Source organism: Panthera pardus, unplaced genomic scaffold (assembly GCF_024362965.1).
Source record: "Panthera pardus isolate Hobbes unplaced genomic scaffold, ASM2436296v1 HiC_scaffold_2, whole genome shotgun sequence".
Taxonomy (NCBI): domain Eukaryota; kingdom Metazoa; phylum Chordata; class Mammalia; order Carnivora; family Felidae; genus Panthera; species Panthera pardus.
The window spans coordinates 150073867-150145955 of record NW_026526765.1 but is presented as its reverse complement, the minus strand read 5'-3'; the positions used below and the strand labels follow the sequence as shown (position 1 = coordinate 150145955).

Here is a 72089-nt window from a genome sequence, read left to right as displayed (position 1 = left end):
ACATTTAAAAAATTTACAACATTCTGTATCTCTTTAAACTGTACTTTCTCTCCCTTTAGGCTGAGCTGATCTGGATGTCAAAAGTAATCAGGATTCATACAGAAATTTTCTGTATGTATATTATACCTCAATAAAATTTACAAAAGCAAAGTAAAAAGATGAGCATGAAATCAGAAAATAGCAAATCTGGGGGCGCCTGGGTGGCTTAGTTGGTTAAGCCTCTGACTTTGGCTCAGGTCATGATCTCACGTTTGGTGGGTTCGAGCCCCGTGTTGGGCTCTGTGCTGACAGCTCAGAGCCTGGAGCCTGCTTTGGATACTGTGTCTCCCTCTCTCTCTGCCCCTCACCTGCTCATGCTCTGTCTCTCTCTAAAAAATAAACATTACAAAAAAAATTAAAAAAATAAAATAGTATATCTGATGTTTAATGATATCACACTCATATAAACTGTAACCTAGTCATTCATTCACTCAATGCATATTTTTCTTGCATATAGATATTAGGTGACAGGCTCTGTGCTGGGCCCCAGAGTAATCTATAGAACCTAAATGGACATGATCTTTCAGGAAGACAAAGTAGAAGCAAAATTGACAATGAAAATATGTATTTTCAAAGAATTAAAGCAAAACAAATTGGGTGATAAGATGGAAGGCAGTGTCCATTTGGGCATGTGCTCATAGGCTCAGTGAAATTTTCAGTGAGGAGATAGCACCCGGTGAGGGCAAAAAGGATGTAAAGCAGCAAGCCGTGAGAAAAGGAAAATATAATCATTCTAGGCCAGGAACCAAACCTGAAGAGGTTCTGTGTGGCTAGAATATGTTTGTGTAAGCAAGAGTGTGGTCTGTGATTTAAAGTGAATTTCACATCCTTTTTATAAATATATGGCCCCTCCATCCTACCTCCTAATCACAGAAATGAGCCCATTCAAATGTCCCCCACTTCTTTCCATGACAGTCTCCAATACCTCCTTACATGTGCCAAGGAACAATTCTGCTGACTTCCTTTCACCCAGCTGCTTAGCATTGCCACTACACCACAGCCATGGGTCAGAGAAAAACTTGCGAGATCTCTCCACTGGGGTTGGCTAGCTCTCTCCAGTGACAACACTTGTAACTTCAGGTCATGGCCACCAGGGAGGGAATGTTGTTCTCCCCTGCCCTGCTTGGCTCCGTGCCTTGGTTCCACCTCAGTGCAGCTGAGACCAGATTAATCCATTTGAATGTGGCTTTCCTGAAGTTCAGGGATAATGGAAGAGATTCCAAACTATCGCGTAACTTTAGATCACCCCAGGGCCTCTTATCAGACAATGATTGGCCTGGATCCCAGCCTATCAATGTTTGTCAAGGGACAGTTTACCACTCCATACCAGATCCGCAATAGAACCTTCCAAAGTCTTGAGGTTCAAGCCAAATTCACTCCAAGCTCCAGAGGGAACAAATGGTGTCCCCAGTCATAACCTCAGGCTGAATTCCTTAAGTCTTAATTCTCTATCATAGGATTAATTTCGTATCAGGATGGTTAATAGCAGAAGTGTCTATTCTACAGAGATGTGGTCTAGATCCATTGTCCTTATTAAACCAGATAATCACAGAATAATCTTACACTTTTAGTATTGTTCCCAAAGAGTGTATTATTCAGGATTGCCAACACATCTTTTATGCTATGATAGTCAAAATGATGCGGCCAAAGACAGGAGAAATTTCGAATCCACTGACTAATTTAACTCTCACTTGGCTAGCACTTTGATGTGCACTGCCAAATTTTACCTCTGGTACCCTACTTTTTCTACTTTTTATAAGGGACTAATTCTTAATTTTTTAATGACATCTTTTTTTTTCATATATATTAGTAAAATATCTCCACTGATTAATCAGATTACAGGCAAAATGTATAGCCCTGAGAGTCATTCTTTCACACTTAGGTGACTTTGTCTTTCTCGACTCCGTTTTAAAAAATGTTTTGGTCCCATAGTTTCACTCTTAATTATCTCTTTTTTTCAGGTCCTGGGGGGATATCTCCTTGTCACTGACATGTACTAACCCAGGTACTAATCATCTTTCCTTCACAGATGAAAGCCAATATCCTACAGAGAGTTCCTTGACTAAGCAGTAATATAAATCCCTTTACGTTTAAGGGAAAGAGGCCTAAGAATCAAGAGAATTACACCACCAGCACCATCACCCTTCACATTAGAAGTTTTTCACTTTCTAAAATAAGAATATTGGACTAAATGGTTTTAATTAACCATACGTCCTGCTCTACAAATTTAAAAACCTGTAAGACAATATTTTTGGTCTCCAGGTATCCATCAATAATTTGGAATGAGTTTGCATGGCAGAACAATTATGGTGTTCGAGTTTCTGCATTAGTAGCCTCAGGTTTTGTGGTTCAGTGTTACAGAAAGGATCAAATTATGCTTCTTTATCTCATTGCATATAATGTCATGTTTAGAAAATCCACGAAATCTCTGAAACCTAGGGGCCAGGACTCCATATAATAAATAATAAGACAATGCATTGCTCCTGGAACCTGGAATGTTCCTGAGGGCGAAGGACAATAGCCACAGGAATTTTCGGTCATGATTCGGAGCTTTAATTTCAGAATCCTAGATGCATGCATTTGGAAGGGACCTTAGAAATTTGGATGGATGGCCAGAGAAGACCTTTGTTCCTAAACACTCTGGATGACACTCTGATTTATGTTTTTTGTTTTTTTTCTGGAAGTTGCCTAAGATAGCTTTACTTATTTCATTTGGCAAAACAGTTGCTAGTGTTTTCTCTAAACTGGAGGTCAAGATGTAGCTCTTACAAAATTTTTCCAATTATTTCAATTTATTTCAAAACTCTTTGATCTTACTGACCTCTCTTATTTAAAATACCTGAAAATAATTGTAGTTTAAACTTGGAATTGTAGCTCTTTGAAAGCTTGTCCCATGTACTATGTCTTCCTGGACTTTCAGCTCCTGGAAACTCCAAAGTGTTGGGCTACCGAATGTCATATGGTTCTGGATATTTAAAGCTATTCTACCACTTATCAACTGTGTGACCTTGAGTAAGTGTTGAAACTTCTCCCAGCCTTAGCTTCCTCATCTGCAAAGTCAGGAAGTTAGTACCAATGTGTATAATACTACTATAAGAATTAGGTGAGGTGTAAGTACAATGACTCTCGTAAGCATTTAATAATGGAAATAGCATCTTGTTCTCAGTCCTTTAGTATGGTCTTAAAAATGTATAATCAAGCAAACTGACACCTCTGTGGAATGATAGGGTCCTTAGATAACAAACAAAATCAATTTTCAGCTGATTAACTCTTATTTTTTCCATAATTCTGCTTTGGGATAAGAGGAAGAAAATTTGGAAGGAAGCAGAGCTGAGCCACAAAAGTTGTCCTCCAAAACCATTTGCCTTGGATGGAATTTGTTGTGCATTGGGAGGATGTGGATTGAGAGTCTTGCAATGCTGGTGGAACTCTGATGTGGATGCCTTATCTCCAGCTAGCATTAATTAACCTATTTTATTTTTTTTAAGTTTATTTATTTTGAGAGAGACAGAGACAGTCCAAGTGGGGGAGAGGCAGAGAGAGAGAGGGAGAGACAGAATCCCAAGCAAACTCTGCACTGTCAGCACAGAGCCCAACAGGAGGCTTGAACCCACAAACCATGAGATCATGACCTGAGCTGAAACCTAGAGTCGAACACTTAACCGACTGAGCCATCAAGGCACCCACCCCTTAATTAACCTATTTAAATGTATAACTCTGCTTACCTTTATTTTTTTTAATTTTTCTTCTCTTTATTCTCTCTTTTTTTAATGGTCGGCCTCTTTCATTTTTGGGTTTTTGTTTTGTTTTGTCCTGTTCTGTTTTGTTTTTTATTCTCTAGAGCTTGCTAAATAAAGTGTGGGTTTAGATACCAGAATGGATTCATTCAAATCCTTGCCTTGACACTGGCCAGCAGTTATTCAACATTTCTATTTGAAATATAGAATAGTAAATATTTAATAATACATGTGACATACTGGCATATCATAAGAAAGATAGCTATTGTCTTTAACCACAAATTTTGCAATGCTCAAAATATGAATGTTCCGCAATCATTCAGTGAACTCAGGACAATCCTGTGGTATTTTCTCTGTGCTTCCCACTTTTCTTCTTTAAACTCCTTTCTCTATTCTTTACCTCTCTCTTCCTATCTTTAATTGTACCATTTTTTTCTTCCCCCAACCCCTGCCCTGAGTCATCTGCTTTGAAGATCTCCTCTGTGAAGACTTTATTGATTCTATAGGCAAGATTTAATCTGAATGCCCCACTTTATTCTACCATACTGTTCTGTAAATACCTTTATCTTGGCACTTATCTCATTTTAATGAAAATTTCTATTTATACATGTCTTTGAAACACACACTGCAAACTAATTGAGGGTGATGACCATGGCCATTGTTGATGGATCTTAAAAGTGTGTCATGTTAATTCTTGAGTGTCATCTGGCCTACCTTCCCCCCTCTCCTCTTCTTTCCTTCCCTCTACCTACATTGTCTCATTTTTCTACTTTCCTTTTTGTTTTCGTATCCTTGCTTTCTCTTTCCCATTGGATCTGTCAGTCTTGTTTTATTCTCTTTCTGACTCCATTATTATGGCCAAGCAAAAAGATCTTCAGTACTCCTGTGGTCTCCACTTTCCTTGTCCTTTTCACTGCTATCCACAAGTTCTTAGAAAATATTTCTGGTTGTTTTCCTCACTTCCTGGCATACCCATTTACTTTGTGATCATTTTGTTGCAGGATTCTTTACCTCAAAAGGAGGAGTTCATTGTCTCACTGTTTTGAAGAATGAAGAGGTGGGCACAAAATGAGCAGCAGGCAAGAGTTGACTAGAGTAGAAGATCAGAAAGGAAGAATAGTATGAAGGCTCTCTTTACAGAGAGGGGGCATTTGAAGGTGACTATCTGGGGCTATAGGCAAGGGTCCTTGTTTTATAAAGTTTTCATCAGCCCTCCCCTCCCCTCTCTACTGTTTCCCTCTCAGGTCCTACCATTATTGGCTTGATAGCTTTAGGTGCTGGGTTGTCCATCCTGATTGTCTCACTTGCATTGTATGAGGGGTGGCCTATGGCCCTCTCACTTATTTATTTTTTACATTTATTTATTTTCGAGAGACAGAGAGAGACAGAGCATGAGTATGGGAGGGGCAGAGAGAGGGAAACACGGAATCCGAAGCAGGCTCCAGGCTGTGAGCTGTCAGCACAGAGCCCAAAACGGGGCTTGAACCCACAAACCATGAGATCGTGACCCGAGCTGAAGTCAGACATCTAAATGACTGAGCCACCCAGGCGCCCGTGGCCATATCACTTCTTATAATAAAATACATTTTACTTTTAGTTAGGTCTTTTGTCAAATTCCTGAGGGAAACCTGAGGAAGAATAGGTGGTGTCTATCACATTCTTAAGAGGAACCTTACGCTGGAGGGACTTTTGCTGTCCTCAGACACTCCCAGCATTGTTCCAAAATATGTGTTTTTCCCCACACACAGGGACCTCAGGTCCTAACCTTTCCCTCTCTGCCTACTGAATCCTATCTTTTCCTATCATCATTTCAGAACATTTGAGAGGTAATTTTTTAAATATAATTTTAGTTAGTTTACTTTCACTGCAGGCATAAGACGTTTCTTCTTCAGTCTGACCATGCTTAAATATAGAAGTGCTCTAATCCACTAATCCTCCTTACCCACATATCCAGGCAAAAGAATTTGCAAAAACTTAGTCCTTTTTAAATATTTGTATTTGTCAAAATGTAAGAGAAATAATTCTGGCCAAGGTCACCAAAGAATAGAGATGCAACAGATAGAGATTTAGTCCAACTTTAGTTGGGTTGGGCGCTCAGTAACCATCAACTCACTTGAACATGAATGAAGGGGAGCCCTTGGAACAAACTGACATGCTAATCCTATAGAAACCTAGCTTCGCCATTTCCCAATGTAGCTGATAAATTGCATTCAATTAACTTAAATAATATGAATTATGGATTTCCCTTTGTATATAAATTGGGAGTGTCTAAAGGAGTTGTTTTCCTTGGAATAACTCCTGACTACCACCTCTCTTAGTAGGCACAATAGTAAAGGATGAATAAACAACACGTTTTTCCAGTGTCAGTGGAATTCTCAGAATTCTCAGAATTCTTAATCTAGAAGATAAATCTGCCATTATCTTATTTCCTTTTGTCAATATAAATTATCCAATCTATGATGGTCTCAGTTTCCTCATCTGGGATATGATGTGGATAGCCTGACTAACATGTGGGACTATTCCAACCTTAATATTCCCTGGAGTTGAGAGCTAAGCCAAACACAATGGCTTGTTTAATAATTAATCTGGTCCTGTCAAAGGTCAAACACTCATATCCATATATATTGCAGCACACTGACATTCACAGTACAAAGTAACACACTACCTTCACACATAATTAAGGTCACTATGGCATGGTTTTAGGTTTTCTCTTTTCTTAGGGACTGTAGATCAATGCATTTCTTTCTCTGCCTTTTTAGTAATAAAAGTCTTTCTTAATATCTTGAACTTTAAGAGATAGGTAGGATTTTGGCATGTGGACCTTATGTGGGGTGTTTCATGTGGCAGGGACAATGTGAGCAAAGGCAGAGGGAAGAATGGCTTTTGAGAACGGCATGTGATTTTTACATGGGGAGAGAAGCATTTCTTCTTTTTTAAAATCTTATTTTTATTTTAACATGTATTTACTTTGAGAGAAGAGAGAGAAAGAGAGAACAAGTGAGGGAGGAGCAGAGAGAGAGGGAAGGAGAGAAAGAATCCCAAGCAGGCTTGGTGCTGTCAGCACACAGCCTGACACGGAGCTTGATCTCATGAATCGTGAGATCATGACCTGAGCCAATCTCCCAAGTTGGATGTTTAACCAACTGAGCCACCCAGGCGACCCAAGAAAAGCATTTCACAATCTCTGTCCTGCAGAACACTGGTTTTAAATGATATTAATGTACTTCTGAGGCAACAGCATCTGGGGGAAAAAAAAGTGTACCATATCCCCTCATGAGATTCAACTTACACATTGTTGCACTATAGACTCTGAGAAGTTTTGAAGGAAAGAATTAATTTAATTAACTTGTTTAATTCCGTCTTAGTCAAAGTTACTTGACAACTGAACCCTTTTTTCAGAGCAAACTCCCAGTCAGCTTAATGGAACTATATTTTGTGGAAGGCCAGTTTGAGAAATGCTGATAGAGAACTTAGGGTATTTCAGGGTTGGGACAAGCATATAATTTCTCATAATACTTCACTGTTTAATGGCCTAACATTTGTCACTTTGCAAGAATCGGTTTTTAGCCTTCTGCTTTTATTTGTGTCATTATGCCCCTTGAAAAACTCAAGAATTCTGGTGTCTTCATCTCTCATGTAGTTACTAAGAGTTCTGAAGTATGTTTCATGGCACTGGGCATTTACCACTCATTTCTGCCATATTCCTTTCCTCTGACTTCAAACTTCTCATGAATATGAGCTAGTTAACCTAACTTAACCTCTAGTGTCAAAACCAGCTACCTCTTATGTTCACTGTCTTATGGTCATAAGACACTATTAAATAAGGTGACATGTATAAACGTAGCTTAGGGATTGACACGTAGCATATTCTTGATAAAATTGTATTTCCTTCCTTCGTTTGAAGGTATCCAAACACTGCCAAAGTTCTTCAAATAGAGTCATCTAATTTATCCAGCTCATCTAACCATCCAAAGTTGATCTTTTTTTCTTACCTGCATGGCCCTTTATTTCCAATAGTGACATTCTATTCCATGGTGAGTACATTATAAGTTATTACTGCATTAATACCTTGGCTATTCCTTGACTAGGGTAAAGTTCTCCTCACTCAACTGACACCCTCACTATCCTAATGGAGTTTTTAAAGGTATAAGTGGAAACAATAAACATCAATTGCACTGATCATAAATGAATTTTTACATCTTTATACCATGCATTTGACACCAGGTCAAGGTAGTATAAAACACTTCTAGTGCCCTGATATGTCCTCTGTCACCTCCTCCCACCCTGTATTCCTTAGAAGTAATCCCTATACTGACCTCTATCACCATACACCATATACTAGGAAATAGCATGTACTCTCTTAAGTCTGGTAACTTGGCACATATCAAGTACATCAATAGTTTGTGTCTTTTATTGTGTGCCCCTAATTATTTAAAACCAAACATACCATGTCAAAGCACCACTGCTTTCTAAATATTATTACACTGATCTACACCTTCAGGGACATACCAAAGCCTCTGTCTTTCCACCTACTTCCTCTTTGGTCTAATTCTATTTTACTTAACCAATATCAGCCAGCCTTGCTGCCACTATTCCCCAACACTCCACTGCTGTGGTCATCGGGTTTGCTCCTTATTTCATACACCATCTATGCTCATTCCTGACACTGCTAGTTCTCTGCCTTGACAGCCCTTTGTTCTTCTTCTTACATAACTGTTTAAGACTCAACCAGGACCCTACCTCTTATCAGAAGCCTTCTCAGAAGAACGCACTGATTTTCTGGAATTCTTTTTTAATAAACTCCCTAGCAAGTGTAATCTGTGTCCACTGATCTGGTAATTGATTACCCACAGTTCCCATCAATTAGTGTTGGCTTTCCATTTGTCTTATTATTGTTTACAAAAGCAGATTTTAATGAATTGAACCAAAAACAATGCCATTTTCTTTTTCAGTGCAAGGATCTGTGATACTAAATTAAATTAATCTGCTTTTCCCTCACTTTTCTTTCACCCTTAGCACTTGTCAGACATAAAAGCACAAATAAAACTTACTGGTTAATAGGTTTTCCAGTCCTTGGTTCTGGTTCCTAGGTCTAAGCTGTACCTCTAAAGTACTAATGACTACTTTCTAATTGTCACACAACTCAGGAATTAGCTAAATCACTATGAACTTAGAAATGCATCTTATAAGAAGATCTTATAAGAAAACCAAATGGATATCATAAGCTTAGGCCCAGGGGAGGGATGTATGTGAGTCATAGGTCAATGGGGCTCATACTTAGTGATTTGCTCTTCCAATTTTCCATTGTAATTAAGAAAGGAATATGAAAATATATTATTAATATTTAACAGTGTTGGTAAAAAGAAAAAGAGAGAGAGAGGAAGGGATAAGGTACTTTGAGAGCTTTGTGGAATTTATGAACAAATATGATTAGATGGGGAGATAGAAGAAATAAGGGCCACCAGCCCACAAAGCAGCTCCAAAAAAGAGAAAAGAACTCATCTGGTTTAAAAGTAGGGACTCTTGCCCTACAGAATCTAGAAAATCTCCACAACCTGAGCAGTGTTGGCAGAGGCCAACTTAAAGGCCTTGAGAAATGCTGCAAAACCCTCACACAGAGAAACTTGTCACACATCTAGCTCCTCCTGATATGTAGACATTTATTAAAGTCAGGTCTTTGCTGTGTGGATTTCTTATTTGGGCAATTAGGTCAAATCAAAAAAAACCAACTTAGGTTGCCAGAGTAAATAAGGAGAAGAAAAATAAAAAAAGAACAAATCACTCATCTGTAATTTTCCCCAATGTACTTAGCTTCCATGATGACATCTTACCTACATGCCACTGATAACACAGGAACTAGACTGAACAATCAGGTAAACAGGTCCCTATAGAAATTTAATTAACAGAGAAAATAAAAAATAACTTTAAACATAAAACTCATAAATTTGAAAAATTGAGTTGATAGTTCAATAATAAAAATAAGATCTAGTGAGGGCTGAGAAATTTTAGAAAAACTGGATAGAGAAAGAGAACATCTGTTTGTAGGCACCAGGATGTTAGGAAAAAGCAAAGATATATGGGCCAAACTCTGAACAGAAGGGAAAACATAGGCACAAGCTTGAAATTTGGCACAGCTTTTCTCCTGGGGCATTTGCTGATTCAAAACTTTTGAATTTTTTCAAAAATAATTCAGTCCTTGGCCTGAGAAGCCAAGGACTTCAAAAGACAGTAAGCACAGAAGCCAAGTGACAAGAGTTCCAGCAAAAAGCAACATCTAAGAAACTGACAAGCAGAGCATATCTCAGGTAATCTCATAGGGCTGGGGAAACAATGAAGTTTAAAGCTCAACAAGTAAAAGGTACTTGGAGCAGGGGGATATCAGACTTTAAAAAAAGTGGTAATCCCAAGGGCCATACTGTAACTAGATCAGCCTTCACAAAGACAGAAGACTAGCTTTAAATGAGGTCAAACTGCGGTGCCTGGGTGGCTCAGTCGGTTGAGTGTCCAACTTCGGCTCAGGTCATGATCTCAAGGTTCCTGGGTTTGAGCCCCACATTGGGCTCTGTGCTGACAGCTCAGAGCCTGGAGCCTGTTTCAGATTCTGTCTGTCTGTCTGTCTCTCTCTCTCTCTGCCTCTTTCATGGTCATGCTCTGTCTCTCTCTGTGTCTCAAAAATAAATAAACATTAAAAAAATAATAAATAAATGAACAAATAAACAATAAATAAAATTAAGCCTGGTATTCAAAAAAAATAAAATAAAATAACTTGCCATACCAGGAAAAAAAAATAAATGATCAAAAACTAAGGAAAAAAACAACAGACACAGCAGGATGAGATATTGGGTATACTGGATATATTTGATATTTTCTAAGTTTTTATTTAAATTCCAGTTAGTTAACAAACAGTATAGTATTGGTTTCAGGTGTAGAATGTAGTGATTCATCACTTCCATACAACACCCTGTGCTCATTACAAGTGGCCTCCTTAATACACATCACCTATTTAACCCATCCCCCCATCCACCTCCCTTCCAGTAACTATCAGTTTGTTCTCTGTAGTTAAGATTCTGTTTCTCAGTTTGCTTCTCTTTTTTCCCCCCTGCTATGTTCTTTTATTTTCTTAAACTTCATATATGAGTGAAATCATATGGTATTTGTCTTTCTCTGAACTGACTTATTTTGCTTGACATAATACTTACATTGCAAATGTAAGATTTCATTTTTATGGCTGAGTAATATGCCATTATATATATATGTATATGTATATATATACGTATATATATATATATATATATACGTATATATATACATAAATACTACACATTCTTTATCCATTCATCAGTTGATGGACAATTGGGCTCTTTCTGTAATTTGGCTATTGCTGATAATGCTACTGCTATAAACACTGGGGTATATGTATCCCTTCGTGTTAGTAACTTTGTATCCTTTGGGTAAATATCTGGTAGTGCAATTGCTGGATGGTAGGGTAGTTCTATTTTTTTTAATTTTTTTAATGTTTATTTATTATTGAGAGACAGAGCATGAACAGGGGAGGGGCAGAGAGAGAGGGAGACACAGAACTGGAAGCAGGCTCCAGGCTCCGAGCTGTCCGCACAGACCCCGACGCAGGGCTCCAACTCACGAGCTGTGGGATCATGACCTGAGCCAAAGTCAGACGACCAACCCACGGAGCCACTCAGGCGCCCCATGGTAGTTTTATTTTTAACTTTCTGAGGAACCTCCATACTGTTCTCCAGAGTGGCTACACCAGTTTGCATTCCCACCAACAGTGTAAGAGGATTCCCCTTTCTCCATATCCTCACCAACACCTGTTGTTTCCTGTGTTTTAGCCATTCTGACTGGTGTCAGGTGTTATCTCACTGAAGTTTTTATTTGTATTTCCCTGATGATAAATGATGGGAGCACCTTTTCATGTCTTCAGTCTGTTCGAATTTATTTTCTCTATGGTGTAAGAAAGTCATCCAGTTTCATTCTTTTTCATGTTGCTGTGTAGTTTTCCCAACACCATTTGTTGAGAAGACTGTCTTTCTCCATTGGATAGTCTTTCCTGCTTTGTAAAAGATTAACTGACCGTATAGTTGTGGGTTCATTTCTGGGTTTTCTATTCTGTTCCATTGATCTATGTGTCTGTTTTTGTGCCAGTACCATACTATCTTGGTCACTACAGTTTTGTGACATAGCTTGAAGTCTGGGATTGTGATGCCTCCAGATTTGCTTTTCGTTTTCAAGATTGCTTTGGCTAGTCTTTTGTGGTTCCATACAAATTTTAGGATTGTTTGCTCTAGCTCTGTGAAAAATGGTGGTAGTATTTTGATAGGGATTGCATTAAATGTATAGATAGCTTTGGGTAATATAGACATTTTAACAATGTTTGTTCTTCCAAACCATGGGCATGAAATATTTTTCCATTTCTTTGTGTCATCTTCAATTTCTTCTATCAGTGTCATATAGTTTTCAGAGTATAGATCTTTTACGTCTTTGGTTAGATATATTTCTAAGTATCTTATGGGTTTTGGTGTAATTGTAAATGGGGCTGATTCCTTGATTTCTCTTTCTGCTGCTTCATTATTGGTCTATAGAAATGCAACAGATTCTGTACATTGATTTTGTATTCTACAACTTTACTGAATTCGTGTATCTGTTCTAGCAATTTTTGGTGGATTCTTTGGGGCTTTCCATATAGAGTATTGTGTCATCTGAAAATAGTGAAAGTTTAAATTTTTCTTTGCCAGTTTGGATGACTTTTATTTCTTTTTGTTGTCTGATTGCTGTGGCTAGGACTTCCAGTATTATGTTAAATAACAGTGGTAAGAGTGGACCTCTTGTCACATTCCTGATCATTAGGGAAAAGGTCTCAGTTTTTTCTCCATTAATATTATTATCTGTGGGTTTTTCACTTATGGCCTTTATTAAGTTTTTTTCCCTCTAACCTTATTCCTTATTTTGTTAAGTTTTTTTTTTTTTAATCATGGATAGGTGTTGTACTTTTTCAAGTGCTTTTTCTGCATCTGTTGAAAGGATCATATAGTTCTTATCCTTTCTTTTATTAATGTGATATATCACATTGATTGACTTGTAAATATTGAACCACTCTTGCAGTCCAAGAATATATCCCACTTGATCATGGTGAATGACTCTTTCAATGGATTGTTGGATTCAGTTTGTTAGTATTTTATTGAGAATTTTTTTTTTATCCATGTTCATCAAGTATATTGGCCTGTAGTTCTCTTTTTTAGTGCTTTGTCTGGTTTTGTTAACAGAGTGATACTGGCCTTGTAGAATGAATTTGGAAGTTTTCTTTCTTTTATTTTTCGGAAAAGTTTAAAAAGAATATATATTAACTCTTCTTTAAATGTTTGGTAGAATTCCCCCATGAAGCCATACGACCTTAAACTTTTGTTTCTTGGGAGATTTTGGATAACTGATTCAATCTCTTTTCTGGGTATCAGTATGTTCAAGTTTTCTATTTCTTCCTGTTTCAGTTTTTGTAGTTTATATGTTTCTAGAAATTTAGCCATTTTTTCCAGTCTGTCCATTTTGCTGGCATATACTTTTCCATGATATTATCTAATAATTGTTTGTATTTCTGTGGTGTTAATTGTTATTTCCCCTCTCCCATTTGTGATTTTATTTATTTGGGTCCTTTCTCTTTTCTTTTTGATAAGTCTGGTGATGAGTCTATAAATTTTATTATTTTTTTCTAAGAAGCAGCTCCCGGTTTCATTGATCTGTTCTATTATTATTATTATTATTATTATTATTATTATTATTATTTTAGTTTCTGTATCATTTATTTCTGCTCTAATCTTTATTATTTCCTTTATTCTGTTGGCACGAGGCTTCATTTGTTGTTCTTTTTTCTAGTTCCTTCAAGTGTAACGTTAGGTGTTTAGGTTGTTTGAGATTTTTCTTGCTTCTTGAGGTAGGCCTCTATTGCTATATACTTCCCTTTTATGACTACTTTTGCTGCATCCCAAAAGTTTTGGACTGTCATGTTTTCATTTTCATTTGTTTCCATGTATTTTTAAATTTCTTCTTTGATTTTCTGGTTGACCCATTCATTGTTTAGTAGTATGTTGTTTAACCTCCATGTATTTGTGGTGTTTCCAAATTTTCTTTAGTTGACTTCAAGTTTCATAGCATTGTGATAAGAAAATATGCATGGTATAATCTCAATCTTTGTGTACTTGTTGAGGCCTGATTTGTGATGTAGTATGTCATCTATTCTGGAGAATGACTCGTGTGCCCCTGAAAAGAGTGTGTATACTGCTGCTTTAGAATGAAATATTTCTAACGTATCTGTTAAGTCCATCTGGTCTGGTGTGTCATTCAAAGCCATTGTTTCCTTGTTGATTTTCTGCTTAGATGATCTGTCCATTGATACAAGTGGGGAGTTATAGTTCCCTTTTATTACTTTATTATTAATAATGAATTCCTTTATGTTTGTTATTATTTGTTTTATATATTTGAGTGTTCCCATGTTGGACATAAATATTTACTTAGAATTGTTAGATATTCTTGGTGGATAGACCCCTTTATTATGATACAGTGCTCTTCTTTATCTCTTATTACACCCTTTGGTTTAAAATCTAGTTTGACTGATATAAGTTTTGCTACCCTGGCTTTCTTTTGATGTTCATTAGCATGATAGATTGTTCTCTATCCTCTCACTTTGAATTTGCAGGTGTCTTTAGGTCTAAAATGAGTCTGTTATCAGCAGCATATAGATGGGTCTTATTTATTCATCCCTTCTGATACCCTATGTCTTTTGATTGGAGCATTCAGTCCATTTACATTCAGAGTAATTATTGATAGATATGTATTTAGTGCCACTTTATTATTTGCTTTATCATTGTTTCTGGAGATTTTCTCTGTTCCTTTCTAGTTTTGTCACTTTTGGTCTTTCCTCTCCACTCAGAGAGTCCCCTTTAATATTTCTTGCAGAGTTGCTTTAGTGGTCACAAACTCCTTTAGTTTTTGTTTGCCTGGGAAATTCTTTATCTCTCCTTCTATTCTGAATTATAGCCTTTCTGGATAGAGTATTCTTAACTGCATATTTCTCCCTTAGCATATTGAATATATTATGCCACTCCCTTGTGGCTTGCCAAGTTTCTGTTGAGAGATCTGAAGCTAGCCTGATGAGCCTCCCTTTGTAAGTTAAGGACTTCTTTTGTCTTGCTACTTTTAGAATTTTTTTCTTTATTGTTATATTTTGCAAATTTAATTATAATATTTCTTGGTGTTGCCTGCTTTTGTTGATTTTGATGGAATTGCTCTGTGCCTCCTGGATCTGATATCTGTTTCCTTCCCCAGATCACAGAAGTTTTCAGCTATGATTTCCTCTAATAAATTTTCTGCTCCCTTTTCTCTCTTCTTCTTCTGGGACTTCTATGATACAAATATTATTACGTTAGATGGAGTCAAATGTGATGGAGATCTCTAAGTCTATTCTTGTGATCCATAATTCTTCTCTCTCTCTTTTTTTCAGCTTCATTATTTTCCGTTATTTTATCTTCTATATTTCTTATTCATTCCTTTGCTTCTCCCATCCTTGTGGGCATTACATTCAGTTAGTTTTGAATCTCAGTTATTGCATTTTTCATTTCTGATTGTTCTTTAACTCTTTTATTTCTGCACTAAGGGCCTCCCTGAAGTCTTCCCTGCTTTTCTCAAACCCAGCAAGTATCCTTATGATTGTTGCTTTAAATTATCCATCAGGCATATTAGTTATACCTGTTTTGGTTAGATCTCTGGCCATGACCTTATCTTGTTCTTTTTTTGGGGATGAATTCCTGACATTTTGTCCTGACATTTTGTCCAAGTCGCTGTCTTCTTCTGTGTTTTAGAAAAGCTTGTTTTATTTCCTGCTCCTGGGAGTAATGGTTTTATGAAGAAGAGGTCATATAGTGTCCAGGGCCTAGCTAGTGCTTCAGGGAGTGTCTCTTATGTGTGCCACATGAGCTCTACTGCTATGTTTTGGCTGCTCTATCCTTTGGGCCAGTTGTCTTTAGAAGGTCTTGCCTGCAGTGGACAGTGTTTGGTCCTTGGCCAGTGTGGCAAGGTTTTACTAGGTGTGCTTTTGTCTGCTTGTTACATGAGACCAGATGCTACTTCCACTAGAACTGAAGCCTTGCAGAACTCTCTGGCCTGGAGTTGTGGTTATGTATGTGGGTTTCTACTGGTCTTCTGGGGAAGGGACCTGCCTGTGCTGGTCCTTAGGCACACTTGCCTGAGAAAAGCGGTATTGGCAGAACGTGTGGTGGCAGGACTTGGTGAAGGTGCAGAACAACAGGTATTCACGTTCATGGCTGGTGGGAATACAAAATGTTACTGCTGCTTTGCAAGATGTTTAGCAGCTTTGGGGTTTTTTTTGTTTTGTTTTGTTTTGTTTTTTGTTTTTACCAAACTAAATGATCTCACCATATGATCTAGTAATTGTGCTTCTTGGAATTTACCCAAAGAAGTTGAAAAGTAATGTCCATATAAAAATACACATATGGATGTTTATAGCAGCTTTTTTTCATAATTACCAAAGCTTGGAATCAACCAAGATGTTTTTTTTTTAAGTAGGTGAATGGATAAACAGTGGTATATCCATACAAAGGAATAGTATTCAGCAATAAAAAGAAAAGCTATCAAGCCATGAAAAGAGATTGAAGAAGCTTCAGTGCATATTGCTAAGTGAAAATTGCCATCTTCAAAGGCTACATCTTGAATGATTCCAACAATATGAAGTTCAAGAAAGGTAAAACTATAGAGATAGTAAAAAGATCAGTGGTTGCCAAAGGTTGGGGGAGGGAGAAAGAGATCAATAAGTGGAGCAGAGGGGGTCCTCTAGAGCAGTAAGTCTACTGTAAGGGTGGATACGTGTCATTACACATTTGTCTGAAACTGTGTAATGTACAAAACAAGTGAACTCTAAAGTAAACTATGGACTTTAGTTAACAATAATGTATTAATACTGATTCATTAACTGTAACAAATGTTTTATACTAATGTAAGATGTTAATAAAGGTTAAACTAGGCAGAGAGGTGAGGGGTTTTGTGAGGCCTCTGTACTTTCTGCTTAATTTTTTTGTAAACCAAAAATCATTAAAAAAAAAAAAGCCTATTAATTTAAAAATTTTGCTAGACTTGCACACAAAACTTTGCACCCAAATATAGCCATAGCAGAAGTATTCCTAATAGCCAAAAACTGGAAATAATGCAAATGTCCATTAATTGATGAATGGATGAATAAGATATGATATATTCATACTATGGAATATTATTCAGCCATAAAAAGAAATGAAGTGCTGATATATGCTACAATGTGAATGAACCTTGAAAACATGCTATAAAAGAAGCTAGTTACAAAAATCTACATATTGTATGATTCCATCTGTATGGAATGTACAAAAGAGGTAAATCTGTAGAGACAATATATTAGTGGTTGTCTAGAATTGGAGAAAATGGGGAGTGAGTGACTACTAATAGGTTTCATTTTATTTTGGAGGAGGAAGGGAATAAAAATGTGGCAAAATTTACTGTGGCAATAGATACACAACACAATTTAAATTGTACATTCTAAATTGTATGGAAACTAAATTGTATCTCAGTGAAGTTATTATTTTCAAAAAACTTTTTAATATTTATTTATTTTTTGAGAGAAAGAGAGACAAGTGTGAGCAGAGGAGGGAAAGAGACAGAGGGAGATATAGAATCCAAAACAGGCTCCAGGCTCTGAGCTGTCAGCACAGAGCCTGATGTGGGGCTCAAGCTCATGAACTGTGAGATCATAACCTGAGCTGAAATTGGATGGTCAACTGGCTCAGTTAGCTTCAGGCATCCCATGAAGGTATTATTTAAAAACTATGATTCCTGTATTCAAGAAAATCCATGGACAACATATACAATTTTAGCAAAATTATCTTTGAAAAGCAACCAAAGGAAAATTCTAGAATTAAAAAATTAACAGCTGAAATTAAGTACTCAGTTGATTGATTTAATATTACATTAGTCAAACATAAGAAAGGATTAATAAGCTCAACTAAAAAAATAACCAGACTAAAATTTGGAGGAAAAATTATATAAAATGGAGAGCTAAGCATATAAGATATATGGAGTATGTATGAAATACTTTGACTTATCAGGTCCAAATTATAGGGGTAGGAAAAGGACATGCAACCTACTTGAATCACAGGGACTTCACCAAAGGAAAAATGAGGTTCTGGTGCCAGAAGTGGAAGGAATAAATTACAAAGAAAAAAAATAGTAAACTGTAATCTAGATATACTGGTAAATACGTTAGGCTCCCTGGGATTGTAACCTTGTGCAAACAATAAGAAAATGATGTGACACATGATATAAGGTACTTGAAATTGTTAAAGAAAAATGTCTGGGCAAGAAAGACTTTATTTAATGTTTTGGAGTCCATATATAAGTGATACCACGTAACATTTGTCTTTCTTTATCTGGCTTATTTCGCTTAACATAACACCCTCCAGTTGCATCCATGTTGTTGAAAATGATAGGATTTCCTGCTCTTCTCAGGTTGAATAATATTCCATTATATATCTATATATTGCCTTTTCTTTATCTTTTCATCTATCCATGGACACCTAGGTTGTTTTCATACCTTGGCTATTGTGAATAATGTTGCAATGAACGTGGGAGTGCAGATAACTCTTCAAATAATGATTATGTTTCCTTTGAATATGCAGGTGACCCTTGAACAATATAGCAGTTAGGGGACACCAATGCCTTGTGCAGTCAAAAATCTGCATATAACTTTTGACTCCCCCAAAACTTAACTGTCACTAGCCACTGTTGACTGGAAGCCTTACTGATAACATAACAGTCAATTAACACATATTTTTTAGGTTATATGTATTATATACAGTATTCTTAAAATAAAGTAGGCTAGAGAAAAGAAAATGTTAAGAAAATAGTAAGAAAGAGAAAATACACTTATAATGTTGTACTATAAAATATCCACATATAAGTAGACCTGTGCAGTTCAAACCTATGATTTTCAAGCGTCAACTGTATAGCCAGAAATGGGAGGAAGACTTTATGACACAAACTGACCATGCATAAAAGATGTTGTAGGAATGAAAAACTCTGGACACCTAGAAAGAAGGACTATGGAGTGTTTCAAAGGACCATTGTTCAAGGTTATATATAGTTTAAATTATGACATTTCACTAAGCCTGTGTATGAAGACTTGCTTATTTTTCTGGGTTTGGAATAGACTGCAAAGGAGTCTTGCTAAGTTTTTGATCAACACCAAAAAAAGAAATATTTTTTCTCTTATTAAGAAACTAGAAGAAAAGGAAGCCTTATAAGCAGCATGAAGGCCCACTAGAATTTTCCCTGATGATAGTGCTAATTCAGGAAAAGGGTCTAAGGCCATAGAACAATTTTGAAAGCAAAATAAGGCTGCCGAGGCTTCACCCAGTGTATGAGATTAAGTTTTAATGGCATATGATGAAGTGGCTATGACACAGCTGGCAGAGCTGGTTATGTTGTTGAAAATGGCTCCTGAAGGAATTGGACAGTGGATATAGAACAACAAGGTAAATCCAAAGAGTAAAAGAACAAAATTAATAAACAGAAAAGCCAAAATAGGGAAGAAAAGCTGTAACCTTGACAAATAAAACCAAAATCTTGTTCTTTAAAAAGACCATTAAAGTAAGCAGTATTTGAAAAATATGACAGATGTGCTTAGCTATAAAGCAGAGGTTTTTTTTAATTACAAAAAAAATACCACGTTAACTCTATACCAACACATTTGAAAATCTAGACAAGGTGGATGAGTAGTGAATAAATTATATGTAGTCAATATTGACTTACATGTTGAGCAGAAAATACAAATAGTTTTATGAAGTTAAAAATCATAAATATCTACAACTTAGAGAAACATTGGTTGCTTTCCAATTCTTTTAAAAAGCTAGAGACCCTTAATACAGACATCAGACATGGAAAATATATCAAAAAAAAGCAAACAGAGGTTGCTAGAGTACATTTCTTTTAAGCTCTTAAGTTCTAATTAATATTAGGATGCATGGGTGGCTCAGCTGGTCGGGCATCTGACTCGATCTCAGCTCAGATTGCAATCTCATGGTTTGTGAGATTGAGCCCCACTTCAGGCTCTGCTCAGGGAGTGTGGAACCTGCATGGGATTCTCTCTCTCCCTCTTTCTCTGCCCTTCCCCTGCTTGTGTGTACTCTCTCTCTCTGTTTCAAAATAAATAAATTGACCTTAAAAAATAATTATTATTAGCAAATGGGTTCCAGCAACATATTGAAAAAATATGTCATTATGACCAAGTATGATTTGTCACCATAAAGCAGATTTGTAAAAGTAAAGTAATAGTTTGAATGAGGAAAGCAATGTCCATATCCAATAACAAAATATACTCCAAAGTTTCAGTAGTTTTAAAAATCTAACAAGCTGCAACAATACATCAATATAGCATTGAATCAGAAGAGGAACCCATGTATACATGGGAAATAAAATATAGGAGAAATAAAGTATAGGCTGTCCTTATTTGTGGAACCACTGAAATGATTATGTAAGTGCATCTGTTTGAAGTGATCTTAATGATCAATGAGAAAAATATGATTGTTCCATTACCTTAAACATTTTCTGACAAAACATGAGAAATTCTCTTCCTGGGGTGCCTGGGTGGCCCAGTCAGTTAAGTGTCTGACTTCAGCTCAGGTCATGATCTCTCAGTTCCTGGGTTCAAGCCCGGCATCAGGCTCTGTGCTGATAGCTCTGAGCCTGGAGTCTGCTTTGGATTCTGTGTTTCCATTTCTCTCTGCTCCTCCACTACTCATTCTCAATCTCTCTCTCTCTCTCTCAAAAATAAATACACAGTAAAAAAATTAAAAAAAAAAAACCCAGAAACTCTCTTCCTGTTGGTTATAAAGGTACAGATAAAGTTAAAAAATAGTAAACCTTATATTTAGTGAATATACTGTAATTAAAACATTATACATACTTGGAATTAACATAGTTTATTTCATTGTAAAAACCTCATGATACTTCCAGTTTCCAGTCCAGCATGTAAGGAGCTTAGAAGTCAACTCCATCCTAATAGGTAAAAAGCTGAACAAACTGAAAAATCAACAGTTCTTCTTAGATTCATTATAAGAGTGAGATCACAGGGCCAATCACTGTCCACAAAATTGGAGAAGCAAATAGGCATATATGGAGAATGACAACTTAATGGAGTAGAAACTCCAAGACCAAAAATCTGTATAGAAACCAGTACAGAGGTAGGAAACCCTGAACTGTAATTGGTGAATTGCTAGAGGCTCACTGTAAAAAAAAAAAAAAAAAAAAAAAAAAAAGCTATGAGTTAAAAACTCCAGGGAAGCTCCCATACTTTTGTGTGTTTCTGTCTTGGAGCTCTACCAGATTGTCATTTTGAAGATCAGAGAAAAATCCCCTTAGGGGTTCTGGCAGGGGGAGGGGAAAAGGCACAATTTTGAAATATACCAGAGCATTCCATCATTCTTAAGGCCTATATTCAAGACAAGCTGTTTTGCCAGAGGCCTAACTTCTTGGAGTTTTGTCAAAGTCTACCTGACCTGGATAAAGGGAAGTACCTAACTCCAGCCCTATTTAGCCATTCTGTCCATGCCAACAGGTGGGGGTAAAACAGAGAGACACTTGTGAATCTCATAGCTGAGGGGCACAGGCTCACTACTAGACTGAAATCTAATTGTAGGACTCTAGAAATCTTCTCTCCCACACTATAACATCACATCACTAAAGGCTTATTTTCTGCAGTTAATTTCATCCAGTGCATTAGGTCTGGAATCATATAAAATGCTTAATTAACACCACTAATGGCAGAAAAAGAGTGGCAGACAAAAATAGGTATAGAGAACAAGGGCAACAAATACAAAACAGTAAGAAATACGGTAGACATTAATCCAGCTATATTAATAAGCACCTTAAATTATTTTTTTAAATTTAATGTTTATTTATTTTTGAGAGAGAGACAGAGTGAGTAGGGGAGGGGCAGAGAGAGAGGGAAACAGAATCCAAAGCAGGCTCCAGACTCTGAGCTGCAGCGCAGAGCCCAACACGGGGCTCAAAGCCACAAAGCATGAGATCATGACCTGAGCCCAAGTTGGTCCTTTAACCACAGGAGTCACCCAGGTGCCCCATCAGTAATCACTTTAAATGCCATGGTCTAAATATACCAATTAAAAGAGGGAGATTGTCAGAGGGGATCAAAAAACAAGATCCAGCCATAAGAAGTCTACTTTACATATAAAGACACATATAGATTAAAAGTAAATGGATGGATAAAAATATACCATGCTGGAGCGCCTGGGTGGCTTGGTCGGTTAGGCGTCCGACTTCGGCTCAGGTCATGATCTCACAGTCCGTGAGTTCGAGCCCCGCGTCGGGCTCTGTGCTGACAGCTCAGAGCCTGGAGCCTGTTTCAGATTCTGTGTCTCCCTCTCTCTCTGCTCCTCCCCTGTTCATGCTCTGTCTCTCTCTGTCTCAAAAATAAATAAACGTTAAAAAAAAAAAAAATATATACCATGCTAAAACTAATCAAAACAAACATCTCTTTCTTTGGGTGAAAGAGATGAATCTACTATTATAACTGGAGATTTCCTCAGCCATTCATCATAAATGGACAGGTCCAGCAGGCAGAAAATCAGTAAGAACATAGCTGAATTCAACAACACCATCAACCAAATGGATGTAATATCTACAGATTACTTCATTTAACAATAGAAGAACACACATGTCTCAAGCTCATGTGGAAAATACACCAACAGGCCACATTCTGGGCCCTAAAACACACCATGACAAATTTAAAACAACAGAAATCGTAGTGTAGCAGGATTCTCACACAGAAAGGGACACCGAGGTTTTTCTTTTCAGGAAGCAACTTTATTCATGCTGGCACTGGCTCAATTGGGTTCATACCCAAAGAACTGAGTCCTAAAGGCCAAGTGGCATAGTTTTTTTATACATTTTTTTCTACTTCTTTGTCTCCCATATATGGTAATGCACAAACATGAGGTCTGACTAGGTGGTCTCATGTCACAGAGTCATGAGGGATGTCATGTATACATATAGCCAGGTTGCCTTCCTTTATCTTGAGGTGTTTTTTTTTCTTTTTCTTCCACATTCCTTAGGGAGGGGACCCTACCACAATAATATCTGTTTCTAGACCACACTGAAACTAAACTAGGAATCAAGACCAACAGATAGCTAGAAAATCCCCAAATACTTAGAGATTAAACAACAAACTTCTAAATAATACATGGGCCAAAAAAAAAAAAAAAAAAAAACCTCAAGGGAAAGTTTTAAATATTTTGAACGACATGAAAATGAGAACACATCAAGACTTGTAAGATGCAGCAAAAACAGTGTATGGGGGAAATTTATAGCATTGAATGCATGATTAGAAAATAAGAAAGATCTCAAAATCAATCACCTAAGCTTCTACCCTAGGAAACTAGGAAAACAAGATCAAATACAATTCAAAGTAAGCAGAAGAAAAGAACCAGTAAAGATTAGAGCAAAAAGAAAAGAAACTGAAAAGAGGATATTGACAAATTGATAAAACCAAAATCTGATTCTTTGAAAAGATAAATAAAATTTAAAAAACCTCCAGTTAATGAGAGAGAAGACACATCATTAGTATCAGAAATGGAGGAATGGAAGGGCGCCTGGGTGGTTCAGCTGGTGAAGTTTCCAACTTCAGATCTGGTCATGATCTCACAGTTTGTGAGTTCAAGCTCCATGTCCAGCTCTGTGCTGACTGCTTAGAGCTTGGAACCTACTTTAGCTTCTGTGTCTCCCTCTCTCTCTGCTCCTCTCCTGCTCGTGCTCTGTCTCTCTCTGAAAAATAAAGGAACATTAAAAAAAATAAAGAAATGGAGGAAAAAATATCAATACATATCCCATGAACCTTAAAAGGATAATAAAGGAACACTATGAGCAACTCTGTTCCCGCACAATTGAGAACCTAGATGAAACAGACTAATTCCTTGAATTACACAATCTGAAAACTCACACAATGAGAAATAGACAATCTATATAAACCTATATTTATTTTTAAAATTGAATCAACAATTAATAACCTTCAAAAAAAAAAAAAGAGAGAACCTGAGGCCCAGATATGTTCACTGATTAACTCTACCATTTAAGGGAGAAATTATACCAATTCTCCACAATATCTATCAGAGAATAAAAGCAGAGGGAATACTTCCTAACTCATTCTATGAGGCCAGCATTACCTTAACATCATATTGAATGGTGAGAAACTAAAATCTTTTCTGCCAAGATTAGGAACAAGGCAAGGAGGTTTCCTCTCAACACTCCCTTTCAGCATTATACTGGAAATTTTAGCTAATGCAATGAGATAAGAAAAGGAAATAAAAATGTATCTAGATTGAAAAGGAGAAAATAAAATTCTTTGTTTTTGCAGATGGCATGACCATCCACGTAAAAAAAAAAATGAGAAAAATATCGGAAAACTGCTGAAACCAATGAATGATTATAACAAGGTTGCTCCACACCTTCCACACCTGTGAGAAAGGCCAGACTCCAGAACACAGACAACACCAAATGATGGCTACCAACAAGTATGTGGAGCAACACAAACTCTGAGCGTGAGTTTGTGAGTGAGTGCAAAATGGTACAGCCACTTTGGAAAATAGTTTGGTAGTTTTATATAAAAACTAAACATGGGGCACCTAGGTGGCTCAGTCGGTTAAGTATACGACTTCAGCTCAGGTCATGATCTCACAGTTTGCGAGTTCAAGCCCTGCATGAGGCTCTGAGCTGTCAGCCCATAGCCTGGAGCCTGCTTTGGATTCTGTGTCTCCCTCTTTCTCTGCCCCTCCCCTGCTCATGCTCTGTCTCTCTCTGTCTCTCTCTCAAAAATACATAAACATTAAAATAATAATAATAACATGCTATTAAATAAAATGAATAAACAAGCAGAAAACAGAATCAGATCCATAAATACAGAGAACAACTGGTGGTTGCCAGAGGAAAAGATGGTGGGTAGATGGACAAAATGGGTGATGGGGAGTAGGACATACAGGCTTCTAGTTATGAGATGCATCAAGTTAAGGAAATGAAAGGCACAAAATAGGGAATATAGTCAATGATATTGTAATACTGTTGCATGGTGACAAATGGTAGCCACACTTATGGTGAACACAGCATAACCTGTAGAGCTGTTGAACCAGTATGTTGTATACTTGAAACCAACATAACATTGTGTGTCAACTATACTCAAACAAGAAAATTGAAAAGAAAACAAAAAACTCAACACACCCTTGCCATACGACCTAGCAATTTGCTCTCCTTGGTCTTTACCCAAAGGAGTTGAAAGTTAAGTCCGCATAAAAACCTGCCTCAGGATGTATATAGCAGTTTTAATTGTCAGCACAGTGGGTGAATGGATGAATATCTGTGGTACATTCAGACACCGGAATACTGTTCAGTGTTAAAATAAAATGAGCTATCAAGCCATGAAAAAACACGAAAGAAACTTAAATGCATATTGCTAGGTGAAAGAGACCCATCTGAAAGACGCCATGTATGATTCCAACTCTATGACACACTGGAATAGGCAAAAAATACAGAGATGATAAAAGATCAGTAGCATTCCAAGGATTAGGGTCAAGGAAGGAACGAATATGCAGAGCAAAGGGAATTTTTAGAGCAGTGAAACTACTCTATATGATACTACAGAGGTAGATATATGTCATTATATATTTGTCCAAACCCATAGAATACTGGACGCTAAGAACGAACCCTAAGGTGACTGTCATCTTTGAGTCATAATGTTTCAATGTAGGTTCATCGATTGTAACAAATATGCCACTCCGGTGTGAGAAGTTGATCATAGGGAGGCTGTGTCTATGCAGGGGTGGAAGGTATACATGAACTCCCTACCTTCTGCTCAATTTTGCTATGAACCTAAAACAGCTCTAAAAAATAAAGTCTATTTTAAAGGAGAAAAGACTTCTCCAGACTAGTCTGCACAGTGATTGCCCTCCTCTTGTTGCATAGCTTACCATAAAGAGCAGGAATCTCTTCCATGCTTTTGCAAATTCTCACACTCCTTTCTGAGTTTGTTATCAGCTTCTGACATTTTACCCTTTGTGCTTTCATTGTGGGGAAATATAGCTGAGAGTTCCTTGAATGTGAACCTTTTGGCTGATGTAATTTACTTTTCTTGTTGCCCCTCGCCCCTGCTTGTGATTATCCAGTTTTGTGAACAGTGATATGGACATTCACTAGGACAGCAAGGAAGCAGCCCAATGATACATTTTGCTGTCTCTGTGTGAACTGAATGCCATGCACGGTGACCCAGCACTGACAGATTGAGACAGAAGTGACCACTGATCATGACACACATCTGTGATCTGCATAGTGATTTGAGTTCTGAAGGACTGGCTGTGAAGTTTGTACTTTTGCAAACTTTCTAACTGTTAATATATGGTGTTGTTCCAGGACTGGGATTCTTTAACTAAATCATGGTAGCTGAAATTCATGCATAGGTGTCCTGTGCAGAGCAAGGACTGCCTGTATAGGATGCATTTGATGGTAGTTTATTATAAGAAAATATGTACAAGAATGTAAGGTAGGATGAGGAGTACTATTCTTGTTACGATGAAGTCTTTACCTAAGCAGAACACAAAAGTGAGAAACCATAAAGAAAAAGACTGCAGATTTGACTTTGTAAAAGCTAAAAAAAAATCTACATGGCCAAAGATAATCTAAACAGAGTTAAAAGACAAGTGACTAATTAGGAAATATAATATGAGCATCTGATCAAGAATTTGGCCAGCCATTCCTTCCTCCACAACAGTTTAAGATGGGGAAATCTCGAGGAGTCAAACTTCATGGATCAATCAATAGCTGAGAGGTTAAACTCAATTTCTTATGGTACAGACTTCATTTTATGGAATGCAAAGAACTTTCCAACAGAAAATGCAGAGTATTTCCAGTCTCATCGAGGTCCTGTGCAATACACTTAGAGAAACATCAAGTAACTGTGTGTTAGATGAATTTATTTTCTGTTCTATAAAAAAAGAATAATTAACAGAATGGCTGTTTCTCCCCGGGGCAGAATTCCACTATTGTCTCTGCACCACTGAGCCTTGCAAAACATCGAAACCCATGGTCTCTAGCAAATCACTCTTAAACAATCAAGAGGGGAAGAAATGAAAAAGCTAATGAACTTGCCAATTACCCTTATAGCCCTGACTCCTGAAAATAAGGATGATGGGAAATAGATGCCCAGGTATGGGGACCTTATAGGGCATAGAGATTCAAATGCAGCAGAGAGGAAAGAAAGCCTCTGATAACCTACAGAGGTTGATTTATTCATAGTCTCAATGGGAAAATGTTGATTAAGAAATGAGAGGCTACAGGCAGGAGCAGGTCCTGAAATTGTGCCAAAATACCTCAAATATTCCTAAGGAATCCCGCGGACAACTGTGTCAGAGTGCAGCTGACAAATGGAGTATAGTAAGCACAGAGATTATGCCCTTGTCAGCCAGCATACAGAGAGCATTACTGATCCTCAGCAAATCATTACTGATCCTCAGAAAAATGTACTGTGACTGGGTCTAAAACCTGACTGGAATTTTCCATAGGTGTGTGATATTGGAGACTGGTTTGCGGCTGCACTTGCCAAATCACCTTTGCAAAGCACAGTAGGTCACGGCCGGAGGAGCAAAGGCTGCTCTGCTCTTTCTCAAGCAGAGAAGGGTTTTCTAAGTGCCAAGTTCTCTCCCACAAAGGATGGGGATAGCCAATTATGGGTTAGTGATGAGTACAAGCATCTGTGATCCCTCAGCTAATTTCCATCTTGAAGTTGGGGTATAAAGTCTCAAGTGCTAGGTGATCAGTCACAATCCCTTTGAACAGGTGCTTAATCAGGACTGGATAGGATGCATTCAGGTTGGGCATCTGCCATTTGGTACTAGCTCTTTCTCTGTCCTCTAGGATGGCTTCAGACTTTTTGTTTTGCATCTATAGTATTTGCTATTGTTGTTTTGTTATTTGACTATATATTAAGTAGTGATAACACTACTTGGTGGCATATTCAATTAAAAAAACTCCATTGTCATGGGGTGCCTGGGTGGCTCAGTCTGTTGGGCATCTGACTTTGGCTCAGGTCATGATCTCACCATCCGTGAGTTCAAACCCCGCATCAGGCTCTGTGCTGACAGCTCAGACCCTGGAGCCTACCTCGGATTCTGTGTCTGTCTCCCTCTCTCTCTGACCCTCCCCTGTTCATGCTCCGTCTCTCTCTCTCTGTCTCAAAAATAAATAAACATTAAAAAAATAAATAAAAAACCCTCCATTACCAAGTGCAAACCAAACAGTAAATGCTTTCTCTTAGGAAGCCTGAATAGCAGTTTTCTGAGGTCTTTTATTCTGGGAAATGTTCATAAATACACCAGGAGAACAAAGTGAGAAGAAGGAGACTGTACCTAGCCTTTTATCAATGCAGTGTGACTCTTAACCAAGGATACACAGTGGCTAAAAACACAGGGTAATATTGGTTTGAAGTGTGTCCTAAAGTCAGCATGCCAGATTTATTTATTTATTTAATTTATTTATTTATTTATCTGTTTATTTTTGAGAGCGAGAGAGAGAGAGAGAGAGAGAGAGAGAGAGACTATGAGTGAGGGAGGGGCAGAGAAAGAGGGAGACAAGGGAGACACAAATCCAAAGCAGACTCCAGGCTCTGAGCTGTCAGCAAAGAGCTCGACACGGGGCTCGAACCCGCTAACTGCAAGATCATGACCTGAGCCAAAGTCAGTGGCTTAACCGACTGAGCCACCCAGGTGCCCGAGCATGCCAGAATTTAAATTGCCACTCTGAAACATAAGACCTTGGGACAAATTACTTCTCTAAACTTTTTTCCTGCATCTCAGAAAAATAATACCCTTGCCGTAAAATGTCCATGTCCTAATCCCCAGAACCCGAGAATGTCACCTTAAAGGGCAAAAGGAATCTTATAGATGGGATTGTTAAGGATCTTAAAATGGAGATATTATTTCAGATTATCTGATGGGCCCTAAAATAACCCCAAGTGTCCTAAGAGAAAGGCAGAAGGAGATTTTACTACAATTAAAGAGAACGTGTTGATGAAACAGGAATTAGATTAATGTGGTCAAAAGGCAAGGAATGGTAGCAGCCACCAGAAGCTGGAAAAGGTAAGGGCATGGAGCTTCTAGAGGGAGCACAGCCTTGCCAACTCCTGATTTCAGCCTAGCGAAAATGGTTTTGGACCTCCGACTTCGAGAACAGTAAGAGAAGTAATGTGTTTTAAGCCACCAAGTTTGTGGTGAATTGTTATGGCAGCCATAAGGAACCCATACCTCACAGGAACTGTTACTCCAGATAAAATGTGTGACTGGTAGTTCGTAGGTTCATGCCCCACATTGTGCTCTGTGCTGACAGCACAGGGTCTGCTTGGGATTCTCTCTCTCCCTGTTTGCCCCACCCCACTCTCAAAATAAATAAGCTTAAAAAAATGTGTAACTGGAAATACACTTAGTAACATGTCTAACATACAGTAGGGATGCTGTAAATGTATATCCTTCTTGGAAACTGAAGCTTGGTTTAAGGGATCATTGAAACCAGTACAATGGTCACCATTGTTTTAATATGTATTTGTTAACATTTTATTTATTTTTGAGAGACAGAGAGACAGAGTGCGAGCAGGGGAGAGAAGAGAAGGAGACACAGAATCAGAAGCAGGCTCCAGGCTCTGAGCTGTCAGCACATTGCCTGTGGCAGGGCTCAAACCCACAAACTGTGAGACCATGACCTGAGCTGAAGTTGGACACGTGACCAATTGAGCCACCCAGGCGCCCCTCAGTGGTCAGCATTTTTGTCCACGTTCATCCTGGTAAAAATGCCTAGACACCTGCTAGAAAGATCTCTATACTCCCTCACAATCCCCCACTTCTCCTAATAGAGGGGAAAGATTCCTTCTCACTTAAGTCACATTATTATTTTTCTTTCTACTTTATTATTATTATTATTATTATTATTATTACTCTTAATTCAACCAGTCTTTCCGAACTTTAAACAAACTCATTTCTCAGTGGATTCAGGTGCTATCTTAATTAACATCCCAACAAGCATCTTATTATTTCTAGGCCTCATCACCAGAAATTTCTGAACTTAGCTCCTCCTCAGTTTCTGCTGTCATTCATTTTCTCATTTCTCCCCTCTGCTTTTAGTTCATTCTTGACAACTTAGTCCTTTCCTTAAACACAGTTTTTAATAAGGTAACACAGCGAAGTGGTAAAAGTCTAAATGGCTTTGTTTCAAATCTTGGGTTTTGTCATCCACTTACTGTGTGATGCTGGACAAGCTATTTAACCTCTCTGCTTTCCCCCCAGAAATGGCTATTATGAGTAATACCTACTGCTATTATGAAGATAAGTGAGTTAATATTTGCCAAGTTCTTACCATAGCACTATAGTCACAGTGTAAGCACCACAAATGTATTTGCGAGCAACGATAAATGCAAAGTCCAAGCATACACTTTTCTCAACTTTCAGTCATAACTTTGAGATATGTATTTGGTGAAATCAATATAAGCCTTTTCAAGGGACACACAAGATATTTCTATCAAGAAAAATTGTTGTGAATGATTGTCCATGTGGCTAGTTTGGGTGTTTCACCAGTGTTTCCAAATTTCTCTCTGACAGCCTGGGTTTAGTCCAGTGAAAAATTAGAAACTTGAGCTTCTGTTTTAAACCCTTTACCTTAAGGCCTCCCACCCTCATCTGTTTGCCCATCAACTTTCATTTGTCCTCCATGCTATGAAAATCTACTTCTAAGAAAGTCTCTGATGTCCACCTTTGCATGGATTTAAAACAAAGGCATTGTTGGGGCACCTGGGTGGCTCAGTCAGTTAAGCATCCGATCTCAGCTCAGGTCATGATCTTGCATTTCGTGGGTTGGAACCCCGCGTCAGGCTCCGTGCTGACAGCACAGAGCCTGGAGCCTGCTTTGGATTCTGTGTCTCCTTCTCTCTCTGTTCCTCACCTGCTCACACTCTGTCTCTCTCTCTCTCAAAAATAAATAAAGGTTACAAAAAAAAAAAAGTAAAACAAAGGCACTATTTGCACGAGAGACACTAGCTTTCAGGAGTTGTTTTGTCTTGCTTTGTTTGGTTGCCCTCCTCTCACCGGCAGCCTCGGACAAAAATCCAAAGATCCACGTCATGGCTCTGATTCTTAGCCCCTGTTTGATTATGTGAGCTCAGTTCTCCTGCCTGGAAAGGGTATCTGAGAGAAATGCTTTGTCTTTGGGGCTGTTGAAAAGAACATTTCCAGCTTAGGTATGAACTGTTGCCAGGAAGCCTGGTTATATCGCATCACCCCGGGATCCTAGCAGTGATTGGCTCAGGAAGGGCCTGAACAGGCTCATCACAGGTAGTTTCAAGGTCTCTAAAATGAATGCATTTAGGGCAAGAAAGACATGTATCCAGGAGTCTGAACGACTGAAAATTTTCACAAGCTACCTTTTAGTTCTTGAGAAACAGATGCAGGGAAAGCATCCTGCTTATCACTAAGAGTTTTAGCCCAAAATGCTATACAAAATTTCTAATCTTGTAAAACATATGGGATCTTTGGTGAACTCTCACTGAAGGCCTAGTCCAGTGTGGTACAATATGAAATGTGGACTACCTGGAGTGCTAGCTAAAACCCATACTGCTGTTTCTCCTACAAAGCTACAAAATTAAGATGATCAGGCCAGAATGATGCATTTCTCATAATTAGTGATTAGTGAGCATTTCTGGCCTAGCCTAAAGGCAGTCTGAGTAGTCCCTTTGGCCCCCTTTCTTCTGGGATCATATCCTTTGGTGTTATAGCTTCCAAACTGAGGAGGGGAGGTACAAGGGTTCTAGAAAAAGAAGGAAGGAACCCAGCCAAGTAAAGAAAATAATATCAAGTTTGAAAATATAATATTTTTAATGTGCAAATAGTGCAAGGATTAAAAGAGAGAAATAGTTCAAATTTTAGGAAAAATAATTTAAAATACATGAGAAGTATAAACCAAACTAAAATGTAGCATGATTTTGAACAACTGATGTTAAAGACAAGACAGAGCACTATACTGACAGAGCAGAAAATACAATCCTCTCACACTACTTTCCCCAGAACTAAGCAATACTTCATCAATACAGTTTGTTGGTTTTCAACCCTTAGAGCCAACCTGTGGATAAAACACAGAGCACTTTGCTACAACTGTATGGCAACATGTCAATGCTAGCAATACAGACAAACAAAAGCAAGCACGTATTCACAGAAGGTGATTCGTACAAGGGGAAAGGAAAGGTAGAGGGGCTACAGGGCACAGCCTCGTGCATAGAGAAAATCATGAGGTTAGGGTGAAAAATAATAACACAAGATATAAAGAATAATAGCTACTAAAGTTTCTTGAGTTCTTCTGTGTGTTAGACACTAAAGGCTACAAATGCATTATTATTTGCATTATCACAAACAATCCCATAAGGTAGAGAGGTATCCTTTTCTCTGGTTTATGGATGAGAAAACAATGGATACAGGTAGGATGTGTAAATTTCACAGGGATACAGAGCTAATAAAAACTGAAGAACAAGGATTCTAACTCTAGGAGTCCATCTCCAGAACCAGTGCTTTTAGCCTTCTGCTCCTACTTTCCTCACCAAGAAAGCCAGCAAAATTACATGAAGTTACCAGAGAGAAGCAGGAAAATTAATTGAATATGACATATTGGAAAGGAAGAGGGAGGGAAAACAGTGATAGTGGAGTTTTATCTTCCTCCATAATGTTAGAGCGGTAAAAATATTGTCTAAAGTGAGTATGTCATGATACAGCAAGATAAGCATAATGTTTAGAATTAAGGGGATGACATCAAAGTAGCAAAAACCTATCTCTGGAGAGGGGAACTCAGGGGAAAAGGGCTGCATTTCAATATGATTCAAGTTGTTATTGTGCTTATGTATTATTTTCATAAAAACAAAATATTTCTGTTTATTTAGAAATTGCTACTATGGGGCACCTGGGTGGCTAAGTCGGTTAAGCGTCCAACTTCAATTAAGGTCATGATCTTGTGGTTCGTGGGTTTGAGACCCATATTGGGCTCTATGCTGATGGCTCAGAGCCTGGAGCCTGCTTCAGGTTCTGTGTCCCCCCTCTCTCTGCTCTCTCTCTCTCTCTCTCTCTCTCTCTCTCTCTCTCTCTCTCTCTCTCTCAGAAATAGACATTAAAACAGATTTAAAAAAAAAAAAGAAATTGCTTCTACTGTGTAAGTGCATCAAAACATGAAATTCAAGTGGCACCTGGGTGGTTCAGTTGGGTGAGCATCCAACTGCAACTTAGGTCATGATCTCATGGTTTGAGTTCAAGCTCCTCATCAGGCTCTCAGCTGTCAGCTTGGAGCCTGCTTCAGATCCTCTGTGTCCCTGGCTCTTTGCCCCTCCCAACTTGTGCTCTCTCTCCAAAATATTTAAAAAAAACAAAACATAAAATTCAAAATCTTTACATCTATTACATATTTGTTAGCTGTTTGTCTTATCAGGATATTACTTTTAGTTTGAAGGCTTTTAAGAAATCGGGAAGTATAAATGTTTACAAGTTGTCCCTGGTAATATTACCAGGCATGGATGAGAGAGGGTGCAGGACTATTAGAAGCAAACTGGATTTCAACACTGCTTCTGAGAGTCAGTTCTCTACAAAGGGCAGATGATTCTCTGCAGTCACAGAGCATAAAGAAGGAGCTTTGATCCTCTGGAACTGTAATAAACAACTCAGAGTAAATGAATCAGGCAGAGAGTGCCTGGAGGGATCCAGCAGCCTCTATGTGCTGGCGTTCTTTGTTTTTACAAGGCTAATCTCATAAATGTTGCAGTAGGCTCAATGCTGTGCATTTTTAGACTCAGTTATCATATTTTTCCACGTGTTTACTTCATAAAAGTAAGCACTTTTATGCTCATGTTAAAATGGGATCTCCTGTTCGAATTTCCTGGTGAAGGCAACTGAAGCATTATTGCCTAAGGAACTCATTAAGTGTAGATATATTATATCTCCCATTTCCATCCATGTATTATGTGTGTACATATCTATCTATCTATCTATCTATCTATCTATCTATCTATCATGCATCTATCCTTATTTATAGAACAAAACAACAATAATAATTTAAATTACTTCCTTACCTTATTTTAGTTTAGCCTTCCAAAAATCTTGCAAGGTAAATAGGCCATGTAAAAGCATTGAGTTCACTGAGACACTTGAAGGATGGCTCTACCGTTTTTCATTGTGCAACCAATAAATGGTGCAGGGAATTCAACCCACATCTTCTCTGTCCTTCTCTCTTACCTCCCTAGCCTGTTCAAATCCCACCTTCCTTGTGAGGCTTATCCTGTCCACTGTTTAAATTGAAAGCTGTGATTCTGCCTAAATCTCAATGCTCCCTATGCTACTTTATACTCCATAACATTAGTTACTGGCTAACCTACCAGATAATTTCCATGTTTGTATTTTTGCTCCCATCCACCTAGAATGTAGGCTCCACAGAGTCATGAATTTTGCCTTTTTAAGTCTAGTGGAGATCCAGCAAAAAAGTCTAGTGTCAGCCAGAACTGGGCACAGTTGTAACTTGTGTGATTTGATATTTTAGTGATTTAGATCAGAGCTGGGCCACTTACTGAAGAGCATCTCTTCTACTGCATTTAAGCAGCACAATACATTCAAAGAAACTGAAATTTCCAACAATTACAGAGTGGGTATGTGCCCTTTCTCCCTTTGTTCCTCCAGGCTCAAATCTATCCTCTCTGGGCGATATGGGAATGTGTAAGAATGACTGGCCTAAGTCTAAATTAAATAAGAAGACACACAAGAAAACATTTAAACATTTCTAAAAAAAATCATTGAGTGGTTTCCTTTGACACATCAGAGGTTATCTAGCCTCTAGTAAGGTCAGAGTGGGGTGAGAGAAGAGCGAAACACAGAGGGAAGAAGCAAGGGTGAGCCACCTCATCTCTCCCTCCTTTGGACCTTACTTCCTCCTGGATTGTCATCCCTTACATTCAAAATGCAGATTGCAGGAGTCAGTGTGTGCAGGTAGAGCATGTGGCCACTTCTACATCCCAGTCACTGCAATGCGGAAAATTCAGCATAGTTAAGTCTGGCTCAGCCCATCACCACTCACACAGGTTAATTCTTTCTCTACTGCTGAGTCAAAAAGACACATGAGCAAAGGCAGATTAATAACAAAGTTTTATGCACGTTAAGTACACAATGTGGAAAGGATAAAAGCCCATGGAGGCAAATAGGTAGGGGTAAAGGAAGCCCCTACAGGCAGCAGTGGTATCCTGCCTGTTCCAAGACCAGAGACCAACTGGCCCAGAGCTTGGGTCAGCCAAGTTCACAGTCACACCAGGGATGGCATGGTTGATGATTTATGTAGCTTTCTTCCATTCTTCACTAGAACTTCTTGAATCTGGTGTCTTTCTGGTGTAGTTCTAAACGGGGCTTATGTGCCCCTTGCCCTCCAATACATACACATGCAGAGAAATACACATCAATACGTGTATGCACACAATGTACACACTTTCTGTACGAAGAGATCAGGGTAACTTTCACTTAAAGGGGTTGGGCCCCTTTCTGATGCAAAGAAGTCAATTTCTGGTTATATCCAATTTGCAGAGGAATATTAGGTCCTTATTCATGACAAAAGAAAGGAATTTGTAGGTGAAATCCTAGTCATGTTTTGAAGGTGCTCCAGTCATGCCCAGAGCACAGGCCCAGTTGACCAGGACACATACAGTGTTTGATCCTCCAAAGTCAGAGTACCACCTGACTAGGACAAGTCCAAGTTCTGTTTAAAATTTCCTGGTGCTATCCCCCATTGCAACACCATCGCTGTGCTTATGGTGGGGGGGGGGGGGGGCACATGTGCTCTGTGTGGCTGAGGGACCATAAGTGTATCCAGTCATAGCAGGCATGGAGCTGTTCCCCAGAGCACCACCTGTGTTAGGGGTAAGTGAGCTCCCAGTGTTATTATGGGGGGTGCCAATATAGAGGCATGCCATCATAGATGTGATACTGTCTGCATCCACAATGGCACTTTCTGCGTTCACATTGGCTCGGCCGCAATTATTCTGATGTGAAGAACTACTAGGTTCTACATTCATGGGAATGACGTTGTCCCCTCTGTGCATACCATCTGTATGCTGGGCGGGAGGACCGCATTTGCATGGAAGGACGGTGGAACTACAAGTGAGTCCAAGCATAGAGCTGGTGCTGCCACTTGCCACTGCAGCAGAGGCAGTGTGGCCAGGCATGTCCGAGGGGAGTATGTAGGGGGTAAACACGCATGCCTCTTGATACACGTGTCTTCTCCTTGGTAGTGGCTCTTCCACGGAAAGCAATTAGTTCTTGTGTACATGGCTTCCGGGTGCACTTCTGGCTAACAATAACAAGATGGCTTCCACCTGCGGGAACACTGTGGCCCTCTCCCACTACTCCATCACCTGGGTTTTGGCCGGCTTGCCCCCTGCTGATCAGATTTAAGAAGCAGGCTGGCACATGTGCTGACCCACGTTTCTTCTTGGTGCTTGTGGCTCGGTCATGTGAGGCAAGTTTTCTATGTGCAGATGGGTTCTGGGTGCCCTTGGGGCTAACAGGAACACTAGAATTTCTACCTGCGGGAAGACTGTGGCCCTCTCCCACTACTCCATCACCTGGTTTTGGACAGCGAGCCCCTGCTGATCAGATTTAAGAAGGAGGCTGGCACCTGTCCTGACGCAGGTTTTGTCTCGGTGCTTGTGGCTCCATGATGTGGGGCAAGTTTTCATCATGCAGATTGTCTCTGGGTGCCCTTGGGGCTAACAGGAATACTAGAGCTTCTACCTGCGGGAAGACTGTGGCCCTCTCCCACTACTCCATCACCTGGGTTTTAGACAGCTGGTCCCCTGACGATCAGATTTAAGAAGCAGGCTGGCACGTGTCCTTACCCACGTTTCTTCTTGGTTCTGGTGGTTTGGTCACCTGGGCCAAGTTTTCTTTGTCCAGATTGGCTTTGGGTGCACTTGAAGCTAACAGGAATACTAGAGATTCCACGTTAGGGCACAGGGCGGCCCTCTCTAACTACTCCATCACCTGGATTTTTGATGGCAGGCCTCCAGCTGCTCAGACTTAAGGGGGAGCCTGGCATGTGTCCTGACACCCCTATCGTCTCCATGCTGATGGCTCGGTCATGTGGGGCAAGTTTTGTTTGTGCATATTGGCTGTGGGTGCCCTTGGGGTTAACAGGAACACTAGAGCTTCAACCTACGAGAGGAGCGTGGCCCTCTCCCTCTACTTCATCAGCTGGGTTTTGGACAAGTAGCCCCTGCTGATCGGATTTAAGAAGCAGGCTGGTACATGTCCTGACCCATGTTTCCTCTCCATACTGGTGGCTCAGTTACATGGGGCAAGTATACTTTGTGCAGATTGGTTCTGGGTGCCCTTGCAGATAACAGGAAAACTAGAGCTTCTACCTATGGGAAGACTGTGGCCCTCTCCCACTACTCCATCACCTGGGTTTTGGAAGCCTCGCCCCCTGCCCATCAGATTTAAGAAGCAGGCTAGCACGTGTCCTGAACCAAGTTTCTTCTTCATGCTGTTGGCCCAGTCACGTGGGGCAAGTTTTCTTTGTGCACATTGGCTCTGGGTGCCCTTGGGGCTAACAGGAACACTAGAGCTTCTACCTACGAGAGGAGTATTGCCCTCTCCCTCTACTCTATCACCTGGGTTTTGGGCAGCTGGCCCCCTGCCCATCAGATTTAAGAAGCAGGGTGGCACATGTCCTGACCCACGTTTCTTCTTGGTTCTTGTGGCTCGGTCATGTAGGCCAAGTTTTCCTTGTGCAGTTTGGCTCTGGGTGCCCTTGAGGTTAACAGGAATACTAGCGACTCCACGTGAGGGCACAGGGTGGCCCTCTCCCGCTATTCCATCACCTGGATTTTTGATGGCTGGCCCGCTGCTGCTCAGACTTAGGGGGGAGCCTGGCATTTGTCCTGACACTTGTTTCTTCTCCATGCTGGTGGTTCGGTCACGTGGGGCAAGTTTTCTTCCTGCAGATTGGCTCTGGGTTCCCTTAGGGCTAACAGGAACACTAGAGCTTCTCCCTGAATGAAGAGCGTGGCACTCTCCCGCTACTCCATCAGCTGGGTTTTGGATGGCTCATCCTCTGCCGATCAGATTTAAGAAGGAGGCTGACACCTGTCCTGACCCACTTTTCTTCTTGGTGCTGGTGAATCAGTCACGTGGGAAAAGTTTTCTTTGTGCACATTGGTTCTGGGTGCCCTTGCGGCTAACAGGAACACTGGCACTTCTATCTTCTTGAAGAGCGTGGCCTCTCCCACTACTCCATCACCTGGGTTTTGGATGGCTGGCCCTCTGCCAATCAGATTTAAGAAGCAGGCTGGCCCGTGTCCTGACCCAAGTTTCTTTGTGCTATTGGCCAGATCACGTGGGGCAAGTTTTCTTTGTGCAGATTGTCTCTGGGTGCCCTTGTGGCTAACAGGAACACTAGAGCTTCTACCTGCGCGAACAGTGTGGCCCTCACCCTCTACTCCATCACCTGGGTTTTGGACGGCTGGCCCTCTGCCAATCAGATTTAAGAAGCAGGCTGGCATGTGTCCTTACCCACGTTTTGTCTCCGTGCTGATGGCTCAGTCATGTGGGATAAGTTTTCTTCGTGTACATTGGCCCTGGGTGCCTCTGGCCCTCTAGTGCCCTCAGGAACACTAGAGCTTCAACCTGTGCAATGAGCATGGCCCTCTCCCTCTACTCCATCACCTGGATTTTTAACAGCTAGCCCCCTGCCTATCATATTTAAGAAGCAGGCTGGCACTTGTTCTGACCCACATTTTGTCTCCGTGCTGGTGGCTCAGTCACATGGGACAAGTTTTCTGTGTGCAGATTGGCTCTGGGACCCCTTGGGGCTAACAGGAACCTAGAGCTTCTACCTGCAGGAACACTGTGGCCCTCTCCCACTACTCCATCACCTGGGTTTTGGTGGGCTATTCCCCTGACATTCAGATTTAAGAAGCAGGCTGGCACGTGTCCTGACCCACGTTTCTTCTCGGTTCTCGTGCCTCGGTCACGTTGGCCAAGTTTTCTTTGTATAGATTGACTCTGGGTGCCCTTGGGGCTAACAGGAACACAAGAGCTTCTACCTGTGTGAAGAGCATGTCACTCTCCTACTACTCCATCACCTGGGTTTTAGACGACTGGTCACCTGACGATCAGATTTAAGCAGCAGGGTGGCACATGTCCTGACCCATGTTTCGTCTCCATGGTGGTGGCTCGGACACGTGGGGCGAGTTTTCTTCGTGGAAATTGTCTCTGGGTGTCCTTGGGGCTAACAGGAACACTGGAGCTTCTACCTAGTGAAGAGCATGGCCCTCTCTCACTACTCCATCACCTGTGTTTTGGACGTCTTTCCCCCTGCTGATCAGATTTAAGAAGGAGGCTGACACCTGTCCTTACCTACATTTCTTCTTAGTGCTGGTGACTCGGTCACGTGGGGAAAGTTTTCTTTGTGCAGATTGGTTCTGGGTGCCCTTGTAGCTAACAGGAACACTAGAGCTTCTACCTGCGGGAACACTGTGGCCCTCTCCCACTACTCCATCACCTGGATTTTTGATGGCTGGCCCCCTGCTTCTCAGACGTTGGGGGGGCTGGCATGTGTCCTGACACTTGTTTCTTCTCCATGCTGGTGTTTCGGTCAGGTGTGGCAAGTGTTCTTTGTGCAGATTAGCTCTTGGTGCCCTTGGGGCTAACAAGAACACTAGAGGTTTTACCTGTGTGAAGAACGTGGCTCTCTCCCACTACTCCATCACCTGGGTTTTGTACATCTCGCCGCCTGCCCATCAGATTTAAGAAGCAGGCTGGCACATGTTCTGAACCAAGTTTCTTCTTTGTGCTGGTGGCTTGGTCACGTAGGGAAAGTTTTCTTTGTGCAGACTGTCTCTGGAAGCCCTTGGGGCTGACAGGAAAACTAGAGCTTCTACCTGCAGGAACACTGTGGCCCTCTCCCACTACTCCATCACCTGGGTTTTGGTGGGCTATTCCCCTGACATTCAGATTTAAGAAGCAAGCTGGTACGTGTCCTGACATACGTTTCTTCTCGGTTCTTGTGGCTCGGTCACGTGGGCCAAATTTTGTTTGTGCAGATTTGCTCTGGGTGCCCTTGAGTCTAACAGGAATACTAGAGACGCCACGTGAGGGCACAGGGCGACCCTCTTCCACTACTCCATCACCTGGATTTTTGATGGCTGGCCCCCTGTGGCTCAGACTTAAGGGGGAGCTTGGCATGTGTCCTGACACTCCTATCTCCTCCATGCTGATGGCTCGGTAACGTGGGCCAAGTTTTCTTCATTCAGATTGGCTGTGGGTGCCCTTGGGGCTAGCAGGAACACTAGAGCTTCTCCTTGAACAAAGAGCGTGGCCCTCTCCCACTACTCCATCACTTGGGTTTTGGACGGCTGGCCCTCTGCCGATCAGATTTAAGAAGCAGGCTGGCACGTGTCCTGACCCATGTTTCATCTCCTTTCTGGTGGCTTGGTCTCCTGGGGCAAGTTTTCTTCATGCAGATTGTCTCCGGTTGCCATTGGGGCTAACAGGAACACTAGAACTTCTACCGGCACCAGGAGCATTGCCCTCTTCCACTACTCCATCACCTGGGTTTTGGAAGTCTCACCCCCTGCCCATCAGATTTAAGAAGCAGGCTGGCATGTGTCCTGACCCATGTTTCTTCTCAGCTCTCATGGCTCAGTCACATGGGCCAAGTTTTCTTTGTCCAGATTGGCTCTGGGTGCCCTTGAGGCTAACAGGAATACTAGAGACTCCATGTGAGGGCACAGGGCAGCCCTCTCTAACTACTCCATCACCTGGATTTTTGATGGCTGGCCCCCTGCTGCTCAAACTTAAGGGGGAGCCTGGCATGTATCCTGACACCCCTATCGTCTCCATGCTGATGGTTCGGTCATGTGGGGCAAGTTTTCTTCGTGCAGATTGGCTCTAGGTTCCCTTGGGGCTACAGGAACACTAGAGCTTCTCCCTGAATGAAGAGCATGGCCCTCTCCTACTACTCCATGAGCTGGGGTTTGGACGGCTCGCCCCCTGGCGATCTGATTTAAGAAAGAGGCTGATACCTGTCCTGACCCACGTTTCTTCTTAGTGATGGTGACTCAGTACCTGGGGAAAGTTTTCTTTGTGCACATTGGTTCTGGGTGCCCTTACGGCTAACAGGAACACCAGCGTTTCTACCTGCATGAAGAGGGTGGCCCTCTCCCACTACTCCATCACCTGGGTTTTGGACGGCTGGCCCTCTGCCGATCAGATATAAGAAGCAGACTGGCCTGAGTCCTGACCCAAGGTTCTGCTTTGTTCCATTGGCCCGGTCACGTGGGGCAAGTTTTCTTTGTGCAGATTTTCTCTAGGTACCCTTGCAGCAAACAGGAACACTAGAGCTTCTACCTGTGTGAACAACGTGGCCTTCACCCTCTACTCCATTACCTGGGTTTTGGTCGGCTGGCCCTCTGCCGATCAGATTTAAGAAGCAGGTTGGCACAAGTCCTGACCCACGTTTCGTCTCCGTGCTTGTGGCTCGGTCACATGGGACAAGTTTTCTTCATGTACATTGTCTCTGAGTGCCCTTGGGGCTAACAGGGAAACTAGAGCTTCTACCTGGGTAAAGAGCATGGCCCTCTCCCTCTACTCCATCACCTGGGTTTTGGACAGCTAGCCCCCTGCCCATCAGATTTAAGACACAGGATGGTACCTGTCCTGACCCACATTTCATCTCTGTGCTTGTGGCTCGGTCCCGTGGGACAAGTTTTCTTTGTGCAGATTGGCTCTGGTAGCCCTTGTGCTAACAGGAAAACTAGAGCTTCTACCTGCGGGAACACTGTGGCCCTCTCCCACTTCTCCATCACCTGGGTTTTGGACGGCTGGTTCCCTGACAATCAATTTAAGAAGCAGGCTGGCACGTGTCCTGATTCATGTTTCTTCTAGGTTCTTGTAGCTCGGTCATGTGGGCCAGGTTTGCTTTGTGCAGTTTCACTGTGGGTACCCTTGAGGCAAACAGGAATACTGGAGACTCCACCTGAAGAAACAGGGTGGCCCTCTCCCACTACTCTATTACCTGGATTTTTGATTGCTGGCCCCCTGCTGCTCAGACTTAAGGGGGAGCCTGGCATGTGTCCTGACACTGGTTTGTTCTCCATGCTGGTGGCTCGGTCACGTTGGGCAAGTTTTCTTTGTGCAGATTGTCTCTGGGTGTCCTTGGGGCTAGCAAGAACACTAAGTCTTCTCCTGCGTGAAGAGTGTGGCTCTCTCTCACTACTCCATCACCTGTGTTTTGGACGTCTCGCCCCCTGCTGATCAGATTTAAGAAGGAGGTTGACACCTGTCCTTACCTACATTTCTTCTTAGTGCTGGTGACTCTGTCATGTGGGGAAAGTTTTCTTTGTGCAGATTGGTTCTGGGTGCCCTTGCAGCTAACAGAAATACTAGAGCTTCTACCTGCGGGAACACTGTGGCCCTCTCCCACTACTCCATCACCTGGGTTTTGGATGGCTGGCCCTCTGCCGATGAGATTTAAGAATCAGTCTGGCTCGTATCCTGACCACGTTTCGTCTCCGTGCTGGTGGCTCGGTCACGTTGCACAAGTTTTCTTCATGCAGATTGTCTCTGGGTGCCCTTGGGGCTACCTAGAACTTCTACCTGGGTGAAGAGTGTGGCCTTCTCACACTACTCCATCACCTGGGTTTTGGACAGCTAGCCCCCTGCGCATCAGATTTAAGAAGGATGCTGACACCTGTCCTGACCCATGTTTCTTTTTGGTGCTGGTGGCTCGGTCACATGAGGCAAGATTTCTTTGTGCAGATTAGTTCTAGGTGCCCTTGGGGCTAACAGGAACACTAGCGCTTCTACCTGAAGAGTGAAGAGTGTGGCTCTCTCTCACTACTCCATCACCTGTGTTTTGGACGTGGGAACACTGTGGCCCTCTCCCACTACTCAATCACGTGGGTTTTGGACTGCTTGCCCTCTGCTGATCAGATTTAAGCAGCAGGCTGGCATGTGTCCTGACTCATGTTTCTTCTTGGTCCTTGTGTCTCAGTCACGTGGGCCAATTTTCTTTGTGCAGATTGGCTCTAGGTGCCCTTGAGGCTAACAGAAATACTAGAGATTCCACATGAGGGTACAGGGCGGACCTCTCCCACTACTCCATCACCTGGATTTTTGATCGCTGGTCCCCTGCTCCTCAGACTTAAGGGGGAGCCTGGCATATGTCCTGACCCACCTTCATCTCTGTGCTGGTGGCTCGGTCATGTGGTGCAAGTTTTCTCTGTGCAGATTGTCTCTGGGAGCACTTGGAGCTAACAGGGAAACTAGAGCTTCTACCTGTGGGAACACTGTGGCCCTCTGCCACTACTCCATCACCTGGATTTTTGATGGCTGGCCCCCTGCTGCTCAGACTTAAGGGGGAGCCTGGCATGTGTCCTGACCCATGTTTCATCTCTGTGCTGGTTGCCCGGTCTTGTGGGGCAAGTTTTCTTCGTGCAGATGGCTCTGGGTGCCCTTGGGGTTAACAGGAACACTAGAGCTTCTACCTGCACGAAGAGCGTGGCCCTCTCCCACTAGTCCATCACCTGTGTCTTTGATGGCTCTCCCCCTCCGATCAGATTTAAGGAACAGGCTGGCACGTGTCCTGATCCATGTTTCTTCTCCGTGCTGGTGGCTCAGTCACGTGGGGCAAGTTTTCTTTGTGCAGATTGGCTCTGGGTGCCCTTGCGGCTAACAGGAACACTAGAGATTCTACCTGAGTGAAGAGCGTGGCCCTCTCCCTCTACTCCATCACCTGGGTTTTGGACAGCTAGCCTCCTGCCCATCAGATTTAAGAAGAAGGCTGGCATGTGTCCTGACCTACATTTTGTCTCCGTGCTGGTGGCTTGGTCACGTGGTGCAAGTTTTCTTTGTGCAGATTGGCTCTGGGAGCACTTGGGGCTAACAGGAAAACTAGGGCTTCTACCTGTGGGAACACTGTGGCCCTCCTCCACTACTCCATCACCTGGGTTTTGGACGGCTGGTCCCCTTATGATCAGATTTAAGAAGCAGCTGGCACGTGTCCTGACCCACGTTCCTTCCTGGTTCTGGTGGCTCGGTCACATGGGTCAATTTTCTTTGTGCAGATTGTCTCTGGGTGCACTTGAGGCTAACAGGAATACTAGAGAACCACTTAAGGGTACAGGGCGGCCCTCTCCCACTACTCCATCACCTGGATTTTTGATGGCGGCCCCCTGCTGCTCAGACTTAAGGGGGAGCCTCGCATGTGTCCTGACACTTGTTTCTTCTCCATGCTGGTGTCTCGGTCATGTGGGGCAAGTTTTCTTTCTGTAGTTGAGTGCCAGGTGTGCTTACAGGTTGGAGGAGCAGCTGAGTCTCCACCTGTGTGAACAGCATGACCCTCTCCCACTACTCCATCACCTGGGTTTTTGACTGCTGGCCCCCTGTTGATCAGATTTTAGGAGGAGGCTGGCTCGTGTGCTGACATAGGTTTCTTCTCCATGCTGGTGGGTTGGTCATGTGGGGCAAGTGTTCTTTGTGAACATGAGTACTGGGTGTGCTTACAGGTATGAGAAGTAGCTGAGTATCCACCCGAGGGAACGGTGTAGCCCTTTTCCACCACTCCATCACCTGGGTTTTTAATGGTTGGCCCCTCGCTGCTCAGATTAAGGGGGAGGCTGCTTGGTCTCTTGACTTAGTCCTCTTCTCCATGGTGGCATCTCCTCTACATGAGGAAAGTTTTCTCTGTCGGGATGAGCCCCCGGGGCACTTATGGGTAGTGGGGACTGTGGAGTCTCCATCTGTGGGAACAGTGCAACCCTGCCCCACTGCTCCACTCCCTGGGTTTTGGCGGGTGGGCCCCAAGTGCCTGGATTCAAGGTGGAACTAGCATTTTGTCCAAATACTGGGACGATATTTGTTCCTCCTACAGCAGCAGCCATGCCATCACCACAGTGATTCCAGGTTGTCTGACCTAAAGTTGGAGCAGAAATGGTTCTTGGTACCCCGTTCAGTCCTGCCCCAAGGTTGAATACTCCGGATGACTGTGAATGAATGGGGCCTGGGATGTACACACCACTGCCCATAGGGGCTGCAGTTCCGAACACACATGTTGGCCTGAAGTACTGTCAGCTAATGGTGAGCCACCATCCCTGGTGCTGGGCATCCCTGTGGCAACTCCAAAGCCTGTTGTGGTAGATACACCAATGGGCAGAATTCCTGGCTTGTCACTAGAGGCCGGCTGGATACTGAGCGTGGTAATGGATGCAGAACCTGCAAACCTGCCTTCACTGTGTTGTCTCTGGGTAGCTGGGCTACAAGAGCAGTTGGGTCCATAGCTGGTGTTGAGGCTACTGGTGTTCCTAACAGGTGAGAATTGTCAGGCTGCTGCCCATTATGATGCCCAGTTGTGGGCTGAGAGGTGATTCCTGGGTCAGAGTGGTTGAAAACTCAGGTCTGTCCAATGGATGACTTTTTAGGTAAATGGATAGAGTCATGGGCCACCACAGTGCTGCCACAGGGTGGTATGTTATCAGAACCAGAAAACACCATGTTAAGTGGGAAATGGTTGTCCCTGGACTCAGGGGAGGAACAGAAGATGGAAGCTTGAGATGGTGATGTAGTGTCCATGGCTTCACTGTTACAGGCCGAGTTGCAGTTTGCAGAGGGCTTGCCTACTGGAGTGGAGGTGACTCTAGAATCCATAAGGCATAAGCTAGTGGAAACAGCAACACTGGCAAGAAGGGCTGTCTTCTGATCTCTAGGTGGGCTGGTGAAAACTGGAGACTTTGCAGGGCACCTCTGCTTCAAACTGCAATGGCCCTGGGGAAATGAAGGAGATCCCATTCCAGATTCTTGGGGAGATCTGAAAATAACAGCCTTTGAAAGGGGAGTGGTGTCCATGTTGACGACACCAGGACCTGACATAAGCTTGAAGGTAGATGTAGATGCATTGGCTGCGATGGTAGAAGCAACTGTCTTAGAACTGATGGGCTGGACAATTGAAACAGGGCTATGTGTGGAAGGATTTGGAAGAGGGGCGGGTAGGATAGGAGGGGGGGGAATCTACACACATAGGCACTGGGGATTCTGTGTCGCAGGAGGGTGGCTGTAAGGAGGGGGTTGAGGTGTTAGGAAGTGTGGTGATGTCAGAAATAAGATATGTTACAGCAGTGACTGGCTGAAGCGGGCCTTCTTTCTTCACAGGAATTCCACAAATGTGATTGGAACTAAGATGAGGAACAAAACCAGCAGGAACAGTTGGAGAAGTTTTTTTTTTTTTTTAAGCTGTAATAACATTTTTATTATTTTTTTCAATATATGAAATCTATTGTCAAATTGGTTTCCATACAACACCCAGTGCTCATCCCAAAAGGTGCCCTCCTCAATACCCATCACCCACCCTCCCCTCCCTCCCACCCTCATCAACCCTCAGTTTGTTCTCAGTTTTTAAGAGTCTCTTATGCTTTGGCTCTCCCCCACTCTAACCTCTATGGAGAAGATTTAGAAATTATCTGTGCTGTCTTCTGACCAATGTTTGGTGTTAAAGATGGAGGGACAGAGGGAATCAGGGACTTGGCAGATTGGTCAGCCAAGTCATCAGTAGGAATAGGGACTTGCAAAGTGTGACTCCCCAAAAGCAGAGAGTTAGCAGTCTCTGAGGCAAGTAGGGATAAAGAAGTGGCAGGCTAAGCGTCTGAGCAGTCTCCTTTGATCTCTCTTTTGTCTTCCAAGATCTTATTCCTCTGACATTTGAATTCTTGAAGGTGTCCATGTTTTTGTCAATAGCTATGCAAGGAAACTTAGGAAGTGGGGGCAACTGGCCCTGGCCGCACAACTGGGGCAGTGGCAGTAGCCAAGAATGTGACATGGATGTTTTCCATTTGCAGGGCCTACTGCTGGCAGATACAGGGGAAAAAGAGCTCCTTGATGAGATGCCTGAAGGCTCATTAGCCTGTATCTCCTTCCTGGATAGGTATGATGTGTCCCCAACAGGCTGATGGTTTTCACCCAACACTTGCTTTGTTGATGTCTCCTGCAGTAAGGGGCAGCACGGGGTTGGGTCGGAGAGCACTGCTGCATCTGTATCAGGCACGACACTCCCGGCTGGGCCATGTGAGGAGGTGACTATGTGGCCTTCAGGGCAGCAGTTCATCAGAGACTTCTGGGTGTTCTCCCTCAAACCGTCTTCTGGAGGATTAGGATGGAGGTCCAAAGGTGCAGGGCTGCACTGCAAGGAACTGAGAAGTCCACCGGTCTCCAGGGGACATTTAAATGGTATGTCCCCAACGTTATGGGGGACCCTGTTCCCACCATTCTGCCCTTTGGTCTCTACAAGATCCTCCATCTTTTTTCTGGGATCTTCCTGGACCTTCTCCTCCACCCCAGATGGGCACGAAAGTGGGAGGTGCCTGGATGGTATCGTCTCCACAGCCTCCTCTACCTTCTCAGATAGTGAATGTGGGAGAGTGAATTTGCGCCCCATAGGAAGGATCCTTTTGGCTTTGGAGTGTCCAAACATCATGGAATTATGAGCAGACAGCACAGGTTTTTTCAGAGAGTTACTCCAGTTCACCAAGGGAAGGATCCCCAGAGGGGTACATGTGGCCTGCCGGATGGGGTACCGCCTCTTTGGCTGGATGTATAAACTAGCTGGTAAAGGCCCACGATCCCAGTGGAATCGCCCGCGCCCAGGGCAAGTGAAGGAGCAGCGGGGTGGTCCTGGCAAGGTGGTGGAACAGCATCACGGGAGTGGGGGGCGGGGAGGCAGGGGCCGAACACCGCCAGGCAACGGACGTGGCGGGGTGGGAAATGACACTTACAAAGCAGGTTGCCCATATTGGGCTGGTTGTGCACCAAACGATTGCAAGATGGGAGTAAAAAAGCTGGAGAGCGCCTCCTGAGCTTCTGACTCCTCTGACAGTTAAGCAGGCACTGAGCCTGAGTGACTGAGCCAGGCCCTTGTGACGCCTCCCTGGAACACAGCGCAAACAGGGGCGTGCAGGCGCAGCATGGCAAGTGACTACAGCAAAGGGCAAAGGGCGAGGCCCCAAAGCCCCGCCCCTTAGCCTCCCACTTCTGGGACTTCCCGCTGGCCACCGGTGGCTGGTATATAGATTTCCGGCTGCCTGTGGCAGTTGTATACAAGCAGCAGGGCCACTGCGTGGGGACTGTGGGGGAGTGAGGTGGTAATTAATTGGCTTCTGCGGTAATTAGCAACTGTAAGGCAAACACTTAGGAGCCGTTGTAATTGTCTGCATTAGGAATACACCTCTTGTACAGATCTAATTAGCAATTTAAATAGTTCAGAAATTACATGCCTCTTGCCTTTACACTCCCTGAAGTACTGTTCATTAATGGGGGAAAAAATTCCTAGTAAATGTCATTTGCATTGTCTTGTGTTAAGGGCTCTACATCAAAGCCTCCTTTGCTGCCTCATACTGAATAATTCTGAGCTGTGGCTTGTGGACCAACACAGCTGTAATTAGGCGATGATGCCTTTGTAAACATGCGGCACAAAATCTGACAGGAGTTTGTTTTGCTGTGAGGTATCTCCTTCATGATTTAAGCTACAAATAATAATAAGAAGAACTATAATAGAGGTAGAGCTAAAATAAGTAAATAAAGATTGAAACAGATATTGACTCTTTGTGGGCCATTGAAGTGATGGTTGAAAAGTTACATTTGAAAGACTTTTCACAAAGTTTTAGCTCCTCATGTGATTTTAGCAATGAAGTTGATATAGATATGAATGAGTATGACTGGGGAGAATGGTCAAAATTATGATCTAAGGATTATGTTGATGGTAAAGTAGCTTTTGATGATATTTGTGGTATATAGTGAGAATTACATGTAATATGTCAAGTCCACGATGAAAGCCTAACATACAACTCAGGTGCACTCTATTTCAGAAATGCCTCAGTCAGAACTGACATCCCTGATTACCAAAATTTTGATTTATGCCATTCACATAGTTAAGTATATAGGTGGGTGTCTTCTGTTGTGGATCACAATTTCCAATGTAAAAACATCAAGCAATAAAATGTCTGGTGGAGACTCTGGAACTTCAGAAGTTTTTAACTCAGTTAAGAATTCTTAAAAAATTAAAACAATAATTTGGGTAAAAAGAAAGAGAGAAATTTGTTATATTGTGGATATTAAATCTGGGAAAGATGGTCAAACACAACAGAAGACCAAATCAATATTCAAACTGGTATCAACTGGCTGAGATAAAAAATTAAGACACCAAAGATGAAACAAGCTTGAACTTGTTTCAAAATGCAAGATGTGAATAAGATCTGAGGATCTTTTTAAAAATATATGATCCTAGTAAAAAAATCTTAGTGTGACATACTGGATGGAAGACAATGAAGTTTTGAGGTGGATTAATAGAAATATAGTATCCGTAAGAAAGGTGAATAATAGTCCCACTGAATTTTGCATTGCCTACATTGTACACTACGATTCCACTTGGATGCTGTATTTTAAAATGGACACAAACTAATTGGAAGATGTCAAAGAAGGTTAAGCAGTTGGGGTGCCTGGGTGGCTCAGTAAGTTAAGCATCTGACTCTTGATTTTGGCTCAGGTCATGATCTCACAGTTTATGAGTTCGAGCCCTGCACTGGGCTCTACACTGACAGTGCAGAGCCTGCTTGGGATTCTCTCTCCCCTCTCTCTCTCTGCCCTACCTGCCACCCCACTTGCTCTCTCTTTCTAAATAAATAAATAAGCAAAAAAAAAAAAAAAAAAAAAAGGTTAAACAGCATGGAACATCCGAAGCCATACCGTGTCTCAGGAGAAAAGGTTGATAAAATTTGTAATGCTACATCAGAAAAGATAACTTTCCTATTAGCTTCAGAACTGTCATATAGAATGGTTAGAGAATTACATCGCATGGTCTCACCAGACAGACCGGGGATTACTACAGAAATGTTGCTTGATGATTTTAGCTCGACATCTAAAGAAAAGTTTAAAAATTGGAGGTGGTGGATAATAAGAATGGGTTGCCTTTTAGATTACATTTCTTTCCTGTAACTACTCTTTAGTAAAATCCTGTATTGTTAGGAGACAGGACTTACGTTGTCTCCAATTATGATAAAGCAAATGTAGGGAGGATTGTTCATTGCCACCTATTGGTAAAAACACAGAACTAAAATGGATTCAAGAGCATTCGTTTATTCTGAAGTTAGAATTTATGAGCAGACAGATAATATTTAGTTGTTATTTTAATAATTATATATTAAAATCTGTGAATGGAAATCATGTGTTTATATTATGCAAGCGCCATTTCAATGGAAAAGTCCCTACTTTGAAATTAGCTTAAATGTAAATATAAAGAAAGGACAACTGTGTGATGTGTAAACGAATACATTAAACTGTAAAAATAAGTTAACATATGCATCGACTTTTAAGAAATAAAACAAGAATAGTGGTTATATCATATTTGTGTATTTAATGTAATTTCTCATCATTTGCTTGTTTATAATATCACAAGAGCACAATATTTTTAAGCTAAAATATTTAGGAACTATTGAAAGGTTTTATAAGATGAGTGATGACATTGCTAAACTTTAATTTCATACTTATGTACGTTTTTGGGGGGTATAAAACAGACTAGTTTTGTGTTTATAATTAAATATGCTTTTTGGGATTATTGTCAGTGGAGATGATCTATGGGAATTTTGCTGAAGTGTTGAATTATGGCATTCATGAGTTATTCTACATTCAACTGAAGACCCAGTAGATACATATAAAAATCTCTCATAAACACTTCTTTCATATTTTCTGTTACGAATAATTTAGCAAGCACCTGCTATATGCCTGGAACCATTGTAGGGGTGGAGGATGGAACAGGCAATAGGAAAGGTATAGGCCCTTACTCTTGAAGCTTACAATCTATTTTGGGGAGGTAGGATAGAGGTGAATATGCACTCTGGACAACAAGCCAACAGAATCATTTCAGATAAATGCAAATGTCTTAAAGGAAATAAAGCAGGATCATTTATACTGCCCGTCATAGAGCCGGAGCACTTGGATTCTGTGGCATGGGAAGGCCTTTCCTTACAAGGTGCTGTGTTGAAGAAGAGTTCCAAATTATCAGTCACCAGCTGTGCAAAAAGTCTGGGAGAAGAGCACTGCAGGCAGAATAAAGAGTTGATGTATAAGTTATATGCTGACAATAAACTTTCAGGTTCAAACAATTGTGAGGGAAAGGAGGAGTATACAGAATACAGAGTAGGACAAATGTTGGAAAAGTTTGGGAAGATAAGACAGTGGCGAGATCATGTAAAGTCTCATGGGTCAGTTAAAGAACTTGTACTTCATTCTAAGGCAAAGGGAAGCGTTTGGTTAGTCTTCAGTTAGGGAAGGGGTGGGTCAAATTCAGCAGCATCTTAATTTTTGTAAACAAGTTTTATTGAAATGCCACCACACACTTTTGTTTACCTTCGTGTATTATCTGTGGCTACTTTTTAAATTTTTTTTAAAAAAAATTTTAACGGGGGCGCCTGGGTGGCTCAGTCGGTTAAGCGTCCGACTTCAGCTCAGGTCATGATCTCACGGTCTGGGAGTTCGAGCCCGGCGTCAGGCTCTGTGCTGACCGCTCAGAGCCTGGAGCCTGTTTCAGATTCTGTGTCTCCCTCTCTCTCTGACCCTCCCCCGTTCATGCTCTGTCTCTCTCTGTCTCAAAAATAAATAAACGTTAAAAAAATTAAAAAAAATAAAAATTAAAAAAATAAAAAAATTTTAACGTTTATAATTCAGAGACAGAGAGAGACAAACTGTGAGCAGGGGAGGGCAGAGAGAGCGGGAGACACAGAATCTGAAGCAGGCTGCAGTCTCTGAGCTGTCAGCACAGAGCCCAACACGGGGCTCGAACTCACAAACTGTAAGATAGTGACCTGAGCCAAAGTCCATCGCTCAACCAACTGAGTCACACAGGCACCCCTATCTGTGGCTACTTTCATGCTACATGGCCGAGTTAGGTATTTGCAACAAAGACTGTATGATCCACATGGCCTAAAATATTTACTATCTGATCCTTCACAAAAACGTATACCCATCCTTGAGGAGTGATAGCTTTTGTTTATTTTGAGCCATGAAATCTGTAGAGGAAAACTGTAGGGGGATATAAAAAGAAGTTAGGAGGCTATTGATATAGTCTAGGTGAAATGTGATTGTGTTTTAGACTAGGCTAGAAATGGTGGAGGTGGGAGATGGAAAGATGTAGGAGATGTTAGGGAGCCAGAGCTAAAGATACTTGCTAACGGTTTATGTGTGGGTAGAATTAATAGAGAAATCAAGAATAATTCCCAGAATTTTGGTTTGAGCACATGCATGGAAGGTGATTTAAATATAAAATTACCAATTATTTATCAAAATTTTAGGACTAAGATTATATTTTTACTGATAAGCAGAAAAAAAACAATTTTTTATCATATAAATTAGCAAGGCCTATCTATTGATCTATATATCTTTCATCATCATCATCATCATCATCATCTATCTATCATCTATCTATCTATAATTAAAAATATATTACCTTGGAGTTAGCCAAAACCTGCTTAGTCAAGTATTAGCTGAGGGTCTTGGACAAACTACTTCCCATCTCTGAGATGAATTTTTAAAAATTAATATGAAAATGCACAGAGGGGTGCAGATATATTTTCAAAATAGTGATTTCATTTCCTTTCAATAAATACCCAGAAATGGAATTTCTGGATCATATAGTAATTCTATTTTCAAATTTTGGGGAAATGTTTATACTGTTTTATATAGTGGCTGCACCAATTTGCATTCCTGCCAACAGTATACAAGGTTTCCCTTTTCTACACATCAACACTTGTTATCTCTTGTCTATTTGGTAATAGACATTCTAACATGTATGAGGTGATATTTCATTGTGGTTTTGATTTGAATTTCTCTGATGATCAGTAATGTTGAGTACCTCTTCATGTACTTGTTGGTCACTTAAATATCTTCTTTGGGAAAATGTCTGTTTGTTCAAGACCTTTGCCCATTTTTAAATTGGATTGCTTAGGGTTTTTTTTTTTTTTGAGATTTATGAGTTCCTTATGTATTTTGGATAACCCCTTATCAGATATGTGGTTTGCAAATATTTTCTCCCCTTCTGTAAGTTGTCTTTTCATTTTTTGAGAAGCTTTTTGGTTCAATGCAATTTATTTTTACTTTTGTTGTTTGTGCTTTCGGTGTCATATCCATAAAATCATTGCCAAAACCAATGTCAAGGAGCTTTTTCCCTATATTTCCTACTGGAGTTTTATGGTTTCAGGTCTTACATTTAAGGCTTCGGTCCATTTTGAGCTCAGTGTGTGTGTGTGTGTGTGTGTGTGTGTGTGTGTGTGGTATAAGATAAGGGTCTATTTTCATTCTTTTGCATTTGAACATCCAGTTTTCCCAACACCATTTGTTAAAGAGACTATCTTTTCTACACTGAGTATTTTTAGCTCCCTTGTTAAATATAAGTTGACCATATATGTGTGGGTATATTACTGGACTCTTTATTCTGTTCCATTGGTCTATGTATCTGTTTTTATGCCAGTTTCATACTATTTTTTATTATTTTAGCTTTGTAATATAGTTTGAAATCAGGAAGGGTGATGCCTACAGCTTTGCTGTTCTTTATCAGGATTGAGTTGGTTTTTTGGGGTATTTTGTGATTCCACATCAATTTTAAGGTTTTTTTTTCTATTTTTGTAAAAAAAATGCCATTGGAGTCTAGATAAAATTGCATTGAATCTGTAGATTATTTTGAGTAGGATGGGCATTTTAACAGTAATAATTCTTTCAATTCATGCACACAAGATGTCTTCCATTTGTTTGTGTCTTCTTCAATTTTTTTAATCAATGTATATAGTTTTCAGCATACATATCTTTTTCCTCCTTGAGTAAATTTATTCCTGAGAATTTTATTGTTTTTGATGCTATTGTAAATGGGATTTTTCCCCCTCTCATTTTCAGATAATTCATTTTTAGGGTATAGAAATGTAACCAATATTTGTATGTTGATTATGTATTACTGAATATATTATTTCTGACTTGGATGTCTTTTATTTCCTTTTTTGCCTGGTTGCTCTGGCTAGGACCTCTAGTACTATGTTGAACAGAAATGGAGAGAGTGGGCATCCTTATCTCATTCCTCATTGTAGAGGAAAAGCTTTCAACCTTTTGCCATTGAGTATGATATTAGCTGTAGGTTTGCCATATATTGCCTTTATGTTGAGTTACATTCCTTCTATACTCAGTTTTAGGAAAGTTTTTAGCTTGAATGGATGTTGAATTCTGTCAAATGTTTTTATGCATCAGTTGAGATGATCACATAATGTTTATGTTTTATTCTATTAATGTGATGTATCATATTTATTTGCATATCTTAAACCATCCTTTCATCTCAGAGATGAATCCCATTTGATTATGGCATGTGATCCTTTTAATGTGCTGTTGAATTCAGTTTGCTAGTATTTTGTTCATAATTTTTGAGTCTATATTTATTAGAGATATTGGCCTGTAGTTTTCTTTTCTTGTGGTGTCCTTATCTGGCTTTGGTATCAGGGTAATGCTGGCTTCATAAAATGAGTTTAGAAGTGTACTGTCCTCTTCAGTTTTTTTGAAGTTTGAGAAAGATCTTTAAATGTTTGGTAGAACTCATCAGTAAAGCCATTTCTCTTAGACTTGTTTTTTTGGCATATTTTTGATTGCTGATTCACAGTTCTTTTTTGTAATTTGTCTTTTAGATTTTATATTTATTCATGATTATTTTTTAAAATGTTTATTTATTTTTGAGAGAGAGAGAGCACACAAGAGCAGGGGAGGGGCAGAGAGAGAGGGAGACAGAAGATCAGAAGCAGACTCTGCACTGACAGCAGAAAGCCCCATGTGGGGCTCAAACTCACGAACCATGAGATCATGACCTGAGTCGAAGTCAGACATTTAACCAACTGAGCCACCCATGTGCCCCAGTGATTCATTTTTGATAGTTTATATGTTCCTAGGAATTTATCGACTTCTAGGTTGTCTAATGTGTTGTTCATAGTAGCCTTGTATGATCCTAAGTGTCCACTGATGGATGAGATAAAGAAAATGTGCATACAATGCATTGGATACATTGTATTCAATACATACAATAGAATATTATTCGCCCTTAAAAAAGAAGGAAATCCTGCTATTTGCAACAATATAGATTAAACTTGAGGGCATTATGTTAAGTGAAATAAGTTGGAGATAGATAAACAAATACTGTATGATCTCATTTATATGTAGAACCTAAAAAAAAAACTTATAAAATCAAGAACAGACTGGTGGTTGCCAGGGGCAAGAGGTTAGGTGGGGGAAATGGATGAAAGTAGTCAAAGGGTACAAACTTCCACTTATAACATGAATAAGTTTGGGGGGTATAATGTACAGCATGGTGACACTAGTTAACAATATTATATTGTTTATTTGTAAGTTGCTAAGAAAGTACATTTTAATTTTTTTTAATATTTGTTCATTTTTGAGAGAGAGAGAGATACAGAGAGAGCACAAGTGGGAGAGGGGCAGAGAGAGAGGGAGATTGAATCTGAAGCAGGCTCCATGCTGAGCTGTCAGCACAGAGCCCAACACGGGCTTGAACTCACGAACCATGAGATCAAAACCTGAGCTGAAGTAGGAAGCTTAACTGACTGAGCCACCCAGGTGCCCCGAGTGTACATCTTAAAAGTTCTCAACACACACACACACACACACACACACACACACACACACACACAAGGTAACTATGTGAGGTGATGGATGTGTTACATAACTTTGTGGTGGTAACCATTTTGCATTATGTACATATATCAAGTCATTGTATGTATACCTTATGCTTATACAATGTTACTGTCAATTATATCTCATTAAAATTGGAAACAATAAAAAAATAAAAATGGCTCCCTCTCTGCAGTTTAACTGTCAGCTGTTACTTCCCAGGTTTATCCTTTTATTTATCTCTGATGGCCAGAGATATACTATAGCTTGCTATCTTTGATATAATATGTTTTGGGGAAATTAAATCATTGGCTTGTTTTAGAATTGTGAAAGAATAATTATCTCTGGATAAAGTTAGAGATCAAGGATTGCCTTTTAATTTGAGGGAGTTCTGTCTGTGTGTTGCTTTTCTTATTGGCTGATCCAGATTGACGATGTAATCATCATAACAGGATGTTAAGATAAGGCTCTTTACATCTCAGTCTCAGTTATATAACCAACAACATAGGTGGCAAGGAATTTGATATTCCATAGTAAGGGGCTAGGTTACATATGTTAAAAACACGTTTTGTAACTTTTCCTTTAAACTGAAGAGAATGAGGGAGAAGTTATAATTTGAAGAGAGAATTTTCTTCAATGGAAGTTGTCAGTGAAGAGGGAAAGAATTTCTTTATTTCTATTTTAGATCTGGTAGAGGTGTTCTGATACCAGGCCCATAGAGTATTGGGGAGTAACACTGGAAAACGGTGAAAGACAAGAAGGTGGCTCAATCAGGCTATACAAATAAAGTGGAAAATTACAGCTAAGAAACCACTGTACTTCCATCTATGGGATAAAGGTGTATTTCAGAGGGGTATAATGCTGGAGAGGCACCTTGGGATTGTCCTGTGTCTCAGCCAAGAAGGCTACCTAGAGAAGTAAGTAGGCCTCAGCAGAAATAGCCTGATTAATAGCCATATTAATAACTGCTCCAAGGCTGAGGCAGGAGTCTTAAAACAATCTTCTGGAGAAGATTCATTCATCTGCATCAGAGCAGTGGCGTTCAGGGATCCTCAACTATGTTACTTTTTTTATTGTCGCTGTAACAAATTACCACAGATTTAGCATCTTAAAACAATACCAAGTTATTCTCTTACAGTTATACAGGTCAGAAGTCTAAAATCAAGGTGTGATCAAACTATTCCTTCTGGAGACTTCCAGAGAATAATCTGTTTCTTTGCCTTTTTTAGCTCCTAGAGGCCACCTGAGTGGAGTTGTGGCTCCTTCCTTCATTTCCAAGGCCAAATCTCTCTCTCTCTCTGTCCCGTTTCTTCCATTGGCATATTGCCTTCTGGGTTGGACCCTACTGTCTCCTCCTCTTATAAGGACCCTTATGATGACGTGGGACTCACGTGAATAATCCAGGATTATCTCCCTATCTCAAGATCATTAATTTAATCACATCTTCAAAGTCCCTTTTACCATGTAGAACAACATATTCACAGGTTTTGGGGATCAGGACATGGATATCTTCGGGGGAGGGGTGCTATTCTTCTGTGTGCCTTACCAGTGAAGGAAGGTAGCTCAAGAACCCACCAAGTACCACAAGAGTAAGAATCAACTTTAAACAGTGCCAGGCTAAGAGAATATTGGTACCAGCTCAAAAGAGTAAAAATCAAAGAGGACATTTTCTGCCTCTTCCTGCCCCTATTTCTCTTTCCATGACCCCAAGGATAAGAAATTTCTGATGACAAGCTAGAAAGGAAGGTAGAAATACAGGCTAGGGAAACAGGGAAGAATGAATCATTTTCTCCTATTGTCCTATATTAAAATTCCCACCTAAAGCCACGTTGAGTTGAGGGAAAAGGGAGGTTTTTACTTTGAATAAATTCAAAGTCGATCATTATTGTGAAATAAACATTATAGTTAATGAGTCAGAATTACCAGAGAATGTTATTGATGATGATGATGATGATGATGACGACGAAGATGATCTGTGAGTGATCAGACAAGTCATGCCCATGACTCATGTAAGGATGGTAACAAATTGAATCCACAGAGTAGATTTGAATAGGTACTGTCAGTGAGGAGGGAGGTGGGAGAATTAAGTGTTTCCTTATTGAACTTTGAAGGTTATGCTTCTTCAACATAATGGTTTAATAGTATATTCCCAACTTTCATTGTTTTATGCACATGAAAAAAACAGATGACTGGAAGATTGATAAAGGCTATCATGTGATGGAACAGGTAAGAAAATGTAACCCTGAATTAGAGTTTGATATTTTAATTCCTGCATTTTCCAAAGCTAATAAATGGTTTAATTGGCAGGAAAAGAGAAAGAAGTGAACATAAAGGCTACAGAGAATTGCTGACAATGCAAACAGAAATAGAAACAACTGAAATGCAAGATATGGAACTACTGATAGCCATATAAAGTGACACTGAAGTACATAAAGTACCATGGGGAAAAGAGGAGAAAACGTATTAATAAAAACAGAAATGTAGTTTGGGGGCATGTAGTGAAAGGGCACACTTAAATACCCTTCTGTTATTAAGGTCATATAACAAAGGAATGTCAATTCAGTAGCTATCTCTTTTGACTGCTCCATGAAGGATGACTTGTCCCTTCATACCTTAATTATGTCTGAAATTTCCATTGATCTACAACACAGTACTGCACTGATGTTCATGATGTCCTGACCTCATAAAAAAGAAAGATGATTTTTTGGAAGTATACCATTTTCTATTGCAGGAACTTGAGTAACACATTTTAGAAAGATTGCCATTAAAAGGTTCATATAAAAGAACTACAGTAACTCCAATATGGTGCCTAATGGTCCACTTCTCCTGGAATTCTTGTTCTCCCTTGTTGAATCAGGGTTTGCTCTGGGTAAACCAATAGAATAAAGTGGAAGTCATGATATATGAATTTTGAAGCTAAATGACATTACAACTTCTGCCTTGGTCTTTTGAACCACATGCTCCAGGAGAAGTCAGCTAGCATGCCATGAGAATATTCAAGTAGCCCTGTAGAAAGGTGCATGTAGACAGGAACTATAGTTCCAATCTAATGGCCAGCACCAATTTTCCAAGCCACATTTGAAAAAGCCCCATTGGAAATGGACACTCTAGCTCCAGTCAAGTGCTCTGATAACTACATCCACACTCAATATCTAACTAGAGCCTCATACTAGACCTAAAGACATAGCCCCCAACTGTGCAGAATCCTCATCAATAGAATTTTGAGAGATTATAAATGGTTATTATTTTTTAAAACACTATATTTCTTAAGTTTATTTATTTTGAGAAAGAGACAGCGTGAGCAGGGGAGGGGCTGAGAGAAAGAAAGAAATAGAGAATTCCAAGCAGGCTCCTCACTGTCCATGCAGAGCCCAAAGGGGGGCTCAAACTCACAAAAAAATGTGAGATCATGACCTGATCAGTCAGATGCTTAACTGACTGAGCCACCCAGGCGCCCCTAAACCACTCTATTTTGATAGTTATTTGTTACATAGCAATAAATAATAATATATTCACCCTTAAAAAGTAAAGTGTGGAAACTAACCCAATCAGATAGCTTTGGACATACTTGTCCAAAAACAAATTCACCAGCAATTGAATTTGCTCTCTTCTGGTTGAAATTGCTATAAATTCCTAGAGCTTTACTTGCATTCTTATTCTAACTCAGGCATTAACCAGCTGCTTGAGTTAGAGCACATTTTAAAACTGTTTTGAGCCTTTTTTTTTTTTCATTCTTGAAATGGGTTCATAATATCTACCTAACAGTTTGTTGAGAGGATTAAATATGCAACATATTTAAAGCCTTTGGCATGGCAAGAAAGTTGTCAGAAAAAGTTTCTTTATTTCCCCTTTTTCTAAAGCTTTTAGACTGATAAAATCTCAGTTATAATGATTGCACATTGAGTAAAATAATTTATGGTATTGATTTTTTTTTTAAATTCCAGAGGATATGTTAACAGCCAGTAGGTTTATATTTTCTGAATATGTTGAAACCATGCTTTTGGGGGAGATAAGATTGGTTATGCGTTCACAGTGCTCTGGGATGCCAAATTCTGCTTATTAAACCAATTGCTATTTGGAGTGCTACGTGGATTTTGAAGAAAAATTCATATTAATTGCAATGATTGAGAGAAAATTTTCTCAATGTAGCTTCATATGTTTGGAGGAATATTACAAAACGATAGAAAACAGTCACTAATAAAATGATATGTTCCATTTTGAAACATAGTAGTTTGATTAAAGGCAAGCAGGGCGGGAGAGAGGTTCAGAGCTGAGCTGAAATCTATCCAAGTCCATGGCTGATATGGTCTAAGGATTTAAGGAGCTTTATAATTAAAATCTTTAGCCTGCTGTGGATAATCGATATTCACCTGTAGTTCTTCACTGTTGCTAGAGAACGTCTCTAAATTTGTTCTCACCTTTGTTTTGCAGCACACCTTAACAAAAAAGGTAAGCCTGTACTTGCTCAATCTTTGTATCTGCAAGTTTCTTAGAGTTATTCTGAGCATTTTCATTACAAGTTAGGCTCCAAAGGATTTAGGTTTGGCCAAACTGAAGCGAGAAAACCTGCCCAATCTAGGCCTGCCCTGTTGGGTCCCCCTGATTTTGGGATTAGTCCTATATGTATTCTGTCGTGTTTCATAGCAAACTTCCTGAGGTTATCCCCAACAACTTGGTTCAACTTGCAGCTTCAACGGACCAAGAATATGAAAACCACCTGCAGCTCATATAATCTGAACATCCCTGAAATTGGAGATTTTTAAACTACAAAACCAAAAGAGAATCAAAAGTCAATGGGTGCCTAGGTGGCTCAGTCGGTTAAACATAGGACTCTCGGTCTCCGCACAGTTCACGATCTTATGGTGCCTCAGCTTGAGCCCAGTGTCCAGCTCTGTGTGCTGTCAGCACAGAGCCTGCTTGGGATTCACTATCTTTCTCTCTGTCTCTGCTCCTGCCCTGTTCACGTTCTCTCTCTCTCTCTCTCAAAATAAATAAATAAACCTAAAAAATTGTCTAGACAGAATTTTTGCAGTTTATTTTGTCCTTAATAAATTACATCTTCTATCTCCTGCATGGGTTCACTTTTTTTTTTTTTTTAGCACATGAGAGAAAGAGGGTGTGAGGGTGGGAAAAGGTGATAGGGAGAGAGAGAGAGAGAGAGAGAGAGGAGAGAATCTTAAGCAGGCTCCACACTCAGCACAGAACCAAACTCAGGGCTCAATCCCACACCCCAGGATCATGACCTGAGCCAAAATCAAGAGTCTGATGCTCAACTGACTGAGCCACCCAAGCGCCCCTTCTTTTATATTCTAAATAATTACACCTCTGTTCTTTTTGTATCATGTCTACATGTCCCAAGAATGATAATGCATATTAAATATGTGTTTATATGTGTTGAATATATTAAGTATATATCACATGTCATATGTACTTATTTATAATATATATAAAATATATATGTATTCATAGATATATATTCAGATATTTAAATATTCTTTCATTTAATGTATTTTTTAATTTACATCCAAGTTAGTTAGCATATACTTCAACAGTGATTTCAGGAGTAGATTAATGCCTCTTACCCATTTAGCCCATCCCCCCTCCCACAACCCCTCCAGTAACCCTCTGTTTGTTCTCCATATTTAAAGACTCTGTTATGTTTGGTCCCCCTCCCTGTTTTTATATTATTTTTGCTTCCCTTCCCTTTTGTTCATCTGTTTAGTATCTTAAAGTCCTCATATGAGTGAAGTCATATGATATTTACCTTTCTCTGACTAATTTTGCTTAGCAAAATACCATCTAGCTCCATCCAGATAGTTGCAAATGGAAAGATTTCATTTTTTTTTATTGCCGAGTAAATACTTCATTGTATATATATAACACATCTTCTTTATCCATTCATCCATCGATAGATATTTGAGCTCTTTCCATACTTTGGCTATTGTTGAGAGTGCTGCTATAAACATTGGGGTATGTGTGTCCCTTTGAAACAGCATACCTGTATCCCTTGGATAAATACCTAGCAGTGCAATTTCTGGGTCGTAGGGTAGTTCTAGTTTTAATTTTTTGAGGAACCTCCATACTGTTTTTCAGAGTGGCTGCACCAGTGTGCATTCCCACCAGCAGTGCAAAAGAGATCCTCTTTCTCCGCATCCTCGTCGACATCTGTCGTTGCCTGAGTTGTTAATGTTAGCCTTTCTGACAGGTGTCAGGTGGTATCTCATGGTGGTTTTGATTTGTATTTCCCTGATGATGAGTGATGCTGAGCATCTTTTCTTGTGTCTGTTAGCCATCTGGATGTCTTCTTTGGAGAAGTGTCTATTCGTGTCTTTTGCCCATTTCTTCACTGGATTATTTGTTTTTTGGGTGTTGAGTTTGATAAGTGGTTTATAGATACTAACCCTTTATCTGATATGCCATTTGCAAATATCTTCTCCCATTCTGTTGGTTGCCTTTTAGTTTTGCTGATTGTTTTTTTCACTGTGCAGAAGCTTTTTATTTTCATGAGGTCCCAGTAGTTCATTTTTGCTTTTGTTTCCCTTGCCTCTGGAAATGTGTTGAGTAAGAAGTTGCTGCGGCCAAGATCAAAGAGGTTTTTGCCTGCTTTCTCCTCGAGGATTTTGATGGCTTCCTGTCTTACATTGAGGTCTTTCATCCATTTTGAGTTTATTTTTGTGTATGGTGTAAGAAAGTTGTGCAGGTTCATTTTTCTGCATGTCGCTGTCCAGTATTCCCAGCACCACTTGCTGAAGAGACTCTATTTCATTGGCTATTCTTTCCTGCTTTGTCAAAGATCAGTTGGCCATATGTTTCTGGGTCCATTTCTTGGTTCTCCATTCTATTTCATTGATCTGAGTGTTCTTGTGCCAGTACCATACTGTCTTGATGATTACAGCTTTGTAATACAGCTTGAAGTCCGGGATTGTGTTGCCTCCTGCTTTTGTTTTCTTTTTCAAGATTGCTTTGGCTATTGGTATCTTTTCTGGTTCCATACAAATTTTAGGACTGTTTGTTCCAGCTTTGTGAAGAATGCTGGTGTTATTTTGATAGGGATTGCATTGAATATGTAGATTGCTTTAGTTAGTATTGACATTTTAACAATATTTGTTCTTCCTATCCAGGAGCATGGAATCTTTTCCCATTTTTGTGTGTGTCTTCTTCAATTTCTTTCATAAGCTTTCTATAGTTTTCAGTGTATATCTTTTTCACCTCTTTGGTTAGATTTATTCCTAGGCATTTTACGGGTTTTTGTGCAATTTTAAATGGATCGATTCCTTGATTTCTCTTTCTGTTGCTTCATTATTGGTGTATAGGAATGCAACTGATTTCCGTGCATTGATTTTATATCTTGTGACTTTGCTGAGTTCATGGATCAGTTCTAGCAGTTGTTTTTAGTGGAATCTTTTGGGTTTTCCATATAGAGTATCATGTCATCTGCAAAGAGTGAAAGTTTGATCTCCTCCTGGCCTATTTGTATTCTTTTCATTTCTTTGTGTTGTCTGATTGCTGAGGCTAAGACTTCCAATACTATGTTGAATAACAGTAGTGAGAGTGGACATTGCTGTATTGTTCCTGACGTTAGGGGGAAAACTCTCATTTTTTCTCCGCTGACGATGATATTAGCATTGGGTCTTTCGTATATGGCTTTTATGATCTTGAGGTATGATCCTTCTATTCCTACTTTCTTCAGGGTTTTTATTAAGAAAGGATGCTGTATTTTGTCAAATGCTTTCTCTGTGTCTATTAAGAGGATCATGTGGTTCTTGTCCTTTCTTTTATCGATGTGATGAATCACAATGATTATTTTGTAGATATTGAACCAGCCCTGCATCCCAGGTATAAATCCCACTTGTCATGGTGAATAATTTTTTAATGTATCATTGGATCTGGTTGGCTAATGTCTTGTCGAGGATTTTTGTGTCCATGTTCATCAGGGAAATTGGTCTATAGTTCTCCTTTTTAGTGGGGTCTTTGTCTGGTTTTGGAATCAAGGTAATGCTGGCTTCATAGAAAGAGTTTGGAAATTTTCCTTCCATTTCTATTTTTTATAACAGCTTCAAGAGAATAGGTGTTAATTCTTCCTTAAATGTTTGGTAGAATTCCCCTGGAAAGCCATCTGGTCCTGGAGTCTTGTTTTCTAGGAGATTTTTGATTACTTATTCGATTCTTTACTGGTTATGGGTCTGTTCAAATTTTCTATTTCTTTCTGTTTCAGTTTTGGTAGTTTATGGGTTTCTAGGAATTTGTCCATTTCTTCCAGATTGCCCACTTTGTTGGCATATAATTGCTCATAATATTCTCTTATTATTTTTATTTCTGCTGCATTGGTTGTGGTGTCTCTTCTTTCCTTCTTGATTTTGTTTATTGGGGTCCTTTCCTTTTTCTTTTTGATCAAACTGGCTAGTGATTTATCAATTTTGTTCATTCTTTCAAAGAACCAGCTTCTGGTTTCATTGATCTGTTCTACTGTTTGTTGTTTTTTTTTTGTTTTGTTTTGTTTTTGTTTTTGTTTTTGTTTTTGTTTTTGTTTTTTTGGTTTCGATAGCATTGATTTCTGCTCTAATCTTTATTATCTCCTGTCTTCTGCTGGTTTGGTTTTTTTTTTTAATATTTATTTATCTTTGAGAGAGAGACAGAGAGACAGAGAAAGAGCATGATAGGGTAGGGGCAGAGAGAGAGAGAGAACGGGAAACACAGAGTCTGAATCAGGCTCCAGGCTCCGAGCTGTCAGCACAGAGCCCGACATGGGGCTCAAACTCACAAACTGTGAGATCATGACCTGAGCCGAAGTCAGATGCTCAACTGATTGAGCCACCCAGGCACCCTGGTTTGGGGTTTTGTTTGCTGTCTTTTCCAGCTCTTTAAGGTGTAATGTTAGCTTGTATATTTGGGACCTTTCTTCCTTGTTTAGGAAGGCCTGGATTGTTTTATATTTCCCTCTTATGACTGCCTTTTCTGCATCCCAGAGGTTTTGGGCTGTGATGTTGTCATTTGCATTGGTTTACATGTACTTTTCAATTTCGTCTTTAACTTCTTGGTTAGTCCCCTTCATTCTTTAGTAGGATGTTCTTTTGTCTCCAAGTATTTGTTATCTTTCCAAATTTTTTGTTATGGTTGATTTTGAGTTTCACAGCGTTGTGGTCTGAAAATATGCACAGTATGATCTCGATCTTTTTGTACTTGTTGAGGGCTGATTTGTGTCCCAGTATGTGATCTATTCTGGAGAACGTTCCATGTGCACTGGAGAAGAATGTATATTCTTCTACTTTAGGATGAAATGTTCTGAATATATCTGTTAAGTCCATCTGGTCCAATGTGCCATTCAAAGCCATTGTTTCCTTCTTGTTTGTCTGTTTAGATGATCTGTCTATTGCTGTAGGTGGGGTGCTGAAGTCCCCTACTATTATGATGTTATTATCAATGAGTTTCTTTATGTTTGTTATTGATTTCTATATTTGGGTGCTTTCACATTTTGAGCATAAATGTTTACAATTGTTAGGTCTTCTTGGTGGATAGACCCCTTATTCTTCACCTCTTGTTACAGTCTTTATTTTAAAGTCTAAATTGTCTATATATGTATGGCTACTCCAGCTTTCTTTTGTCGACAATTAGCATGATAGATGGTTCTTCATCCACATACTTTCAATCTAAAGGTGTCTTTAGGTCTAAAGTGGGTCTCTTGTAAACAGCATATAGATGGATCTTGTTTTCTTATCCATTCTGTTTCCTTATGTCTTTTGATTGGAGCATTTAGTCCATTGACATTTAGAGTGAGAACTGAAAGATATGAATTTATTGCCATTATGTTGCTTGTAGAGTTGGAGTTTCTGGTGTTCTCTGGTCCTTTCTAGTCTTTGTTGCTTTTGGTATTTTTTTTTTCATCTTTTCTCCCCTCAGAGAGTCCCCCCTTAAAATTTCTTGGTCACAAACTCCTTTAATTTTTGTTTGGGGAATTTTAATCTCTTATTCTATTTTGAATGACAGCCTTGCTGGATACAGAATTCTTGGCTGCATATTTTTTCTGATTCAGCACATTGAATATGTCCTGCCACTCCTTTCTGGTCTGCCACGTTTCTGTGGATAGGTTTGCTGCAAACTTGATCTGTCTTCCCTTGTAGGTTAAGGATTGTTTTTCCCTTGCTGCTTTCATGATTCTTTCCTTCCCTGAGTATTTTATGAATTTGACTATGATATGCCTTGTTGATGGTCAGTTTTTGTTGACTCTAATGGGAGTCCTCTGTGCTTCCTGGATTTTGATATCTGTGTCTTTCCCCAGGTTATGAACGTTTTCTGCTATGATTTGCTGACATAACCCTTCTATCCCTTTTTCTCTCTCTTCTCTCTTCATTTTTCTTTTCACCTATGATTCTGATGTTGCTCATTTTAATGAGTCACTGATTTCTCTAATTCTTAAATTGTGTTCTTTTGCCTTAGTCTCCCTCTTTTTTCTGCTTCATTATTCTCCATAAGATGTCCTCTGTGTCACTGATTTACTGCTCTGCCTCATCCATACTTCCTGTGTGGCATCGATTTGGGATTGTAGCTCGGTTATAGCATGTTTCATTTTATCCTGACTAGCTTTTACTACTTTTATCTCCGCAGAGAGAGATTCTAATCTATGCTTGACCCCAGCTACTATTCTTATTATCATGATTCTAAATTCTGGTTCAGACATATTGCTTGTGTCTGTGTTGATTAAGTTCCTGGATGTCATTTCTTTCTGCTCTTTTCTGGGGGGTTAATTCCTTCATTGTCATCATTTTGAAGGAAGAAAAGGAATTAATAAAGTTAAAAAAAATTGAAATTAAAAAATTAAAAACAACACACACACAGAAGAATCAAATAAATGATGCTAGATCCTAGGTGTGTTTTGGTCTGGTTGTTGAAAGGAGCTTGATAGAGTAAGAGACAAAAAAAAAAAAAACAAAAAACAGGAAAACGTTTGAAAATTTGAAAAAATGAATACAATGAAGTAAAATAAAATGAAATGATGGAAGTAAAATAGAATTTGAAAAAAATTACAAAAAGGTAAAAATTATATTCAAAAAATTAAAGAAAAAATATTTTTAATAAAAATTAAAAATAAAAATATTTTTTTCTCTTTCTGTATTCAAGAAAAAGAGAAGAAAATTGTATAGATTGACCAGCAAACAGACTGAAATATGGTTGAAATTACATCGTTTTCCCCTAGAAGTCAACCTATGAAGCAATTTATAGTCCATAAACTAAGCAGGTAGAGAGATTTGTGGTTTTCCTGAAGAGCGAGGTTGGACCAGTTGGGAGGGGCTTAGTGTATTGGCTCCATTCTCCACTAGATGGTGCTGCTTAACTTACTGGGGTGGATTGTTGTGGCACTTGTAGGTGTGTATGTGCATGCACCTGAGGGATGAAAATGGCATCACCTAGCTACCCAGTCTCTAGCATAGGAACTCTATTCTCCCATGTCAGCAATCATGCACCTGTCCCTTTTCCCTGGCTTCCATCCAGTCTCTGCTTTTACATTGTCCATGACCAAGCTGTCAGGTGGCCAGGCAGCACCTCCCTCCTGAGTTTTATCTCAGATTCGGCTGTGTTTCCCAATGCCTCACTTCTGAGGGACTGTGGCTTTGTCCTGCTCTGACCTTCTGGAGGAGGGTCTCACCGAGCAATGGCCAGGTGCTGGATGCACCCAGGAATATTCTGGGCACCGTGCTGCTGCCAATGCCCAGAGACTGCAGCTGGGTGCCAGCCCACCCCAGAAAATGTTCACATGATCATGTAGCAACAACGTTTCAGGGATTATGGAAAATCTCAATGCACATCTGGCACCAGGCTTCACCCTTAACAACCTTGTTCCAGCACCAGTGAATGTGGTTGTTCTCCGGGGTCTGCTGGCACTTTTGCCTGCTGAGTTCTGTGGTTCAGGTTGTGCAGATTGTTATGTTAATCCTCAAATAAGTAGTCTAGGTGTTCAGGATGGTTTAGTGTTGATCTGGCTGTATTTCATGGATATGAGATGCTGGTGTTCTGCCATCTTAGCTTCACTCCGCATAGATATTTCAATATTAAGATTAAAAGAAAATTCCAAACTAGCAGTGTCCAATATGGAAGCCTTATGTAAATTAAATTACATTAAAAATTTGAGTTCTGAATTGTACTAGTCTCACTTCAGATGCTCAGTAGTGGAATTCACAGAAAGTGTAGATTTAGAACATTTCTATCATTGTAGAAAGTTCTGTTAGATGGCGATTTAAAAGAGAGAGAGAGAGAGAGAGAGAGAGAGAGAGAGATGGCTCTATTCTAGACTCTTGAAGATGCACTGAAGAAATACTGAATCTTTAAATTAAAAAAAAATAATGTTTATTTGTGTGTGTGTGTGTGTGTGTGTGTGTGTGTGAGAGAGAGAGAGAGAGAGAGAGAGAGAGAGAGAGAATGAGCAGGGAGGGGGCAGAGAGAGAGACACACACAGAATCCAAAGCAGGCTCCAGGCTCTGAACTGTCAGCACAGAGCCCGACGTGGGGCTCAAACCCAGAACCATGAGATCATGACCACATCCAAAGTCAGATGCTCCACTGACTGAGCCACCCAGGCACCCCAGTACTGAATCTTTAGATTGTAGTCCATGCCTCCTTTAAGACACAGATAATGGCAATGACACTTTCAACAAAGTATTCTTATGATGAGGAAGGTTTAGACAGTAATTGAATAGAAAAAAGACAAAAGGAAAGGGGGAGGGAGAAGGAGGAAGGGAGGAAAGAAGGTGGAAACTTTCTATGTGTTAGCGCCTTTCTCACATATAGTGCCATATTAAATTTTAATGACAAACACTGGCACTAAGTTTGTTTGAATCCAAGTAAAATACTCCCTCCTGTAATAATCAGCATCCTCTTTTGGGATAACTAAATGTTCTACTGAATTGGTCTGTTAGGCTGTGACTGTATAATTATAACATCATCTTATTGGGGAAAACAAACAAACAAACAAGCAAAAATGGTGCTTTCTCCTTGCTGTGTTACATCTTTGTGAGTATTCCAAGGACACTGACTTGGTATTACTACTTGGAGAATGTTAATTAAGATAGCCCACAGATACGATACAATTTTTCACACTCCTTATGTTCATATAGACATGACTTAAAAGTTTATTTCTCTAAATGGACATTTCTCTGTAAGAGTATAACTCTAATATAATATTACTACTGCATATTAGTCACATAAGTATGATATGATTTTGTGTAATTCATGATGAATGAACAGCCCAGGGAAATTTTTCCTTCAAGCCTCCCTGATAAACATAGTCTGAGCCTCATAGGTATAAAACAATTTTTTATGAATTGGACATTATGGTAAATTTCCTTTATTTTAGCTTTTATACCTGTGTAATTATTCCACAGTCTTAATACACCTGAGGTTAAGGTTCTGTTTGCAGAATTTGAGACAAGGGTAGAGGACATAAACTTACAGAGACTCAAACAAAATGTGATGTGTGATGTTTGTAATATGCAAAAGAGAATATAGTAAGAAAGACATTTTTAAATCATTGCTTCTTTAAAATTTTTTTAAAAAATTTTTATTAAAAAAAGTTTTTTAGTGTTTATTTATTATTGAGAGACAGAGAGAGATAGAGCATGAGCATGGGAGGGGCAGAGAGAGGAGGAGACACAGAATCTGAAATAGGCTCCAGGCTCTGAGCTATCAGCACAGAGCCCGACACGAAATTCAAACCCATAGCTGTGAGATCATGACCTGAGCCAAAGTCGTATGCTTAACTGACTGAGCCACCCAGGTGCCTCCCCACCAAAAAAACCCTTTCTTTAATGTTTATTTATTTTTGAGAGAGGCAGAGAGATCAGAGTGCAAGTGGGGAAGGGGCAGAGAGAGAGGGAGACACAGAATGTGAAGCAGGCTCCAGGTTCAAAGCTGTCAGGACAGAGCCTTGATGTGGGGCTCGAACTCATGAACCATGAGATCATGACCTGAGCCAAAGTTGGATGCTTAACCAACTAAGCTGCACAGGTACCCCTAAAATCATTGCTTCTTAAAACATAAGGCATGACATTGTGAGGATAATGTTCCTGAGCAGTACTAGGTCTGGGCAATATTTTGGTGAAGGTGAAGACTACTTTCTAGTGTATTCTCTTTCATTCGTTTTAAAATATTTTTTTCAGAGTGTCCCTGGATGGTTCAGTCGGTTAATCCTCCGACACTTGGTTTTGGCTCAGGTCATGATCTTATGGTTTCTGAGTTCAAGCCCCTTGAGGGTCTGACACTGCAGAGACTGCTTGGGATTCACTCTCTCTCTCTGTCTGCCCTGCCCACTCTCTCTTTCTTTTTTAAAATAAATGGATAAACTTTAAAACAAATTAAAAAATCAAGTAATTTTTTTTTCTGAATGCTATATTCTTTAATTAATCTCTCTTCCTCTGTCAAAAGATGACAACTTTTTCAGGCTATCCATAATAGGTGACCCATAACTTTTCACTTTTGTGCCCCAGTAATGGACATTTGTTCAAGCCCTAGATCTTTAGTCTGTTCCAATCACAAAATTGTTTATCCATCTCAGAAAACTAAATATTTAATTAAAAAAATTACTCATTCCAAATAATGTTTAATGTTAACATTTTTTTCAACTCCAGTTAATAGTGAGAATCTCAGATGTGATAGAAAATTGTTGGGATCTTTCTTGCTGTGAATGTGTTACTCAGGTGCCTATGAATTATTATTGTGTTCTTGATATATAATTCACACACCATAGAATTCATCACTTCAAGGTGTAAACTTCAATGATTTTTAGTGTATTCACAAAGTTTTAAAACCATCATCACTATCTAATTCTGGAACATTCAGTCACCTTAAAAATAAACTATACCCATTAGCGTTCTCTCTCTATTCCCCCCTCCCATCATCCCTTAACAATTACTAACCTACTTTCTGTCTCAATGAGTTTACCTATTCTGGACATTTCACATAAATACAATCATAACACTATATGTCCCATTGTGTCTGGCCCCTTTCACTTAGCAAGCATAACGTTTTCAAGATTTATCTGTGTTGTAACATGTATCTGTACTTTATTCTTTTTTATGACTGAATAATATTCCTTTGTGAAGGTGTATCACATTTGTTTCACCAATCAGTAGTGGGTTTGTTTTTTGTGTTTTTCCCAACTTTTAGCTATTATGGATAATGCTGCAATGGACATTTATGTACAGTTGTTTTGTGAACATTGTTTTTAATTTTAAGGGGTATATACATAAGAGTGAAATTGCTGGATAATATAGTAATTCTGTGTTTAACTTTTAAAGAACTGCCTGACTGTTTTCCAAAGATTATGATGGTTACAGTTTATACAATTCTCATCAATATGTCTTATTATCCTTTTAATTTTTTTTAAATTTTAGCCACAATAATGCGTGTGAAGTGATATCTCATTATGACTTTAGTTGCATTAACCTAATGATGTTGAGTAGTTTTTTCATGTGCTTATTGATCATTTACATATTCTATTTGTAGAATTATTGATTGAAATCCTATGACCATCTTTAAACTGAGTTGTCTTTTTATGTTTAAGGTCTAATAGTTCCTTATGTATTCAGCTTACTAGATTCTACTAGATATATGATTTGCAAATATTTTTTTTCCATCTGTAGGTTGTCTGTCTTTTCATTTTCTGGATGGTAACCTTTAAAGCACAAAAGTTTTTAATTTTGATGGAGTTCAATTAATTTTATCTTTTGTCTTGTCTTTGGGCATGTGCTTTTCATGTATAAGCACCCATTGCTTATTCAGGTTAATGAAAATTTATGCCTAGGTTTTCTATTAAGATTTTTTGTCATTTTGGCTTTTACATTTAGGGTTTTGATTCATTTGGATTTAAATTTTGTATATAGTTTGAGGTTCAACTTTATTCTTATGTATGTAAATATCAAATTGTCCAGCACCACTTATAAAAAAGACTTATTTTTCCTCCATTGAAAATTTGCCTTGACACTATTGGCAAAAATTAATTAGCCATGAATGTAGAAGTTTATTTTTGAGGTCTCAAATCTGTTAATCTCAGTTTCTTTTATTATGCTAGCATCACATTGTTTTGATTACTGTAGCTTTGTAATAAGTACTGAAATTGGGAAGTGTGAGTCCTTGAACTTTCTTTTTCTTTTTAAAGACTGCTCTGGTTATTCTGAACAGTTCCTCATGAAATGTTATTCTGAAATATCCCATATGATTTTTAAGATCAGTGTGTCAATTTTTTTTAAAGAAAAACAAAGCTTAGATTCTGATACAGATTACTCTGAATCTGAAGATCAACTAGGGGAATATTGCCATCTTAACCATATTAATCCCTCCAGTCGATGAACATAGAACATCTTTTTATTTTTTAGATCCTCCTTAATTTACTTCAATAATGTTTTGTGGTTTTTGATGTAAGAGTCATGTA

General features: G+C 40.0%; 1 protein-coding gene across 1 annotated transcript; it reads right to left on the bottom strand.

Moving 5' to 3' along the window:
- Positions 1 to 45858: 45858 nt before the first annotated feature.
- Positions 45859 to 57681, bottom strand: NPAP1 (nuclear pore associated protein 1). Its single transcript, XM_053907683.1, has 5 exons — positions 57596 to 57681; positions 47993 to 48093; positions 46674 to 47644; positions 46455 to 46578; positions 45859 to 46114 (listed from the first exon to the last, which is right to left on the bottom strand). Exons 1-5 carry the CDS (start codon positions 57679 to 57681, stop codon positions 45936 to 45938), a joined length of 1461 nt encoding a protein of 486 aa, XP_053763658.1. The 3' UTR covers positions 45859 to 45935.
- Between the last annotated feature and the right edge of the window lie 14408 nt (positions 57682 to 72089).

Excerpts from the sequence above, each read along its gene's own strand:
- NPAP1 (XM_053907683.1), bottom strand. The coding sequence starts at position 57,681 with ATGAGTCATGGGCATGACTTGTCTGATCACTCACAGATCATCTTCGTC. Across the intron at positions 47,645-47,992 it reads GGAAGTCCCAGAAGTGGGAG|GACCACCCCGCTGCTCCTTC; the intron begins GCTAAGGGGCGG and ends CCACCTTGCCAG. Across the intron at positions 46,579-46,673 it reads ACACCTTCAAGAATTCAAAT|ACTGCTAACTCTCTGCTTTT; the intron begins GTCAGAGGAATA and ends CTTGCCTCAGAG.